The following is a 72,089-nucleotide window of genomic DNA, read 5'->3' on the forward strand; positions in this document are numbered from 1 at the left end:
TTGTTTGCTCCAATGGCAGGGATAGAGATGCTTCTCCCATAGAAATCAGGAGTAGGTGCAGTGAAGTCACCCAGCACCTTCCTTGCATTGTTGGCATTGTTGTTGTTTTTGGCTGCCATGGGTTCTTCTTCCTTGAAGAATTCGGTCAGGTCCTCAACAGAGAGTTGTGCTCTAGCTTCTCTTAGCTTTCGCTTCAAGGTTCTCTCAGGTTCAGGGTCAGCTTCAACAAGAATGCCTTTGTCTCTGCTCCTGCTCATATGAAAGAGAAGAGAAAAAGAAAATGTGGAATCCTCTATGTCACAGTATAGAGATTCCTTGAAGTGTCAGAGGAAAAGAGAAATAGAAAGAAGAAGGAGAAGAAGAATTCAAACTTTAATTAGATAAGGTTCAAATTGTGCATTTAGAAGGAGTGGTACTCCATAAATAGAAGGATGTGGGAAGGAAGGAAGAGAATTTTCGAAAATTCAATTAAAAGATTTTGAAAACATTTTCGAAAATTTGATTGATAATTTTCGAAAATTGAAAGTGGAAGATAAATCAAGTGATTTTTGAAAAAGATTTTGAGATTAGAAGTTAAAAAGATTTGATTGAAAACTAATTTGAAAAAGATGTGATTGAAAAGGTTTGATTGAAAAGTTATGGTTTTAAAAAGATGTGATTGAGAAGATATGATTTGAAAACAATTTTAAAAGATATGATTTGAAAACAATTTGAAAAGATATGATTAAAAAATTGATGACTTGCCTAACAAGAAAAGATATGATTCAAACATAAAACCTTCCTTTACAGAAAAGGCAAAAAATGTTCAATCAAATCATTAATTGTTAGTAAGTATCTTTGAAAAAGGAAAGAAATTGATTTTGAAAACATTTGGTTGAAAAGATATGATTTGAAAAAGATTTGATTTTGAAAAACTTTGAAAACTTGAAAAAAAAATGGTTTGAAAACAAAATCTTCCCCCTAGCACCATCCTGGCGTTAAACGCCCAGAATGGTATACATTCTGGCGTTTAACGCCCAAATTGCTACCTTTTTGGGCGTTAAACGCCCAACCAGGTACCCTGGCTGGCGTTTAAACGCCAGTCTGTCTTCTTCACTGGGCATTTTTGAATGCTCAGCTTTTTCTGTATAATTCCTTTGCAGTATGTTCTGAATCTTCAATTCTTTGTAACATTGACTTGAAAAGACACAAATTAAAAATATTTTTGGATTTTTAATAATCAAAATGCAACAAGAATCAAATAACAATGCATGCAAGACACCAAACTTAGCAGTTTGTATACTACTGACACTATATGAGACACATAAACACTCAAGCCAAAAGAATTCAAAGATCAGAGTAAGAAATCATCAAGAATTACTTAAAGATCCTTAAGACACATGAATGAATGCATGCAATTGACACCAAACTTAAGATGAGACACTAGACTTAAGCAAGAAACATCAAATATTTTTGGTTTTTTTATGATTTTGTAAATTTTTTTTGTGTTTTTCGAAAATTAAGTGGGAAAAGGTATCAAAATTCTTAATGAGAATTCCAGGAATCAGTGCAATGCTAGTTTAAGACTCCGGTCCAGGAATTAGACATGGCTTCACAGCCAGCCAAGCTTTCAAAGAAAGCTTCGGTCCAAAACACTAGACATGACCAAAGGTCAGCCAAGCCTTAGCAGATCACTGCTCCAAAAGCAAAATTGATGTAAATCAACAAGCTCTTGTGGTGATAAGTTGAAACCTCGGTCCAATCAGATTAGACATGGCTTCTCAGCCAGCCAGATTTCAACAAATCATCATGAAACTCTAGAATTCATCTTCAAGAATTTCGAAAAAATAAATACCTAATCTAAGCAACAAGATGAACCGTTAGTTGTCCAAACTAGAACAATCCCAGGCATTGTTACCAAAAGCTTGCTCAAAACTTGAACAATCCCCGGCAACGGCGCCAAAAACTTGGTGCGCGAAATTGTGAACAATACTTTTCACAACTCTCATAATCCCTGGTCATGAACTCCCAAAAACTTGGTGGCTCAATACCATGGCATTACACAACTTCGCACAACTAACCAGCAAGTGCACTGGGTCGTCCAAGTAATACCTTACGTGAGTAAGGGTCGATCCCACGGAGATTGTTAGCATTGAAGCAAGCTATGGTCATCTTGTAAATCTTAGTCAGGCAAACTCAAATGTATATGATGATGAACGAAAATAGCATAAAAGATAAAGATAGTGATACTTATGTATATCATTGGTGTAAGAGCTTTAGACAAGTGTATGAAGATGCCTTCCCTTCCGTCTCTCTGCTTTCCTACTGCCTTCATCCAATCCTTCTTACTCCTTTCCATGGCAAGCTCGTGTAGGGTTTCACTGTTGTCAGCAGCTACCTCCCTTCCTCGCAGTGAAAGCTAATGCACGCACTCTGTCACAGTACTGCCAATCACCGGTTTGGTTCCCTCCCCTACCGGAATAGAATCTCTCTTTTGCGTCTGTCACTAACGCCCAGTAGGTTACAGGTTTGAAGCACGTCACAGTCATTCAATCATTGAATCCTACTCAGAATAGCACAGACAAGGTTAGACCTTCCGGATTCTCTTGAATGCTGCCATCAAGTCCTGCCTTTACCACGAAGATTCTGATCTCACGGAATGGTTGGCTCGTTTGTCAGGCGAGCACTCGGTTGTCAGGCGATCAACCATGCATCGTGCAATCAGGAATCCAAGAGATATTCACTAAGCCTCAGATGCTTGTAGAACAAGAATGGTTGTCAGTCACCTTGTTCATGGGTGAGGATGGTGATGGGCGTCAATCATCACCTTCATCATGTTGAAGAACAAGTGATATCTTGGACAAAGAACAAGCGGAATTGAATGGAAGAACAATAGTAATTGCATTAATACTCGAGGTACAGCAGAGCTCCACACCTTAATCTATAGTGTGTAGAAACTCCACCGTTGAAAATACATAAGCATAAGGTCTAGGCATGGCCGAATGGCCAGCCTCCCAATAGTCTAAGATAGCATAAAACAAAGATAGCTACCAAAGTCTCTCTAAAAGCTCTTTCTAAAAGCCCTACTTATAGAAAACTAGTACATAGATGAGTAAATGACATAAAAATCCACTTCCGGGCCCACTTGGTGTGTGCTTGGGCTGAGCAATGAAGCAATTTCGTGTAGAGACTCTCCTTGGAGTTAAACGCCAGCTTTAGTGCCAGTTTGGGCGTTTAACTCCCAATTAGGTGCCAGTTCCGGCGTTTAACGCTGGAATTTCTTGAGGTGACTTTGAACGCCGGTTTGGGCCATCAAATCTTGGGCAAAGTATGGACTATTATATATTGCTGGAAAGCCCAGGATGTCTACTTTCCAACGCCGTTGAGAGCGCGCCAATTGGGCTTCTGTAGCTCCAGAAAATTTACTTCGAGTGCAGGGAGGTCAGAATCCAACAGCATCTGCAGTCCTTTTGAGTCTCTGGATCAGATTTTTGCTCAGATCCCTCAATTTCAGCCAGAAAATACCTGAAATCATAGAAAAACACACAAACTCATAGTAAAGTCCAGAAAAGTGAATTTTAACTAAAAACTAATAAAAATATACTAAAAACTAACTAAATCATACTAAAAACATACTAAAAACAATGCCAAAAAGTGTACAAATTATCCGCTCATCAAGAGACTAGAGTGATTACCATATACACTTGAGTGACTAGAGTGCACATACACCATCAGTAAGGGTTCAATGCTTGATTCTATGTTTCCTGCTTTTATGAGCTATCTTTTTACAAGTTGAAGGTTGTGGTAGGCTTAGAGAAGGGGGGTTGAATCTATGCCTTCCTTTTAATTGCTGTTGTTACCCTTTTGAAATACCTTTGCTATTTTGATTCTGTTTGATCTGAGCAGCGGAAATTTATGAGACAATTTATTTTTGTCTCATGAAAATCATAAAATAGAACACAGCAGAGAAGAGAAAAGCTAACACCAGCAAGTATCCTGGTTCGGTTGCCTTGTGCTACGCAACCTACATCCAGTCTCTTCCACAACTATGGAAGAATTTCACTATAGTTAACAATATTACATACAACAATAACACAGGATTGACCCAATCCTTTCACACTCAAGTTCAAACCTAACTTGACATTAGCTATGCTAATACCTAACTATACCTCTTAGTGCTCACCCAACTAAGAAAGGGATACCTTACAAGTACAAGATACAAGACCTAGACATACCTAAAGAAATCATAAAATAACTCTAGCCTTTTCTCTCAAGTGTATCTCTCAGCCTTTTTCCACTCATGGCCTTTTCTTAAGCTTTCTCACAATGCCTTTTTTCACAAGAAATTACAGAAAGATAAACTTAGAAAAGTACATTACAATCAGTAAAACATGAAGGAGATTGACTTCATCAACAGCCTCTTAGCTATATGAAAAACCAGCTTTGCAAACCACTGATTTAGTTCTTCAGTATTGGCCGAATGTTTCTTTGATAGAAAACATTATCCAAGTAGAGGAACTTCACAGGGAATACTTTACAAAACACAATTTTCAAACTCTGGTTTTCTCTCCTTGCCTCTGAATGAACATCAAGCTTCTTTTTATCTCCTTGCATGTTCCTTGGTTCTTCTTCCAAGGTCAAAACCTTGAGCCTTGAGCTTTACCAACCCACAAGCTCACTTTTTCTTCTCAAACATCAAAGTAGAACCTTTGCTTCTGACTTTTCCAACTTGACCGAAAGCCATGAAGGAGTAACCGAAATTGTCTTCCAATGGTCAACCAAAACTGAACCATAGAGATGCAACTTGGTCCCCAAGAATCTTTTGTGACCGTGGATTTGTAGCAGTGAAGAACATAGATCAACTTTTACCTTGAATGCCATTTTCGGATAGAGCAGAGAGTTGGAAAGAAAGGATGAAGATCTGATGCATGCAAGATGAGATGGGTTACCTTTCTTACGCTTGATTTAGCTTGGAGTTTATGTTTTAGCTTCTGTGCTTCAAGCTTCAACTCTCTCTCTCTCTTGCTTCTTTGGTTACTAGCTTAGGGAGGAACCTTTTTCTCTCTTTCTCTTTCTTACTTTTCTGATGCCATGATTTGACTTGATTAGAGAGGAGAGGTACGTTGCTTTGGTAAAAGCAAGTGAGAGGGAATGAGGACTTCAATCTTGTATGAGAAGCTTGGATCAACTTGAATTGATGGACACAGGCTTGGATCGGATCCCTTCTTTTTGCCCGTTTTGATTTTTCAGCCTTGTTTCCTCATGGGCTTTGTTTATTTATTTACTCACCAGCCTTGCTATATTATTTTCATACTAATTTGGGCTGCTGAACCTGCAACATATAATAAATAATTAGCAACATATAATTATTGACACTTAATACTAATTATTTATTTTGCCCAAAAATAATGTTTGTCATCACTAATTAATTTAGTTAATTTCTTAACTCAACAATCTCCCCCTTGATGACAAACATGATTTAAGCAATACTCAAAAGGAAGTGAATTTGAGTAAGGTTTAGAAACTCCCTTTGATTTTTGTCATTTGCTTTTATGTTGCTCCCCCTTTCCTTTTCAAGATTAGCTCCCCCTGGATTGATGCTTTCCTCTTTGTTCCTGTTATGCATTGTACTTAAAGAAAGCACAATAAAGAGCTATGCACATTTATCTTGTATAAGAGATATCAAATGAGCTACATCACATAATCAGCCCAACATCAAGCTAATATTAGCAGTAAAAGGATTCAGCATGTGAAATCAAATTTTAGTGCAGCAATTAGACAAAAATCCGAAAGAATTACTAGTAGCTGCATTAACACCAAAAAATTACCATCATTCTAGTGCCATTACTCCCCCTTTTGTCATCAAGGGTGGAAAATAAACAAGATCAACAAAAACATCAATACAAATCCTGCAAGAAAAGGTTAGTTCACAGTCCAAAGTTCTAACTAAACCAACAAAAGTGCAGCAGTATTTAGAGTTATTACAGTCATCCAAAATAAAAATAGTTCAACAGTTACAAAATAAATAGAATTCATGAGACAAAAAGAGAGCAGCAGCAGCAATTTTCATGAGACAAATCTTAGGCATCAGAACCATCCCCCTCCGAAGCAGCTTCCTCTTCAACATCGGTGGCAATGTCTTCATCATTATTAAGGTTATCAATGAAGGTCATGAGCATAGCCACCCTATCTCTTGATTTCTTTAGGAAGTTCTCATGCTTGCTAGCTAGCTTCCTTTGTTCCTTGCTCATGGCAATTAAGTGATTTGATTGTGAAACAAACTCTTGAGCAACATCCTTGACCACATTCAGCAGAGCAGATTTCTTCCCAGTGGAAATGGAAGTACCCTCAGTAGAAGGAGGAGGAGAGTCATATGGGATGTATTCTTCATCATCATCATCCAGAACCACTCTCTCAGATCGAGTTGGTCCTTTTTGCTGTTTCACTGAACCACCCCCTTTTAGGTATGAATGTTTATTTTCATAAGCCTCATTTGACAAGTCAACAGCAAAAGTCTCAAATATGCAAGTCAAAAACATGCCATAAGGTAGTGCTTTATCCTTCACACTTCTAACAGAATCAAACATGTATCTAGCCCCATCAAATAGGCAAAAGAGATTTCTGTTTTAGTGATTAGGGCATACAAAACAAGTGTGTCCGTGTAAGAAACCCTTTGATATGAACCACTTTGAGGAATTAAAATGTGGTTGATAATACGATGCAACTGAGCACGTTCATATCCTAGGGCTTTGTGAGTGGGTGTGATGCCATCAATTAAAGAAACATGTTCACAAATGTGAGCCAGAGCATCATAGTAAGAGATACCAACACCTTCATCCCACTTCACAGATGTATAAGCACACCGCCCTACATCAGTGTACTTCAAGGAGTCACTGATTGTCTCATTATTCAAGATAATGTCTCTGCCCTTAACATAAGAATGCACGCTTCCTTCATGGTAAGTCATGTTTGCATAAAATTCTTTGACTAACTTAGGATATACTGGTTTTTTGATTTTGAAAAGGTGATTCCAGTCTAAAAATTCCAGATTTTCAACAAAAGGAAATCCTTTCTTTTTCAAATCAGGTAAATCAGCAAGAAAAGAGGGACATAGATTACGATACTGAATAACTCCCTCATAAAAGTCATGGTTCATGGCAGATTTGAAACGATGGGGGTTATAGTCTGAGTGAGATGTCATGAAGTGTGATTTGTGAGCAAAGGGATCAATGTCTGGTTCGCTAACAGATTTGAGAGGGTGATGAGGGTTACCTTTTTGTGAACGCATAGGAACAGACCTTGAATTAGGTTTTGTAGGCTCAGGAACAGGTTCTTCAACAGCAGGACGCTTACCCTTGGATGAACTAGGTTTTGTGGAACTTGGTTTGGATGGCGTTGCCTTCGATGGTGGCGTCGGTTTGGCAGGAGCAGGATACCTTGGAGTGGTCTTGGTACGCGCCATGGGATCAGTTCGAGGAGGAGAAGTAGGAGGAGAAGGTGAGGGAGTGAAAGTGGTGTCTTGAGAACGGGTTGAAGGTCTAGGATATCCTGAAAGTTTATGGATTTTCTCACGAGGTGCTCTTTTGGCAATAACTTTCTTTCCCATTTTTGGTTAGATTTAGACTTTTGATGGAAGAGAGATAGTGGAGTGAGAGAGAAGAAACCGAAGGGTTGAGGAGAAGTTATGGAGGGAAGAGAGGGAGTGTTGGTAACCGTACCCAAAAGTGGTTTTCCAAAACCATGCAACTGCATCACTTTTTGAAATGACATGAAAAGACCTGACCTCATAAATTTAAGATTTGATTTGATTTGAAAATAAAAACAGGAAATGAATTTTAAATTTTGAAAAACCAAAAAATAAACTGAAAATCTTTTTGGATTATAAACATTAAATGAAAAATAAAAAAAACACATAGCCCATCACCAAAAAAAATGTAACATTCACATATGGGCCCTGAGGTGATATGGATTTGATGAAACACATTTGGACCACTCTTGATCTAAATTTTTGAAGTTGGCCCAGATTGAGTTTCACTTGAAACAAGCCTAAAACACGTTGACTTGAGGGAATCGTTCATCACCTGCCCAGAATTGTCTCATACCTGTTTATGAGACAAAAAAAATCTCCAGCAAATACATCAGCACTTTTCAAATAGAGAATCATAACTCAAAATTCCTAAACTAGTTCTAAGCATGCAAAATCTGTCCTCAGCTAATGGTTTTGTAAATATATCTGCTAATTGCTCCTTTGATTTAACAAATTGAATGCAAATATCCCCCTTTTGGACATGTTCTCTTATTGAGTGAAATTTCACTTCAATGTGTTTAGTCCTAGAGTGCAAGACTGGATTTTTAGAAATATTAATGGCACTCATATTATCACACATCAAGACAATATTTTCAGCCTCTAATTTGTAATCAGCAAGCTGTGTTTTTAACCATAAAAGTTGAGAACAACAAGAAGAAGCAGCTATATACTCAGCCTCTGCAGTGGATAAGGCCACTGTTGGTTGCTTCTTACTTGACCAAACATTTAAGGACTTTCCAAGGAAACAACATAGTTCTGAAGTGCTCCTTCTATCAACTCTATCACCAGCAAAATCTGCATCACAATAACCAACTGCAGAAAAATCATCAATCTTAGGATACCATAGACCAAAATTAGATGTGCCATGAACATATCTAATGATCTTTTTAACTGCAGAAAGATGTGACTCTTTTGGTTTGGATTGGAACTTAGAACACAATCCAACACTTTGCACAATATCGGGTCTAGAGGAAGTTAAGTACCTAAGAGAGCCAATCATTCCTCTATACCTAGTCTCATCAACATCTTTCTCAGTTTCTCCCTTATCTAATTTAGAACTAGGATGCATGGGAGTTCCCATGGGTTTGGCATTTTCCATACCAAATTTCTTAACTAATTCCTTGGCATACTTTTCTTGATGAATGAAAATACCATTTTCAGTTTGTTTAATTTGCAGCCCAAGGAAAAAATTAAGTTCACCCATCATACTCATGTCAAATTCGCTTGTCACGAGTTTTCCAAATTCAGAACAAAGGGATTCATTGGCTGATCCAAAAATAATGTCATCAACATATATTTGGACTAGAATAAAAGAATCATTAGAGTTCTTGATGAATAGAGTTGTGTCAGTGGTGCCTCTTTGAAAACCATTTTTCAAAAGGAAAGAGCTAAGTCTCTCATACCAAGCTCTAGGAGCTTGTCTTAAACCATAGAGAGCTTTAGATAGTTTAAAACCATGATTAAAATGCTCTTTATTTTCAAAACCAGGAGGCTGCTCCACATACACTTCTCTATCTATCACTCCATTCAAAAATGCACATTTCACATCCATTTGGTATAATTTAAAACCACAATATGTAGCATAAGCTAAGAGAAGTCTTATGGCTTCCATTCGGGCAACAGGGGCAAATGATTCATCAAAGTCTATCCCTTCTTCTTGGTCATATCCTTGTGCCACTAGCCTTGCCTTGTTTCTTGCAATGCTACCATCTTCTCCCAACTTGTTCCGAAATATCCACTTGGTGCCGGTCACTTTCTTTTCACTTGGCCTTGGAACCAAAGTCCATACTTGGTTCTTTTCAAACTCAAGAAGCTCATCCTCCATAGCTTTAACCCAAAAGGGGTCATTGAGTGCTTCCTTGACGTTTTGAGGCTCTATTTGTGAAAGAAGGGCAATGTTTGATTCTTCATTTGCCTTCCTAATGGAAGACCTTGTTTGCACTCCATGAGAAACGTCCCCAATGACAAATTCCTCAGGATAATTCTTCAAGAATCTCCACTCACGAGGTCTGGTGGACTTGGAGGCAGATTCAGTCACCAAGGGATTCTGGACGCTGCTGGCTGCAGGATTTCCTTCAGATTCATGAGACAAAATGGAATTGTCTCTTGAATTTTCAGCATTTGCAGTTTCTGGTTCAGCTTGTCTAGAAGTTTCTTTTCCATGTTCTTGATCAGTTTTATCCTCCTTTTGAGCTTGATTTCCTGCATCACAATCTTCCAAAATGCTTTGCACCAAGTTAGTATCACAAAATATAACATGTATGGACTCCTCAATTATTCTATCATCTTGATGATAAACCCTATATGCTTTACTAGTTGTGGAATATCCTACAAACAAACACTCATAAGCCTTTGGATCAAATTTTCCCAAATTTTCTTTGTTATTTAAAACAAAACATTTGCATCCAAAGATGTGTAAGTAATCTAAGTTTGGTGGGTAGCCTTTCCAAAGTTCATAAGGAGTTTTCTTCAAAAATTTCCTTATGATTGTTCTATTTAAAATGTGGCAAGCTGTGTTAACCGCTTCAGCCCAAAGGAATTTTGGAACATTACTCTCACAAAGCATAGCTCTTGTCATCTCTTGTATGCTTCTATTTCTTCTTTCCACAACACCATTTTGTTGTGGTATTCTTGGACAAGAAAAGTTGTGAGATATTCCAAATTCCTCACAAAAGGATTCAAATAAATTATTTTCAAATTCAGTTCCATGATCACTTCTTATATAAGAGATTTTCAAATCCTTTTCATTTTGAATTTTCTTGCAAAAAGGTTAAAAGGACGAAAAGGCTTCATTTTTGTGTGCAAGAAATAAAATCCAACCAAACCTAGTGTAGTCATCCACAATTACTAAACCATAATGTTTACCACCTAGGCTTTGAGTTCTTGTTGGACCAAATAAATCAACGTGTAGCAACTCAAGTGGTCTTTTAGTAGAGATGTCTTCCTTTGGTTTAAAAGAGCTTTTTGTTTGTTTTCCCAATTGGCAAGCATCACAAGTGATGTCTTTGTCAAACTTTATCAAAGGAAGGCCTCTTACTAATTCTTTCTTTACAAGTTTGTTTATTTGAAACATACTTGCATGGCCCAATCTTTTGTGCCATAACCACTTTTCAGATTCTTTAGAGTGAAGACAAGCTATATTTTGATCTTTTAGTTCATCAAGAGTAAGTCCATACATATTATTGAAACGCTTGGCAACAAACATCACTTCATTTGTCTTTTCATTAACAACGCAGCATTTAAGCCTTTTGAAAACAACTAAGTATCCTAGATCACATAGCTGACTTATACTCAAAAAATTGTGCTTCAAACCACAAACCAAAAGTACATCATCAATGAAAGTAGATTGCTCATTACCTACTTTTCCAACAGCTATGATTTTACCTTTACCATCATCTCCAAAGGTCACAAAACCTCCATCATACTTATTTAGTTTGATGAAGTAGGTTGACCTTCCGGTCATGTGCCTTGAACATCCACTATCCATGTACCACATGTCCTTTTTGTTCTTGGATGCTAGGCAAATCTGCATGATGAGTTTCAAGTAGCCTTAGGTATCCAAATTAATTTGGATCCTTTGAAGTTAATCCATCTTGGTTGCCCAAGTACATTTAAATCACAAACAACGTTGTAGACTTTGTTTCCTACAACTCTCTTTTCAATGAAGCATTGTGCATATGAGTGACCAGATTTCTTGCAATTTACACAATAATTTTTTGGTGTGTGTTGCTGAAATTGATATGAGTTATATTGCTTGAAATGATTAAAGTTTTGAAATTTTCTGGTTTTTGGAGGAGATGTATTTCTTTTGGCAAACTGATTTTTATTAGAGTTATTCCTCTTTGTGAAAGCATTTTCACCAGAATTTCTTTGAACATTTTTACCTTTCGAAAATGAGGTTTTGTTGTAAAAAAGTGGTTTCTTGAAAGCAGCCACATTTTTCGAAATGTAACCCAAACCTGGCCGGTTTGAACTCGGACCAGTTCTTGGTGAAGGCTCAGCTTCATTTGTGTATTCTTCATCAGATTTTTCACATGTTGAATCATATCCGATACCTGATTTATTTGGTATGAATTTGGTATTTGATGAAGAGGCCACAAATTTTATAGAGGAAGTGTTAGACACTACATCTTCCTTGGCTATATAGCCTAAACCAGATTTTTCAAACAATGGCCTTTGACTTGCAAGTAATTTATCCAAGTTGCTAGACCCTTGAGCAAATTTTGCTAAGTCACCATTCAGCCTTTTGATCATTTCATTTAGTCTTTCATTTTCAGCAATTAACTCATGAGAAGGATCCACAATGTGCTTTCCTTTTAATTTTTCAAGTTCAGATTTTAGAAATCTGTTTTCTTCAATAATATCTAAAGCACATTCAGTTTCCTTCACTTTTTCTTTTAAAAATTCATTTTCAACTCTTAACACATCTCTTTCAGATCTACACTCATTATATTTGTCAAGTAGTTTTGATGTATTTAAAGTGAGATCATCAATAATAGTATGCAAGTCTTCAATGGTTAAATCATAATAGTTTACCTCATCAAGATTGTTGTTTCTAGCCATGAAACAGTCCTTGTCATCTCCTTCAGATTCTTCTTCTTCATTTGAGTCATTCTCAAGATCCTCCCAAGCTGCCATGAGTACTCTCTTCCTTTCCTTCTTTCCTTTGTCCTCCTTTTTTAGCTTTGGGCAGTTTGACTTGAAGTGTCCAGTTTCCTTGCAATGATGACACGTCACCTTGCTCAAGTCTATCTTTTGCTCCTTTGAACTTGAACCTTTGTATTTGCCCTTGCTTTTCATCATCCTTCTAAATTTCCTAGCAAAAAACAAAAGCTCGTCATCTGAAATACCATCACTAGACTCACTCTCTTTCGGTTCTATTTGTGATTTGAGGGTTATTCCCTTTTTCTTTGAGTCTATGTTTGTGTGTGTGGCTTTATAGGCAAGGATTTTTCCTCTCAGCTCATCATAGGTTATGGGACTTATATTGTTACTCTCGGTTAGGACAGTCGCAGTGTTTTCCCACTCTTTTGTGAGGCTTCTAAGGAATTTTCTCACCAAGGTTTGTTCTGCATAGTTTGTACCCATAGCATCAAGGTTGTTGATTATGATTGAGAATCTCTCAAATGCTTCATCAATGCTTTCTCCATCCTTCATGCTAAACATCTCGTACTCTTTTCGCAGCATATCAATCCTCGTTTCTTTGACTTGTTTGGTACCTTCATGTGTAACCTGGAGTTTTTCCCAGATTTCTTTGGCTGTCTTGCATCTAGACACCTTCCGGTATTCTTCAAAGCTGATAGCACAGTGAAGAAGGTTGATTGCTTTAGCGTTCAGCTCAATCTTCTTCTTGTCATCTTCATTCCATTCAGCTTCTTCTTTTGGAGTCACCACTCCATCAGTACTTGTTTTTGTTGGGATCTTGGGACCACTCACAACGATCTTCCATAGGTTGTAGTCAATGGATTGGATGAAGATCCTTATCCTTTCTTTCCAGTAGGAGTAGTTCTTTCCGTTAAAGAAAGGTGGCCGGTTGTTTGACTGGCCTTCAGTGAGGGTGTAGGCAACTGTGGTTGTACCCAGGTTGTTTGCCATTGGATCTTTGCTCCAAGCGGTTAAGCTTGATTCTTGAGACCTTAGCTCTTGATACCAATTGAAGGTTGTGGTAGGCTTAGAGAAGGGGGGTTGAATCTATGCCTTCCTTTTAATTGCTGTTGTTACCCCTTTGAAATACCTTTGCTATTTTAATTCTGTTTGATCTGAGCAGCAGAAATTTATGAGACAATTTATTTTTGTCTCATGAAAATCATAAAACAGAACACAGCAGAGAAGAGAAAAGCTAACACCAGCAAATACCCTGGTTCGGTTGCCTTGTGCTATGCAACCTACATCCAGTTTCTTCCACAACTATGGAAGAATTTCACTATAGTTAACAATATTACATACACTAATAACACAGGATTGACCCAATCCTTTCACACTCAAGTTCAAACCTAACTTGACATTGGCTATGCTAATACCTAACTATACCTCTTAGTGCTCACCCAACTAAGAAAGGGATACCTTACAGGTACAAGATACAAGACATAGACATACCTAAAGAAATCATAAAATAACTCTAGGCTTTTCTCTCAAGTGTATCTCTTAGCCTTTTTCCACTCATGGCTTTTTCTTAAGCTTTCTCACAATGCCTTTTTTCACAAGAAATTACAGAAAGATAAACTTAGTAAAGTACATTACAATCAGTAAAACATGAAGGAGATTGACTTCATCAACAGCCTCTTAGCTATATGAAAAACCAGCTTTGCAAACCACTGATTTAGTTCTTCAGTATTGGCCGAATGTTTCTTTGATAGAAAACATTATCCAAGTAGAGGAACTTCACAGGGAATACTTTATAGAACACAACTTTCAAACTCTGGTTTTCTCTCCTTGCCTCTGAATGAACAGCAAGCTTCTTTTTATCTCCTTGCATGTTCCTTGGTTCTTCTTCCAAGGTCAACACCTTGAGCCTTGAGCTTTACCAACCCACAAGCTCACTTTTTCTTCTCAAACATCAAAGTAGAACCTTTGCTTCTGACTTTTCCAACTTGACCGAAAGCCATGAAGGAGTAACCGAAATTGTCTTCCAATGGTCAACCAAAATTGAACCATAGAGATGCAACTTGGTCCCCAAGAATCTTTTGTGACCGTGGATTTGTAGCAGTGAAGAACATAGATCAACTTTTCCCTTGAATGCCATTTTCGGATAGAGCAGAGAGTTTGAAAGAAAGGATGAAGATCTGATGCATGCAAGATGAGATGGGTTACCTTTCTTACGCTTGATTTAGCTTGGAGTTTATGTTTTAGCTTCTGTGCTTCAAGCTTCAACTCTCTCTCTTTTGCTTCTTTGGTTACTAGCTTAGGGAGGAATCTTTTTCTCTCTTTCTCTTTCTTACTTTTCTGATGCCATGATTTGACTTGATTAGAGAGGAGAGGTACGTTGCTTTGGTAAAAGCAAGTGAGAGGGAATGAGGACTTCAATCTTGTATGAGAAGCTTGGATCAACTTGAATTGATGGACACGGGCTTGGATCGGATCACTTCTTTTTGCCCGTTTTGATTTTTCAGCCTTGTTTCCTCATGGGCTTTATTTATTTATTTACTCACCAGCCTTACTATATTATTTTCATACTAATTTGGGCTGCTGAACCTGCAACATATAATAAATAATTAGCAACATATAATTATTGACACTTAACACTAATTATTTATTTTGCCCAAAAATAATATTTGTCATCACTAATTAATTTAGTTAATTTCTTAACTCAACACAAGTTTACTTGTCTTTTATTATATGATTAGAATTAGTGAAATCTGAATTTATATTTGTCTTAAAGAACTTATTTACTTTTAACCTAGTAGACAGAATCATATAGTTGCATTCATACATAGGTTGCATTGCATTGCATGAGTCTTACTCTTCCCTACTCATTTATTCTATCACCTTGAGCTAAGCATAAGGACATGCTAATGTTTAAGTGTGGGGAATTTGATAAACCACTATTTTATGGTTTATCTTGTGCTCAATTGAGTGATTTTTATCAAGTTTTTACCCACTTATTCATATGATTTGTATGGTTTTACAATTCCTTCCTAATTTTATTCTGTGATTGAAAACTTGCTTCCTAAAGTCTTTGATTTGTGTATTTTAAGTCTCCTTTGTACCATTCGATGTCGTGATCCGTGTGTTAAGTGTTTCAGGCTTTATAGGGCAGGAATGGCTTAGAGGATGGAGAGGAAGCTTGAAAAAAATGGAAGGAACACAAGAAACTAAGGAGGTGACCAGTGAGCAGTGACGCACACGCATGGCTCACGCGTGCACGTGACATGGAGAAAATTGCAGTGACGCGTGCGCGTGCCTGACGCGTACGCGTGGATTGGAGTTCTGTAATATGACGCGAGCGCGTGCTTGACACGAACGCGTGACATGCCAAAATGACCTGCGACGCGAATGCGTGACTGACGCGTACGCGTGACATACACAATCTGCAGAATTAATAGAAAAAACTGGGGCGATTTCGGGCCGTGTTTTGACCCAGTTTTTGGCCCAAAAACACCGACAAAAGCAAGGGAGCATGCAGAGACTCAACACAACAATCATTATTCACAATTTTAGTTTTAGATGTAGTTTTTCTAGAGAGAGAGGCTCTCTCCTCTCTCTTAGTTTTTAGGATTTAGGATTTCTCTTAGGTTAGGTTTATTTCTCCTCCAATCCAGGTTCAATGTTCCTTTAATTTAGTTTCTCTTGTACTTTTAATTATTCTATTACTTTAATTTATGAACTCCATGTTAGATTTGATTTCTTTATTTAATGCTGTTCATACCCTGACCGGGGTCCTCCAACTCGGCAAATTCGTAAGAGGTCCGACCTTGTCCTAAAAGCTCATACCTAAAGGTCGGACCTCGGACAAAGAGCAAGGAAGGCCCATCAAAAGGAACGCAGCCCAAACCTAAAGGCCGAAAAGGCCTAGAAAAGGCGGTTCCACAAAGATAGAGATAAAACTCCCAAAGATAAGATAAGATAAGAATATCTTATCTGGGGAAGATCACTGCCAACTACTATAAATACACTGGAGCACCCAGGTATGACATTCATTCCAAATCTACACATATCTGCTTGGACCCATGCTAACTTAAGCATCGGAGTGTCATTGCAGGTACAACCACCAACCATTCTGCATATCAAGCTCGGGTCACTGAACCCCCCCCACCTCGGGCCTTTCCAGATGACCGAGCTACACGTTTCAGGCAAACCCTCGGAACATTGGCGCCGTTGCCGGGGACCTGGAAGTCATCCCTCTACCATGGCGGACAACCCTCTCAACGATGAGCGTGCTGCTTCTGAACAAGAGGACGAAATTGACACCGGAGAACGACCGGACAGCCCTCTATCACCACGAACTCCAGGAGGAAACAAACAGAATCGCCCAAAAACATCACCCCCAGACAAGGATCCACAAAATTCCGAAAGAGAGAAGAGCTCGGAAATTCTAGAAGCAGTCCGGGCACAACAAGACCGACTAAAACAACTCGAAGAGGACATAAAGAAACAGAAAGAAACTGAACAAGATCTGAGAAGGGAGACTCGAAAGCGCAGAGAATTAGAAGAAAAACTGCGGAAAATAGAGGCCAACCTGAAAGACCGGACGGAACGCGGCACCACCACCGAAGGCAACCATGATCCCTTCACGCAAGAGATCATGAAGGAGAAGGTGCCGCGAAACTTCAAACCACCCGATATGGACCTCTACGACGGCACCACCGATCCAAGTCATCACCTCAGCAACTTCAGAAGCAGAATGTACCTAGTCGACGCCTCCGACGCGACTCGGTGCAAAGCCTTCCCCACCACTCTCACCAAGTCAGCCATGAAGTGGTTCGACAACCTGCCACCAAGATCAATCACCAGCTTCGAAGACCTAACCAAAAAATTCCTAACAAGATTCTCTATTCAAAAGGACAAGACAAAACATGCCCCCAGTCTACTTGGGATCAAACAAGGTGACCAAGAAACTCTCCGAAAATACATGGAGCGATTCAACAAAGCCTGCCTGGACATACAACACTTGCCCACCGAAGCAGCCATCATGGGACTAGCAAACGGCCTAAAAGAGGGACCGTTTAGCCAATCCCTATCCAAACGATACCCGACCTCCCTATACGAGGTGCAGGAGCGAGCAGAAAAATATATCAACATGGAGGAAACCTCACAGCTAAGAGACTCTTCTAGGAAGGAATCAACCTACCCACTCCGAGATCGGGATCGAGAACAGAAAAAGAAAGAAGAACCCAACTCGGACAGGCCACGGAAGTACCACAGCTACACCCCCCTCCGAGTCTCCCTGGTAGACGTCTACAGAGAAGTATGCCACACCGAAAAGATCCCACCGCCCCGACCGCTAAAACATAAGAAAGCAGGGAGAGATCGGTCCAAATACTGTGAATATCACAAGCTCTACGGTCATTCTACTAACGACTGCTACGACCTAAAAAATGTTATAGAAAAGCTAGCCAGAGAGGGAAAACTCGACAGATACATAGCAGAGAAAGGAGAAGAGACCAGGAAGAGAAGGCGGGGGGACAACGAAGATCGGGCCGAACAAACCCCACGAACCCCTGAAAGACATGTTCACATGATAAATGGAGGTTTTGCAGGCGGAGGAATATCCAAATCCTCACGAAAAAGACACCTCAAAGAAGTCTATCACGTCCGAGAAGACAGTCCCCTGCCCGAGTTACCTACTATTTCATTCACCCGAGAAGATGCTCAAGGGATAACTCCCGGACACGACGATCCAATGGTAATCACCATTATCCTAGCAAACGCCAACTTGCATCGAACCCTGATTGACCGGGGAAGCTCAGCAGATATCCTGTTCAAAACGGCCTTCGACAAACTCGGACTTGAAGAAAAAGAACTAAAGGCCTACCCCACCGACCTATTTGGACTAGGGGACACCCCGATCCATCCCTTAGGATACATCTCGCTACACACTACCTTTGGAAGAGGCGAGCAATCTAAAACATTAAGCGTAGACTACATTATAGTCGACGTCACTTCAGCATACAATGCCCTCATAGGGCGACCAACCCTAAACAGACTGGCAGCTATAGTCTCGACCCCACACCTCTGTATGAAGTTCCCCACTACAAAGGGAATCGCTACTCTAAAAGGCGACCAAAAACTAGCACGACGATGCTACAACGAAAGCCTGAGCCTAAAAGGGAAAGAGGTCAACACAATAGAACTCGGACGAGTTCAATCCCGAGAAGACCTCCGGCCACAGCCAGAAGGAGAAACCGAAAAAGTCCAGATTGGAAACACACCTGAAAAAACAACAAGCATAGGAGCAGACCTCGAAGCGGGCCTAAAAGAGGAACTCATAACCCTCTTAAGGGAGAATTCCGATCTCTTCGCCTGGAAAGCCTCCGACATGCCGGGCATAAGTCCCGACCTGATGTGCCATAAGCTATCGGTTTACCCGGGATCCCGGCCTGTCCAACAAAGACGCCGGAAGCTCGGACCCGAGCGCATGCAAGCAATAGAAGAACAAGTACAAGCACTGCTAGATGCAGGGTTCATTAGGGAAGTAAAATACCCCCTATGGCTCGCAAACGTGGTCCTGGTAAAAAAGCCCAACGGAAAATGGAGGATGTGCGTCGATTACACAGATCTCAACAAAGCTTGCCCCAAAGACCCATATCCACTACCAAACATCGACACATTAGTAGACGCAGCCTCAGGCTATAGATATCTCTCCTTCATGGACGCATACTCGGGATACAATCAAATCCCAATGTACGGACCCGACCAAGAAAAGACCTCGTTCATAACCCCAAGGGCAAACTACTGCTACGTAGTAATGCCCTTCGGGCTAAAGAACGCAGGAGCAACCTACCAGAGGCTAATGAACAAAGTGTTCTCAGAGCACATCGGACTACGGCTGGAGGTGTACGTCGACGACATGCTGGTAAAAACACAAGAAGACAGAAACTTGCTGACCGACCTCGCCAGTGTTTTCGGCACCCTCAGAAAGCACAACATGAGACTTAACCCGACAAAGTGCACCTTCGCCGCAGAAGCCGGAAAGTTCTTAGGCTTCATGCTGACTCAAAGGGGCATCGAAGCAAACCCGGACAAATGCCAAGCGATACTCAATATGAGGAGCCCGACGTGTGTCAAGGAAGTACAACAACTGAATGGAAGGCTAGCCGCCCTATCAAGATTCTTGGCGGGATGAGCGATAAAGTCACTACCTCTCTACTCACTCCTAAAGAAAGGGAAACCCTTCTCATGGACCCCGGAGTGCGAAAAGGCCTTTCAAGACTTCAAGGAATTCCTCGGACAGCCACCAATCCTAACCCGACCTCTAAAGGGAGAAGAACTCATACTATACCTCTCAGTTGGACATCGAGCAGTCGCTTCAGCGTTAATACGAGAAAATGACCAAGGACAACACCCCATATACTTTGTAAGCAAGGCACTACAAGGGGCCGAATTAAACTATCAGAAGATAGAAAAATTCGCCTACGCCCTAGTGTTCACAGCCCGGAGGCTCCGTCCCTACTTTCAAGCCCACACCATCAAAGTCCGGACAAACCAACCAATGAGACACATCCTCCAAAAAACAGACCTGGCAGGACGAATACTGCAATGGGCGGTGGAACTGTCCGAGTTCGACCTCCACTATGAAACCCGGACTGCCATAAAATCCCAGTATTTAGCCGACTTCATCGCAGAATACACTGAGACCCCTGGAACCCCACTCTCGTGGAACCTATACGTCGACGGGTCCTCAAACAAAGCAGGAAGCGGAGCCGGGGTTATACTCGAAAGCGACCAAGGAACACGGATAGAACTATCCCTAAAATTCGAGTTCCAGGCTTCAAACAACCAAGCCGAATACGAGGCCCTACTAGCAGGTCTAAAGCTAGCCGGAGAGCTCGGAGCCCAAAAAATCACGATCTTCAGCGACTCCCAGGTCGTCACATCACAAGTAAATGGAAGCTACCAGGCCAAAGACCCCACTATGAAAAAATACCTGGACCAAACACAGGCACAACTACGCCACTTTTCAGAGATACAGATTCAGCACATACCTCGGGAACAAAACGCCCGGGCAGACGCCCTCTCAAAGCTTGCCAGTACCAAGCCCGGAGGCAACAACAGAAGTCTCCTCCAGGAAACCTTACAATCTCCCTCCGTGCTAAGAAAGGAAGAAGCACTAAATATATCCAACCAACAGCAAGGATGGATGACCCCCATACTCAACTACCTAAAGTCGGGAACTCTCCCCGCCGAAAGAAAGGGAGCCAAAAGACTCACGAAAGACGCCCAGAATTATACACTAATTCACGACATATTATACAGAAGAGGATTCTCAAACCCCCTCCTTAGGTGTGTCCCGACCTCAGAAACAAAGAGCGTCCTCGAAGAAGTCCACGGAGGCATGTGTGGGAACCACCTCGGAGCTCGAGCATTATCCAAGAAAGTAGTCCGAGCCGGATTCTACTGGCCGACTTTGCAAAGAGACGCAACGGAATTTGTGAAAATATGCCCCCCCTGCCAAAAACACGCCAATTTTCACAAAGCACCACCCGAAGACCTTATCAGCATCACCGCACCATGGCCCTTCGCCAAATGGGGACTTGACCTACTCGGCCCGTTCCCTCAAGGACCGGGGCAAGTCAAATACCTCATGGTGGGGGTCGACTACTTCACAAAGTGGATCGAAGCTGAACCCTTAGCCACCATCACGGCTCAGAAAAGCCACAAATTCCTATACAAAAATATCGTCACAAGGTTCGGAGTCCCCTACTCCATCACCACAGACAATGGAACACAGTTCACAGACACAAGTTTCCAAAACTTGGCGGCCGAGCTAAAAATCAAACAGCAATTCACCTCAGTCGAGCACCCACAAGCCAATGGACAAGCGGAGGCCGCAAATAAAGTCATCTTGGCCGGGTTAAAACGAAGACTCCAAGAGGCCAAAGGGGCATGGGCCGAGGAGCTCCCCCAGGTGCTATGGGCATATCGGACAACCCCACACTCTACAACGGGAGAATCACCATTTCGACTAGCTTACGGGATGGAGGCAATGATTCCTATCGAAATAGATGAAGGGTCACCCCGAGTCATCTTCTACAATGAAGAAGGTAACCCACAGGCACAAAGGGAAGAACTCGACCTCCTCCCCGAGGTCCGAGAAAAAGCCCGGATCCGAGAAGAAGCCTTAAAACGGCGAACGGCCCTCAGATACAATCAGAAAGTAATAAAACGAAGCTTCTCAATTCACGACCTAATTCTGATCCGAAATGACATCGGAACACAAAAGTCGGGAGAAGGGAAGCTAGCTGCAAATTGGAAGGGACCCTACAAAGTAACAGAAGTCTTAGGAACAGGCTATTACAAAATATCCGACCTAGAAGGCAATGAGTTGCCCAGGGCCTGGCATGCCTGTAATCTAAGACGATACTACAGCTAGAAAAACTTGACCCGAGGTGTACTCTTTTTCCCTACAAGGGTTTTTTAATGAGACACCCGGACAAGAAAAGCACCCGACCTAGCCAAGGGTAAACACTCTGTAAATATTCTTTCCTTTTAATACTAATCAAATTTTTCTCTGTTCCTTCTCCTTTTTCTTCTTCATCATGAAACAAATCCTGAAAAGTACCCCGCCAAGGCGCATTAATTTATGCTCGGCAAAACGCAAAAAATCATTGCCAAGAGACCACACAAGGTCGGCAAAGATAAAGCGACGAGGTTCAAATTAATGTGAGAAGTTATAAAGCAACTCTGAAAAGGGTCAAAAAGCCAAAATAAAAGAGGTTACAAAAATAACTTAAAAGGCCGACCAACAACAAGGTTGGACCCAACAAAGGGAAATACTTGACCGCCCCCCCGAGGTCCGAGAAAAAAGCCCGGATCCGAGAAGAAGCCTTAAAATGGCGAAAACAAAGATTTCGAAAACGCTTACTAAAAGGTTGCTATACAAAAACAACTAAAAAGTACAAGCGAAGAAACGAAATCAAAGGGAAAGGGCAAAACAAAGTTTCAAAAAGTGCTAGCTAAAAGGTTGTTATCCAAAAATAACTAAAAAGCATAAAGCGGAACTAAAAGTCAAAACGCAAACAAACACCACATAATAAGCTAAAAAGTTACTACAAGTAGCTAATAGCAAAACAGTGTTCAAAGCATTTAACAGGAACCATCCAAAAAAGAGCCCACAGGTCGGGCAAAAAACCAAAGACAAAAGGATCACAGGGAATCAAGATCCTTTCCGGACTCCACGTCGGTAGAAGGCTGCGGAGGAAGAACCATAGAAATCGGGACAGCCTTGACAGCACCGTCATCTCGGTTTAAAACCTCCACACCAGATTCCTCCTCGGCCAAAGGTAAAGTCGGGTTCGCAACCGGAACTTTGCGGTCAGACACCGGAACCTCATCCTCGTTGGGAGCAGGAACAATCTTTCCCTCCACGACAACATTATCCGTACTGAATAAACTCAGATCCAGGTCAGGAGCAAGAACCCGGACCTGAGCTTTCAAATTTTCAAACATAGCATCCATACCCTTTGCCACGTGTCCTTCTAACTCGTAAAAATCATCCTGAGCGGATTGCAACCTCTCCTTTGTCTCCACAAGCTCGGCATATGTTCGAGTATAACTCTCCTTCGCCGCCTTCGCCATCTCCTCAGATGCATTCGCTGCCGCCTCAGCCGCGGTAGCTTTAGCTTTCTCCTTCTCCAAAGATGCCTCCAGCTCAGCAATCCTAGCAGCCTTCAGTTCACTAATCCTCTCGAACTCAGACTGAGCCTTCTCAAGTCGGGAACTGGTCGCACCAATGGGGGATTTCTTGAACTCCCGGGCAATAGCGGCATGAAGACTAGCCATCCGAACACAGCTCCGCGCCATATACTGAAAATGGTGCTCCATAGACACATCATCAGTAGAAATAAAAGTCTGAGGGAGAATATGCTGTTCAACCCAACCAAGAGCATCAAAATCCTTATCATTAAAACCCGCAAGCTCTTGAGAGGTCTTCTGCTTCTTGGGAGGAGGACCCGAGGACGAAGGAGGGGAAGAGTTACCGGGTCCAGAGGTCGGAGGATCCTGATTTATAGGTCGAAACTGGGGAGTCGGAATAGTCTTCGACCGAGTAGTGACACCCACAGTAGTCTTCTTCGGAGAAGATCGGGCAGAAGCCTCCCCAGCCTCGATATTTCGAGCAGCCACGGACTTCTTCGTTCGACGAAGATACTTCATGGAATCCGCCTGCGAAGACATCTCTGCAAAAATAAAAGAAAAGGATCACCAAGACAGAAATTCCACCAAAACAAAAACAAGCAAAGCCAAAATACCAAAAGGATAATCTCGGAAGGGTCGGGAACTACCTAACTCGGAACGGAGAAGCCTTGGATCCCCCAACATTTTCTTCGTGTCCAAGTGAGGTGCCCGACCCCATAAACTGCTTACCACACCCACAAAAGCCTGCTCCACCTCATCTAGACTCTCAAGGGTATACTTAGTAGACACTACTTTCTCCTGCCAACAAAGAGGAAAAGAAGGCTCCCCACTCTCATCTAAAAAGAAAGGTCGGACATCTCCAGTAGCTCGGACCTTGAAATAGAAGTTCTTAAAATCATGAAAGGACTCATCATACAGGGTGCAAAACTTCCTTCCCTGGTTAGCCCTAAAAGAAACCCAAGATACCTTCCCTCCACCCGACCCTGGCTTTGTCAACACAAACAAATAGGAAAAAAGAGAAATAGAGGGAGCAACGCCCAAGAACTGACACAAAAGTTGAAACAGCTTTAAAAACGCCCAAGAATTTGGATGGAGCTGCGTAGGAGCAAGATTACAAGACCACAACACCTCAGACTCCAGATCGGTAAAAGGAAGTCGGACGCCCAGCTTAGAGAAAAAACAATCATAAGCATAACAGAAAAGCTTCTCGGAACTATCTAGGGGCGGGAAGCATACTCTCTCCTCGGAATCTGGGGCAACTAGTTCATAATCCCTCTCAGACTCTCTATTTTCACATATGCTACAATGCCTACGGAACCTAACTAAGTACTCAGAATCTACCACGGTAGGAACCCTTAGAGGAAGAGGGTCTACCCAATCAAGACCACATGGAATTTTAGTCGACATCGCTTGAAGAACCTTTCGAGACATAAAAATTCTTACCTACAAAGAAGAATACAAACAGCAGACAAAAAATCACATAAAGAAGACAACGAAAACTCATTCAGCAAAGCAAGAAGAAAAGTGGGGCAACACAGAACAAAAACACCAGGGAACAAAAAAGAGCCCCCCCATATAAAAACAGCAGCAATGGCGGCACCTCTTTTGGGGCAACCCAGGCATAAAGAAAAAGAAATAAACAAGAGCCACACAAAGAACAGAAGCATACGATCACAAGAAAAAGAGAAAACATGGGAACAAACCTGGAAGAAGAAGCGAAGACGAAGAGCTCCGAAGCAAGGAGAACGAAACGACGGCACAGAGGAAACCCCGGAAAAACACACAGAAAGATTCTGGAAAGCAGAACAAAGAGAAAGAAGAAGCGTCGCTCGTAAAAGCATAAGAAAAACAAACGCAGAAAGGAGGAAAGGAGCAAATAAATAAAGCCTTCACAGAGCCCGAAACGGAAATCGAGGAAAAACGGTAAAATGCAATAAATGCAGGAAACGGCCATTTTTGAATTTTGAAAAACAGACTACTATGCCCGAGCACGACCTCCCAAAAAGGACGAACTCGGGCAGGGGCACTGTTCATACCCTGACCGGGGTCCTCCAACTCGACAAATTCGTAAGAGGTCCGACCTTGTCCTAAAAGCTCATACCTAAAGGTCGGACCTCGGACAAAGAGCAAGGAAGGCCCATCAAAAGGAACGCAGCCCAAACCTAAAGGCCGAAAAGGCCTAGAAAAGGTGGTTCCACAAAGATAGAGATAAAACTCCCAAAGATAAGATAAGATAAGAATATCTTATCTGGGGAAGATCACTGCCAACTACTATAAATACACTGGAGCACCCAGGTATGACATTCATTCCAAATCTACACATATCTGCTTGGACCCATGCTAACTTAAGCATCGGAGTGTCATTGCAGGTACAACCACCAACCATTCTGCATATCAAGCTCGGGTCACTGAACCCCCCCCCACCTCGGGCCTTTCCAGACGACCGAGCTACACGTTTCAGGCAAACCCTCGGAACAAATGCAATTTGAGATATTTCAGATTTATGATTGCTTTCTTCTATTTATGTTGTTGATGCTTTTAATTTAATTTATATTTCTCTCCTTTTGGCTTTGGTTGAGTCATTGGAGACACTTGAGTTATCAAACTTCTTGTTGATTGAAAATTGGAATTCTTTGATAATTAATTCGAGTTCCAATAACTCTAGCCTTTCCTAAGGAAAGACTAGGACCTGAGGAATCAAATTAATTTATCCACTTAACTTACCTTCATAGTTAGAGGTTAACAAAGTGGAAGCAAAATCCAATTCTCATCACAATTGATAAGGATAACTAGGATAGGACTTCCAGTTCTCATACCTTGCCAAGAGCTTTTCTAGTTATTAGTTTATTCCTTTTGCCATTTACTATTCTTGCTTCTTATCTTAAAAACCCCAAAAAAATATAATCCCATAACCAATAATAAGAACACTTTCCTGTAATTCTTTAAGAGACAACCCGAGGTTTAAATACTTTGGTTATTATTTTTATTGGGTTTGCTTTAGTGACAAACAAGTTTTTGTACGAAAGGATTGCTTTTTTGAATTCTCTACCAGTAAAAATCCGATCGTCAGGGGCCACCCATCAAGTATAACCCTAGGAGCCCTAAGAATGCTATCATTTGTCAAGGTTTGGAGAGACCCTTAGACAATTCACAACTTTAAAGGGATCAATAGATCACACTCCCTTGAGATTGGTTTCATTTGTGTGACAAAAAGTCATGCTTGCTTTATAGAGAAACAAATAAGATAAGTTGGTTTCAAGGATTAGGCAATAGTCAATCCAATATGTGTTGTTGGAGGTTTTGCACTAGCTTGGAAAGAGGGCATTAATGTGTTGATTGTTCAGTATGATCAATTCTTCATAGCAACCACAATGAAAGATGATGTTCGTAATGAGGTCTTGGGGTTTTCGTAGGGGCACATCTAAGAAATAATGAGCTAAATATTTTCTTTGATCCTACTTTTCCAAGTTAAAGTTATCCTTTTGGGGGACTTTAACGTTATTCCTAATAAGAGAAAAAAATCATGGAGGAGATGTGTAACACCCTATCACACAGAACTTTACGCTTAAGCCATAAAACAGAGGTGGTAAGGTATTACGACCTCTAAGATAAAATATATATACATAGATATAGTTGAAGAAATTCGTAATTAGGAGCCTTGAAGAAAAGCTTAAGCAAAACCGCAAAAGAAAAAGCGCATTGCACACGTAAACGGATAGCCATATAAAAAGAAAGGATAAAGCTTATATACATAAAGAACAGGATGCCAAAAGATACAAAATATCAAGCTACAAACTTGACCTACGAAGCCAAGGCCGGCCAGAGTATATATATATATATATATATATATATATATATATATATATATATATATATATATATATATATATATATACCCAAAAATAACCCATAACAGAAAACTGACAACCTGTTCCTCTAAGTCAACCTCTAAGAAGGACAAACATAAAATATATATACAGAGGAGAATATATATATATATATATGACCAAAATACAAAACTCCCAAAAGTGTAGTTCTTCGCTTTCAAGAAGGCCTTCAGAAATCCTAGTGAGGTGCCTCTCAACCTGCATCTGAAAAACAATATATGTATAGAATGAGAACCAGAGGTTCCCAGCATGGTAATGGTACTAATATAGGTAATATATAAAGTCCCAAGAAAATCAGAGGCAATCTTAGAACATCGACAATTAGAATCAAGCTTAAGAAGTATACTAAACCAGAAATTAGGTAAATTATCTAAGGTATTCAAGTTCTAAATCTTACTTTAACCTAACACTCCACTTTTTTGTCTCCTCCAACCTACAGAATCACCGGTGAAATTACCCTCGCCACACCTCTGCCACACGAGAGGTCTCTCAATTGCAAAGAGATACAAGACAAGTAAAGAAAACACAGATAGGATGCAATTACAGTAAGTAGAACAAATATGAGATAAACATGGCTAATCAATTAGGCAAACCATAATGCACACTCAAGCAAAACAGACAAATAAATATGATATATGCATGTCCTATAGCTAATGAGTCTCATCAGTTAGTTATATAGTCAAATCCGACATGTCCGGTAGCTGGTGCACGAAATTGTGATCATCAATGACGCCATCAACATGGTACGCTCAATTGCAATCTCAACTCTTTATCACAACTTCGCACAACTAACCAGCAAGTGCACTGGGTCGTCCAAGTAATAAACCTTACGTGAGTAAGGGTCGATCCCACGGAGATTGTTGGTATGAGCAAGCTATGGTCATCTTGTAAATCTCAGTCAGGCGGATTCAAATGATTATGGAGGATTGATAATTAAAAGATGAATAAAACATAAAATAAAGATAGAGATACTTATGTAATTCATTGGTGAGAATCTTAGATAAGCGTATGGAGATGCTTTGTCCCTTCCGTCTCTCTGCTTTTCTACTGTCTTCATCAAATCCTTCTTACTCCTTTCCATGGCAAGCTGTATATTGGGCATCACCGTTGTCAATGGCTACAGTCCCGTCCTCTCAGTGAAAATGTTCAACGCGCTCTGTCACAGCACGGCTATTCATTTGTCGGTTCTCGATCATGTCGGAATAGAATCCAGTGATTCTTTTGCGTCTGTCACTAACGCCCCACAATCGCGAGTTTGAAGCTCGTCACAGTCATTCAATCCCTGAATCCTACTCAGAATACCACATACAAGGTTTAGACCTTCCGAATTCTCAAGAATGGCCGCCAATGGATTCTAGCTTATACCACGAAGATTCTGATTAAGGAATCCAAGAGATATCCACTCAATCTAAGGTAGAACGGAGGTGGTTGTCAGGCACACGTTCATAGGTGAGAATGATAATGAGTGTCACGGGTCATCACATTCATCAAGTTGAGGAACAAGTGATATCTTAGAACAAGAATAAGCTGAATTGAATAGAAGAACAATAGTAATTGCATTAATACTCGAGGTACAGCAGAGCTCCACACCTTAATCTATGGTGTGTAGAAACTCTACCGTTGAAAATACATAAGAAAAAGGTCTACGCATGGCCGAATGGCCAGCCTCCCAAAGAGGGTTCAATCATAAAAACATGATCAAAAGATGATCCGAAGATTGAAAGATTCTTCAAATACAATAGCAAAAGGTCCTATTTATAGAGAACTAGTAGTCTAGGGTTTACAGAAATGAGTAAATGACGTGAAAATCCACTTCCGGGCCCACATGGTGTGTGCTTGGGCTGCGCATTGAAGCTTCCATGTGTAGAGACTTTTCTTGGAGTTAAATGCCAGCTTTTGTGCCAGTTTGGGCGTTTAACTCCTACTTTTGTGCCAGTTCCGGCATTTAACGCCGGGAATTCTGAAGCTGACTTGGAACGCCTTTTTGGGCCATCAAATATCGAGCAAAATATGAACTATTATATATTGCTGGAAAGCCCTGAATGTCTAATTTCCAACGCAATTGAGAGCGCGCCAATTGGGCTTTTGTAGCTCCAGAAAATCAACTTCGAGTGCAGGGAGGTCAGAATCCAACAGCATCTGCAGCCCTTTTCAGCCTCTGAATCAGATTTTTGCTCAGGTCCCTCAATTTCAGCCAGAAAATACCTGAAATCACAGAAGAACACACAAACTCATAGTAAATTCCAGAAAAGTGAATTTTAAATAAAAACTAATAAAAATATAATAAAAACTAACTAAAACATACTAAAAGCATACTAAAAACAATGCCAAAAAGCGTATAAATTATCCGCTTATCACAACACCAAACTTAAATTGTTGCCTGTCCCCAAGCAACTGAAAATCAAATAGGATAAAAAGAAGAGAATATACAATGAATTCCAAAAAATCTATGAAGATCAGTATTAATTAGATGAGCGGGGCTTTTAGCTTTTTGCCTCTGAACAGTTTTGGCATCTCACTTTATCCTTTGAAGTTCAGAATGATTGGCTTCTATAGGAACTCAGAATCCGGATAGTGTTATTGATTCTCCTAGTTAAGTATGATGATTCTTGAACACAGCTACTTTATGAGTCTTGGTCGTGGCCCAAAGCACTCTGTTTTCCAATATCACCACTGGATACATCCATGCCACAGACACATAACTGGGTGAACCTTTTTAGATTGTGACTCAGCTTTGCTAGAGTCCCCAATTAGAGGTGTCCAGGGTTCTTAAGCACACTCTTTTTGCTTTGGATCACGACTTTAACCGCTCAGTCTCAAGTTTTCACTTGGCACCTTCACGCCACAAGCACATGGTTAGGGACAGTTTGGTTTAGCCGCTTAGGCCAGGATGTTATTCCTGTAGGCCCTCCTATCCACTGATGCTCAAAGCCTTGGATCCGTTTTATTATCCTTGCCTTTTGGTATAAAGGGCTATTGGCTTTTTCTGCTTGCTCTCTTTTTTTTTTGAATTCACTGCTTTTTCTTGCTTCAAGAATCATTTTTATGATTTTTCAGATCCTCAGTAACATGTCTCCTTTTTCATCATTCTTTCAAGAGCCAACAATTTTAACATTCATGAACAACAAATTCAAAAGGCATATGCACTGTTCAAGCATACATTCAGAAATTAAAAGTATTGCCACCACATTAAAATAATTAATCTGTTATAAAATTTGAAATTCATGTAATTCTTCTCTTTTTCAATTAAGAACATTTTTTATTTAAGAAAGGTGATGGATTCATAGGACATTCATAACTTTAAGGCATAGACACTAAGATACTAATGATCATAAGACACAAACATAAATAAAACATAAAGCATAATTTTCGAAAAATAGAAAAATAAAGAACAAGGAGATTAAAGAACGGGTCCACCTTAGTGATGGCGGCTTGTTCTTCCTCTTGAAGATCTTATGGAGTGCTTGAGCTCCTCAATGTCTCTTCCTTGCCTTTGTTGCTCCTCTCTCATGATTCTTTGATCTTCTCTAATTTCATGGAGGAGGATGGAATATTCTTGGTGCTCCACCCTTAGTTGACCCATGTTGGAACTCAATTCTCCTAGGGAGGTGTTGATTTGCTCCCAATAGTTTTGTGGAGGAAAGTGCATCCCTTGAGGCATCTCAGGGATTTCATGATAAGGAATTTCCTCATGTCCATGAGTGGGATCTCTTGTTTGCTACATCCTCTTCTTAGTGATAGGCTTGTCCTCATCAATGAGGATGTCTCCCTCTATGTTAATTCCAACTGAATTACAGAGGTGACAAATGAGATGAGGGAAGGCTAACCTTGCCAAGGTAGAGGACTTGTCCGCCACCTTATAAAGTTCTTGGGATATAACCTCATGAACTTCTACTTCCTCTCCAATCATGATGCTATGAATCATGATAGCCCGGTCTTTAGTAGCTTTGGACCGGTTGCTAGTGGGAATGATTGAGCGTTGGATAAACTCCAACCATTCTCTAGCCACGAGCTTGAGGTCATGCCTTTTCAGTTGAACCGGCTTCCCTTTTGAATCTCTCTTCCATTGAGCGCACTCTTCACAAATGTCTATGAGGACTTGGTCCAACCTTTGATCAAAGTTGACCCTTCTAGTGTAGGGGTGTTCATCTTCTTGCATCATGGGCAAGTTGAATGCCAACCTTACATTTTTCGGACTAAAATCTAAGCATTTTCCCTGAACCATTGTAAGCCAATTCTTTGGGTCTGGGTTCACACTTTGATCATGGTTCTTGGTGATCCATGCATTGGCATAGAACTCTTGAACCATTAAGATTCCAACTTGTTGAATGGGGTTGGTAAGACTTCCCAACCTCTTCTTCGGATCTCATGTCGGATCTCTGGATATTCACTCTTTTTGAGTTTGAAAGGGACCTTGGGGATCACCTTCTTCATGACCACAACTTCATAGAAGTGGTCTTGATGCACCCTTGAGATGAATCTCTCCATCTCCCATGACTCGGAGGTGGAAGCTTTTGCCTTCCCTTTCCTCTTTCTAGAGATTTCTCTGGCCTTAGGTGCCATAAATGGTTATAGAAAAACAAAAAGCAACGCTTTTACCACACCAAACTTAGAAGGTTTGCTCGTCCTCGAGCAAAAGAGGAAAGAAAAGAGTAGAAGAAGAGGAAATAGAGGAGATGGAGGGGGCTTTTGTGGTTCGGCTGAGGGGGAGAAGTAGTGTTTAGGTTGTGTGAAAATGAAGGAGTGAAGTAGGGTTTATATAGGGGTGGAGAGAGGGATAGGGTTCGGCCATTATGGGTGGGTTTGGGAGGGAAAGTGGTTTGAATTTGGATGGTGGGATAGGTGAGGTTTTATGAAGGATGGATGTGAGTGGTGAAGAGAATGGTGGGATTTGATAGGTGAGGGGTTTTTTTGGGGAAGAGGTATTGAGGTGATTGGTGAATGGGTGAAGAAGAGAGATAGTGGTGGGGTAGGTGGGGATCTTGTGGGGTCCACAGATCTTGAGGTGTCAAGGATAGCTCATCCCTGCACCAAGTGGCGTGTAAAACGCCCTTTCTGCCAATCCTGGCATTAAACGTCGGGCTGCTGCCCTTTTCTGGCGTTAAACGCCAGTCTGGTGCCCATTTCTAGCGTTAAACGCCCAGAATGGTGTCAGACTGGGCGTTAAACGCCCATTTGCTGCCCTTACTGGTGTTTAAACGCCAGCAAGCTTTTCCTCCAGGGTGTGCTATTTTTCTTTCTGTTTTTCATTCTTTTTTGCTTTTTCAATTATTTTTGTGACTTCACATGATCATCAACCTATAGAAAACATAAAATAACAATGGGAAATAGATAAATATAACATTGGGTTACCTCCCAACAAGTGCTTCTTTAATGTCAGTAGCTTGACAGTGGGCCCTCATGGAGCCTCACAAATGTTCAGAGTAATGTTGGAACCTCCCAACACCAAACTTAGAGTTTGAATGTGGGGGTTCAACACCAAACTTAGAATTTGGTTGTGGTCTCCCAACACCAAACTTAGAGTTTGACTGTGGGGGCTCTATTTGACTCTGTTTTGAGAGAAGCTCTTCATGCTTCCTCTCCATGGTTACAGAGGGATATCCTTGAGCCTTAAACACAAAGGATTCTTCATTCACTTGAATGATCAATTCTCCTCTGTTAACATCAATCATAGCCTTTGTTGTGGCTAGGAAGGGTCTGCCAAGGATGATGGATTCATCCATGCACTTCCGAGTCTCTAGGACTATGAAATCAGCAGGGATGTAATGGTCTTCAATCTTTACCAGAACATCCTCTGCAAGTCCATAAGCTTGTTTTCTTGAATTGTCTGCCATCTCTAGTGAGATTCTTGCAGCTTGTACCTCAAAGATCCCTAGCTTCTCCATTACAGAGAGACGCATGAGGTTTATGCTTGACCCTAGGTCACACAGAGCCTTCTCGAAGGTCATAGTGCCTAATGTACAAGGTATTGAGAACTTCCCAGGGTCCTGTCTCTTTTGAGGTAAACCCTGCCTAGTCAAGTCATCCAGGTCTTTGGTGAGCAAAGGCGGTTCGTCCTCCCATGTCTCATTACCAAATAACTTGTCATTTAGCTTCATGATTGCTCCAAGGTACTTAGCAACTTGCTCTTCAGTGACATCTTCATCCTCTTCAGAGGAAGAATACTCATCAGAGCTCATGAATGGCAAAAGTAAATCCAATGGAATCTTTATGGTCTCAGTGTGAGCCTCAGATTCCCATGGTTCCTCATTAGGGAACTCATTGGAGGCCAGTGGACGTCCATTGAGGTCTTCCTCAGCGGCAATCACTGCCTCTTCCTCCTCTCCAATTTCGGCCATGTTGATGGCCTTACACTCTCCTTTTGGATTCTTTTCTGTATTGCTTGGAAGAGTACTAGAAGGGAGTTCAGTAACTTTCTTACTCAACTGACCCACCTGTGCCTCCAAGTTTTTAATGGAGGACCTTGTTTCAGTCATAAAACTTTGAGTGGTTTTGATTAGATCAGAGACCATGGTTGCTAAGTCAGAGTGGCTTTGCTTAGAATTTTCTGTCTGTTACTGAGAAGATGATGGAAAAGGCTTGCCATTGCTAAACCTGTTTCTTCCACCATTATTGTTATTGAAACCTTGTTGAGGTCTCTGTTGATCCTTCCATGAGAGATTTGGATGATTTTTCCATGAAGGATTATAGGTGTTTCCATAGGGTTCTCCCATGTAATTTACCTCTTCCATTGATGGGTTCTCAGGATCATAAGCTTCTTCTTCAGAGGAAGCGTCCTTAGTACTGCCTGGTGTAGCTTGCATTTCAGACAGACTTTGAGAAATCATATTGACTTTCTGAGTCAATATTTTGTTCTGAGCCAATATGGCATTCAGAGTATCAATCTCAAGAACTCCTTTCTTCTGATTCGTCCCATTGTTCACAGGATTCCTTTCAGAAGTGTACATGAATTGGTTATTTGCAACTATTTCAATGAGTTCTTGAGCTTCTGCAGGCATCTTCTTCAGATGAAGAGATCCTCCAGCAGAGCTGTCCAATGACATCTTGGACAGTTCAGACAGACCATCATAGAAGATACCTATGATGCTCCATTCAGAAAGCATGTCAGAAAGACACTTTCTGATCAATTGTTTGTATCTTTCCCAAGCTTCATAGAGGGATTCACCTTCCTTCTGTCTGAAGGTTTGGACTTCCACTCTAAGCTTACTCAATTTTTGAGGTGGAAAGAACTTTGCCAAGAAGGCATTGACTAGCTTTTTCCAAGAGTTCAGACTTTCTTTAGGTTGTGAGCCCAACCATATCCTAGCTCTGTCTCTTACAGCAAAAGGGAATAGCATAAGTCTGTAGACCTCAGGGTCAACCCTATTGGTCTTGACAGTGTCACAGATTTGCAAGAATTCAGCTAAAAACTGATGAGGATCTTCCAATGAAAGTCCATGGAACTTGCAATTTTGTTGCATTAGAGAAACTAATTGAGGCTTAAGCTCAAAGTTGTTTGCTCCAATGGCAGGGATAGAGATGCTTCTCCCATAGAAGTCGGGAGTAGGTGCAGTAAAATCACCCAGTACCTTCCTTGCATTGTTGGCATTGTTGTTGTTTTCGGCTGCCATGTCTTCTTCTTGTTTGAAGATTTCTGTTAGGTCCTCTACAGAGAGTAGTGCTTTAGCTTCTCTTAGCTTTCGCTTCAAGGTCCTTTTCAGGTTCAGGGTCAGCCTCAACAAGAATGCTTTTGTCTTTGCTCCTGCTCATATGAAAGAGAAGAGAACAAGAAAATATGGAATCCTCTATGTCACAGTATAGAGATTCCTTGAGATGTCAGAGGAAAAGAAGAATAGAAGGAGGAGGTAGAAGAAGAAGAATTCGAACTTATCAAGAGAGATAGAGTTCGAATTGTTGATAGTGGAGGAGTGTTAGTCCTTAAATAGAAGGATGTGAGAAGAGGGGAAGAATTTTCAAAAATAAATTAAAAGATTTTGAAGAAATTTTGAAAAATTGAAGAATGATTTTTGAAAATTAAAGTTGGGAAAGAAATAAAGTGATTTTTGAAAAAGATTTTGAAATTAGAAATCAAAAAGATTGAAAATTATTTGGAAAAAGATGTGATTAAGAAGATATGATTGAAGAGTTATGGTTTTAAAAAGATATGATTGAGAAACAATTTAAAAAGATTTGATTTTTTAAAATTAATGACTTGGCTAACAAGAAATTTAAAGGATATGATTCAAACATTAAACCTTTCTTAACAGAAAAGGCAACATACTTGAAATGTTGAATCAAATCATTAATTGTAGGCAAGTATTTTTGAGGATGGAAAGAAATTGATTTTGAAAATATATGATTGAAAAGATATGGTTTGAAAAAGATTTGATTTTGAAAAATTATGAAAACTTGAAAAAAAATTTGAATTAAAAACAAAATCTTCCCTCTTGTATCATCCTGGCATTAAACGCCCAGAATGGTATCCATTCTGGCATTTAACGCCCAAAATGCTACCCTTTTGGGCGTTAAACGCCCAGCCAAGTACCCTGGCTGGCGTTTAAACACCAGTTTTCCTTCCTTATTGGGCGTTTTGAACGCCCAGTTTTTTCTGTGTAATTCCTCTGCTGAATGTTCTGAATCTTCAATTCTCTGTATTATTGACTTGAAAAGACACAAATTAAAATTTTTTTTTGAATTTTTAATAATGAGGAATAATCAAAATGAAACTAAGATCAAATAAACAATGCATGCAAGACACCAAACTTAGAAGTTTGTATACTATTGACACTAACAACTTGAGAATGCATATGAGAAACAACAAAACACTCAAGACAAGAGAATTTAAAGATCAGAGCAAGGAAATCATCAAGAACAACTTGAAGATCAATGAAGAACATAATGCATGTAATTTTCGAAAATTATAAGAATAAAGACATGCAATTGACACCAAACTTAAAATTAGACACTAGACTCAAACAAGAAACATAAAAATATTTTTGATTTTAAGATTTAAAAAAAAAATTTGTGCTTTTTCGAAAATTGAGTGGAAAAGAAAAACAAGGGTTCAAAATTCTTAATGAGAATTCCAGGAATCATTGCGATGCTAGTATAAGACTCCAGTCCAGGAATTAGACATGGCTTCACAGCCAGCCAAGCTTTCAGTGAAAGCTCCGGTCCAAAACACTAGACATGGCCAATGGCCAGCCAAGCTTTAGCAGATCATTGCTCACAACAGCAAAATTGATAGAAATCAACAAGCTTTTGTGATGATAAGTTGAAACCTCGGTCCAAAAGATTAGACATGGCTTTACAGCCAGCAATACTTCAACAAATCATCATGAAACTCTAGAATCCATTCTTAAAAACTCTGAAGAACAAAATAGAAATATTTTTTTGTATTTTTGAAAAATTTTCGAAAAGTAAAAAGCTTAAACATAAAATAAAATTACCTAATTTAAGCAACAAGATGAACCGTCAGTTATCCAAACTCAAACAATCCCCGGCAACGGCGCCAAAAACTTGGTACACGAAATTGTGATCATCAATGGTGCCATCAACATGGTACACTCAATTGCAATCTCAACTCTTTATCACAACTTCGCACAACTAACCAGCAAGTGCACTGGGTGATGCTACGATTTTAGGAAATTGCACGATCGGCAAAAATTCCTTCCGGCAAGTGCACCGGTTATCGTCAAGTAAAAACTCACAATAGAGTGAGGTCGAATCCCACAAGGATTGGTTGAGTGAGCAATTCGGATTAGAAGTGTGTTCTAGTTGAGCGGAATCAAGATTTAGATGAGAATTGCGGAATCTTAAATTGCATGAATTAAAGAGCGAGAAGCTAAATTGCTGAAATTAAAAAGGGATCGGGGTGATTGCATGAATTTAATTGCAGAATGTAAAGAGAAAGTGGTAGATCAGAAATGGGGAATTCATTGGGTTTCAGGAGATATTGAGATCTCCAAATCAAAACATTTTTATCCCTTCCTCAACCAATGCGTTCATTGAATTTTGCTTGGCAATCTTATATGATTGGATCCCAATCCCTTGGCTCACCAATTCTCTCTAAAAACAAACAAATTCCCAATCCCTTGGTTTAAATGTTCATAAGAAGAGATGACGCTCGATCACTGATTATACCACACAGTTTCATGAACCACAATTTGGTAGGATTACATGTCACAATATTCATCCAAACCCCAATCCAATTCACTGTGAGAAAGCTTCTCTAGCATGAATCCTTCATTCCTTTCCCAAGGTTCCGAAGGATTCCAATTATGGATAGTTTCTTTCCCAAGACAACTAACCAATGGAATTAGATCGAGAAGCTTTCTAACAAAAATTCAAGAGAAAAGATTGAAGAAGAAGATAAAAACTATTATTGATTCATTGAATTACAATAGAGCTCCCTAACCCAATGAAAGGGGGTTTAGTGAGTCATAGCTCTGAATTCAATTACAAAAAGTATGAAAACTAGAAAAATTATCAAAAGTTTTTTACTAACTTAATTTCTATCCTATTTATACACTTTCTAAATTGAGCTTCTGTTGTGTTTCTTGGGCTTTGAGGCCTTTCTCTGATTTCTTTTTGCTTTGGGTTTATGATCCATAATCCTGATGAGGCTGCTGATCCAATTCTGTAACATTCATTGAGCCAACTTAGTGATAATCAAGTAATGACACATGACTCAACAAATTGAAATTCCAGACTCATCAATTCTTCATGATTTTGGCGTTCATAGGTGAGAATGATGATGAGTGTCAGGGGTCATCACATTCATCAAGTTGAGGAACAAGTGATATCTTAGAATAAGAATAAGCTGAATTGAATAGAAGAACAATAGTAATTGCATTAATACTCAAGGTACAGCAGAGCTCCACACCTTAATCTATGGTGTGTAGAAACTCTACCGTTAAAAATACATAAGAACAAGGTCTAGGCATGGCCGAATGGCCAGCCTCCCAAAGAGGGTTCAATCATAAAAACATGATCAAAAGATGATCGGAAGATTGAAAGATTCTTCAAATACAATAGCAAAAGGTCCTATTTATAGAGAACTAGTAGCCTAGGGTTTACAAAAATGAGTAAATGACGTAAAAATCCACTTCCGGGCCCAGTTGGTGTGTGCCTGGGCTGAGCATTGAAGCTTCCATGTGTAGAGACTTTTCTTGGAGTTAAACGCCAGCTTTTGTGCCAGTTTGGGCGTTTAACTCCCACTTTTGTGCCAGTTCCGACGTTTAACGCCGGGAATTCTGAAGCTAACATGGAACGCCTATTTTGGCCATCAAATCTCGGGTAAAGTATGAACTATTATATATTGCTAGAAAGCCCTGGATGTCTACTTTCTAACTCAATTAAGGGCGCGCCAATTGGGCTTCTGTAGCTCCGGAAAATCCACTTCGAGTGCAGGGAGGTCAGAATCCAATAGCATCTGCAGCCCTTTTCAGCCTCTGAATCAGATTTTTGCTCAGGTCCCTCAATTTCAGCCAGAAAATACCTGAAATCACAGAAAAACACACAAACTCATAGTAAAGTCCAGAAAAGTAAATTTTAAATAAAAACTAATAAAAATATAATAAAAACTAACTAAAACATACTAAAAGCATACTAAAAACAATGCCAAAAAACGTATAAATTATCCGCTCATCAGTAGCTAACCTTGGACAGTCCTTCCATGTGCGCATCCCCAAAAGTCTATGCATATAATCACAATCATGCATTTATCATCTCATTGGGGGAAAGTTTCGGGGAGTTAAAGTGTTCGGCCACCTCTTACGATATAGAGTCAACAGAGTATCGAGTTTCAACCTAGACAAAGTAGTGACAAGCCACTGCATCTACCCAGAAAAACTCATATCTCAGAGAAATAGAAGTGCATATGCCATAATCATTTATATCAATCAATTGTTATCAATACAACCTTCATTCATAATAATTTTGACATTCTGCACATCCTCAGTCAATTAACATTAATTTCATCATCATTCATACCATATTCAACTTCATTTAAAGTTCTTAATTCAAGTTCTTCCCTTCACAACCTCCCTCCATGGTATACTCTTTCCCTCATACTTAAAAACTAGGGATTGGGCCTTAAAAGGTAGTCATAACGGTTTAGAAAGCTAGAGAATCGGTTAAACATTCAAAAATATTATTTTTAGCCAAAACAGGAGTTCTGCATACACATTCCATGTGTCGCGTATGCGGGGCTGTGAATTTTTCCATCTCGCGTACGTGACCCTTGTCTGCGTACATGAGCCCCTTGGACAGGGAAGCCTCCCCGCATCGCGTGATATTGCCCATGTACGCGAGCCTGTAATTCTTCCTATTCCGCATACGCATGTACACACTCACGTATGCGGAGCGTCTAGGCAGAGCTCAGGGTCCGCGTCGCGTGTGTGTTCGCATATGCATGCCCAGCAAAAGTTGCAAAAAAATGTTAAGTCTGTAGAAATCAATTCTTCATACCAAACTTTAAATGCGCATAACTTTTTTGTTAAAATTCATTTTTAGTCCGTTTATTAAACGACATAAACTTCACGGACCCAATTTTATTTGAAATAAGTTTGTCAAAATTTGAAGGTTCGGAAGCCAAGTTATGGCCCGCCAAAGTTGGTCAAAAATCAAGTTTTACCAAAAACACCAAAACCTCCATTTTTTCCAAATCCTCAATTTTAAAATAAGTTTTATAACTAAAACAACACCAAACTCCCAAAAAACATACACACCTACCTTCCAACCCCCTCACCTCGTACCAACACCCAATTTTCCTTCAATCATTTAACTATCCCATATATATATATATATATATATATATATATATATATCATCTCATCATCATCATCATCATCACAATCATCATTAGACAACACATTCTCATAAATAAACTCAACATTATCACCAATGTTACTAAACCTTAACAAGTTTACATAATTCAACCTAACCTATGGTCAACTAGCCTACGTTTTCACGTTACATTACACATTATCTATGAGAAATCAAAACCATACCTCATATAATTAAAGAATTCACAAGGGTTTTGAGTTCCTTACCATTATCCACGGACAATTAGGCAAGGCCCAACAATTTTCCGTTGTTAGAGTTCACCTAAATCATCAAAACCATTCAATTCTTTAATACCCAAGACCTGAAATTTGGAGTATGGTGCAATTTTTTCTTGGCCGAAAAGTGTCACAAAAAGTGTGAAACTTGACCACTTTGAGCTTGAATTTGTGTATCTTCTTAGCCCTGCTCATATGGACTTCAAGAGGGGTTTTCTAGACATGAAAGAGAGCAATAATTCACCATGGTCACTGCTGAAAAAACCGAAAAGAATTGAGAAGGAGCAAAAGTTTACCTTGCTGAATTTTCGGTAAAAACGTAAGAAGTAGTGATAACGGGCAAGGAATTGGGATTGTATGGGTTAGTGATGCAAAATTTACAATCTAGAACTTACTGGCAAGTGCACCAGGTCGTACCAAGTAATATCTCAAGTGAGTGAGGGTCGATCCTACGAGGATTGATGGACCAAGCGACAATGATTGAGTAATTTACTTAGTCAAGCAAGCAAAAAATGATGTTTTGAGTTTTTAGTAGCATTAAATAGTAAATTCAAAGAATTAGAAGCAAGTAGTAAAATTGGTGTAAAGAATATGTGAGAAAACAGCTAAGGTTTCAAAGTTATTTATTTTTCGGATTTCTATCTCTTACAGTCTATTTTAATCATGCAAGATTCAATTCATGACAAACTATAATTAACTAAACCTTAATTCTTTAGTGATTTAGTCTCCTCTAACCTAGTTAACCGCCAATTCTTTGGTCACTTAATTTCGATTAGAGGTTTGAGTTCAATTCTAGTTTATTGGCCACAAAAATCCTAATTACCCAAATATAAGAAGATTATATGTCACGTATCCCGTTAAGTCCAGATAATTAGTGATTTAGGAGAAGTTGCTTTCAAGCTTTTGTCCAAATAAATTACTTTTTCAAGATTTAATAAGAACTCAAGTAGAAAAAGGGTTATCTTCCAATATACCCTAATCCCTAGGATGAAGAAAGAAAGCAAATTTTTGAAATTAAAATCAATACATTAATCAAAATAGAGTGACAATAGTATTAATCCATAGAATAAATAGAGCTTTTAACCTTAACAGTGGAGGTTTAATTGCTCATGGAGAAAATAAATCCTAGCAGAGAAAAGTGTGTAATTCTGAAAAGTGCGAAAGAGGAGAAGAAGAAAACCTAGGCCAAGATCTCTTTTCCTTTTATATCTAATCCTAATAAATGTAAAATATATTTTCTAAAACCTAAAATATCTTTTCTTAATTTAAAAACAAAATCTAAACCTAATTAAATCAAATGAAATCCTCAAGATTACGCTAGAGTTTTCCTGGGCCAAGAGTCTGGTGCCAAACTTGGGAATTTCCAAGTTTGGCACCACTTTGACCGCATCCAATAAGGACTTTATGAGTTTTTGGTACAAAACTTGAGTTGGATCAAGTTTCGAGCCACCAAGGCCGCATCAAATGTGGTGTATTATGAGTCTTGGCGCCAAACTTGAGTTGGATGAAGTTTGGCGCCACCTTGGTGGCTTTTGGCACCGTGATACAAGAAGAAAAGTATAAACTATTATATATCGTTGAAAAGCTCTAAAAGTTGGCTTTCTAATGCCACTAAAACTGCGTCAATTGATCTTCTGTAGCTCAAGTTATGCTTGTTGGAGTGTAAAGAGGTCAGGGTTGATAACATTATCCACTTTCTTTTCACTTGTCTTCAATTCTGTCGTCCTTATGCTTTTGCTTCTCTTTTCCTAAAATTTGCCTACAAGAATAATTAAATCAAAAGGATAAAAGAAATATTCAATTTAAGCGCCAAAACTCTCCATAATTAAGCATTATGCATTTATTTCGTATATGAAAAAGCATAGAAAAACACAACATAATCGCACGCATCAGTTGGATTCATGAAGAACACATGAAGAATAATAGAAAAACTGCTGAGATAAATGCTAAAATGCAGAGAAGAAGTGTAGGAAAATCTCTCTCTCTCTCTCTCCCTCTCTCTCTCTCTCTCTCTCTCTCTCTCCCCTCCCCAAAAACACGGTCAAAAGTGTAAAAATATGTAAAGTGTTTTGTGAATTTTGTGGCTAATACTTCCTTAAATAAAATTCTAGAGTCTTACTAAATTAATATGGTAAAAGAGGCTAGAAAATCAAAGAAGAATGGGTTGGGTTTGAGAGAGAAGGAACATGATTTTGAGGGAGAATAATCAACCTCATAATGACGTGTTTATTTACAGTCAACTGTAGTTAATTGCTCAGGGGTAAAAACACAGCATGGAGGGTAAACTGAGATAATCTTAGTCCAGAGACTGAGAGGAAGGGGTGAGTTGCTTGGGTGGCAAGTAAGAGAATTCGAGGTCTATAGGAGTTGTTTGCAGAATATTAGTTAGAAATTCGATTCGGGGTAACTTTTACCATGTGGTAAAATAATTAATGGCTTTGATTTATTCGTAAAGAAATAAATCATGAATAAATGTCTAAGATTAATCTTGGGACACAATTACCAAGGTAGAAATTATTTTTAACACTGGTTATGAGATTTTCAGGTGCTAACTTTCTCTTGGTGCATGTAAAACTATCACTAATAGTGAATTCTCAGCTCAAAAGTCTCTAGTGAGAAAAATAAACTAACGGCAATCAAGTATTCACTTTTTACTAGTCAAATTTTGACTTAGAGGAATTAATTACCCTCATAAAGTCAAGTTTGACTTATTAATTATGTTTTTTAATTTATTTTCATTTTTTTATCATTGGGCCTGCCCTCAATAATTCTTGTTGAGCCGTAGTTCAAAATTTGCGGAATAAGTTACAAAATAGCCCGAAAAGTCAATTTATAAAAAATTATGTTCTTGCACCCATTTAGGGTCCTTCTCCTCAGATGAGGTAATAGGTCCTTCAGCCTCATCAAAGCGAATACCCATCTTAGAGGGTCGAACTGTACTGCCAGCAGAACAACAGGAAAGGGATCCATATGAAGCTCTGCTAGCGCATCGAGCTGCAGATCAACATGGAGCCCCAAAGGATGGAACATCTCCTGGTAGTAGTGTGGAGGAAAAGCATGATGAGTACCTCCAGGATTTAGGGTGGAAAGTGGAAAATGATACGGCTAGCCTGAGTTAAAGTTCGGACAATAGAGTGGAAAAATAAAAGGACAATCGCGGAATAGATACATCTGGGTATGTGGCTCTCCCCAAATGATGGTGTTCTCCAGCATAAGGTCCTTGTAAGTAAATCCTATTGACATCTCAATAAACAGAACTCCTATGCCAGCGATTTTCACCGTGCGATCCATCTGTAGGAAAAAGAGGAGGAAAGGGGTGAGAACCAACAATTCCTAACAAGGTACTGACAAAATGAAGGGGGCAAATCGTATATCGTTCTTAGGGCACAACTCTAACGTAAAAGATCTTCGTAAAATTTATTGTGTTAACCTTGGTTCAATGTCTATTCTTCATTCGATTATCATAGTTCGAGTCTCTCATTAACTACACTCCAGTCTTTGTCAGTATACGAGTAACCGCAATAGAAACAAACATAGACAATTAACAAAAATACAAAAAATAGGCACAAATACAAACACGAAAAACATGTATAGTGTTCAAACACAGAAAATACTACAACTAATATAATGTATATCTGTCCTAAGTAGGCCTTGCGCCCGTACATTGGTGGCTACCTGCAACCTAACGTTTTTTAGGACTAATCCCAGATATGATTTCTCAACTGCGTATTTTTAGCTTACATGACATCATGAGTAGAAATATGTACATTCAAGACACTAAAAAATTCTCACAGAACTTAACACCATTATATAATCCCAGTTGAAAAACAATTTCTAACATAAGGTGGGAATCCCCACATCATCTGATATTGGACAAGCAAAAAACTTCCGCTTTGCCAGGCGGTCATAAGTATCTTGTGGCTTTAATTCATTTTTTTAAGGCGTCTTAGTTTATCGTTCCTCTTTATACGCTAAGGAACCCTTTTTTCTCTTAGTCTTTTTTTTTTATATTTATCATAATGCCATTTTTTGTTCTTAGTCTTTATAAATATCTTAAATTCTCTTTTCATAGATCATTGTATCTTTTAATCTTTCAAAGTGGTCATCATATCTTTTAATATCTTAATTAATTCTCTTCTTATATGATTTTTTTACTTAATATCTTCTTTATCCTTAAACTTTTATAATTTGCCTCTTTTATCGTTCTATTCTTCATTATTTATCTTAATCCACGATCTTTTACCTCAATTACCACTTTGTCATTATACCATTTTTTAAAGATTCTTATGCACTTAGTTTCTTCTTTTATCCTTTTAACATCATTAATTTCACTCTTGATTACATTTATACTCTTCTTTTATTCATAAGCAGGGACGGATACATGGAGGCAAGTGGAGGCCTAGGCCTCCAATTTTTTACAAAAAAAAGTTAATAGTAAAATTTAAGAAGTCCAACTCATAAAATATAATAATTTTTAAAATTTTTTAAATTCCTAAATTGGCTAAACAGAATACTAGATTACTTTTCTTCCTTTATTCCTTTTGGCTTTTGACGTTTAGGTTTTCTTTTGAAATTAAAGCCATAGCCCATAGCCACGCACGATGCCCTTCACTCCTCTAAGTCACTGACCACTGTCTCACAACGGTACAACTACATACAAGGTATATTTTATTATATATTTTAAATTTTAAATTTTTTATTATATATCTTAAACAGTTACTATGCAGATTCTATTGTTCTTGTTGATATATATCTGTGTACTGTGTGACTGTGTATATTATTAATTTGTCTACTAGTTTTTTTATTTTTTATTTTTTATTTTTAGTAAAATTGATAGTGACTCGATAAGAAAATATTATTAATTTGTTATTGATGTTTAATTAATAAAAAATATTTAGACTTTATTTATTCATGTGAGTATATAATTATTTGAATTTTTTTTCAGGTAAAAAGAAACTAGAACATTTTACGATGAGAAAGCAAAGTAATACTAATGTAATTTTTAAGAGAAAAGCTGCTGATAATGTTAGAGTTCAAACAAGGCAACCCTCTAATCTTATTTCACAAGAAGTTCAAGTAAGTGAACTCTCTAATCTTACTCAAAATACACATCAACATGAAGCCAAAATTCCAAGATTAGAAAGAGATGTTGATATCTCTTTACTAGAAAGGGATCCAGGAAAACAACGTCCAATTTGGCAGTATAATGTCAATGAACGTGATAAGATTCGTAGAGCATACATAATAACGGCCATACCAACCAACAAATATTAGTTATCCAGCTTCTGGTAATAACAATCACCGTCGATATTTTTAATTTTCTTGGTTTAAGAAATTTTCAAGTTGGTTAGAATATTCACCAGAAAAAGATGCTGCTTATTGTTTGCCTTGCTACTTGTTTAGTAAATATGACAGTGCTCGCAATGATGGAAAAAATGCATTTTCAGAGTTAGGATTTAGTAATTGGAAGAAAGTAAACAATGGAGTAAATTGTGCATTTGTATGTCACGAGGGTTCTATTTCTAATTCTCCCCATAATTTATGTGTGAAATCTTATGATGATTTAGTGGCTCATTCTAAGCATATAGACAAAGTTCTTGATAGGCATAGTGATGAAACTATTACAAATAACCGCTTAAGGTTGAAGACATCTATTGATGCTATTCGATGGCTTGCATTTCAAGCATGTGCATTTAGAGGCGACGATGAAAGTCCTGGATCTTTGAATAGGGAAAATTTTATTGAGTTAATTAAGTTTTTAGCTTCATGTAATCAAAATGTTAATAATGTTATCCTTGAAAATGCTCCTAAAAATGCTCAATATATATCTCCCGGTATTCAAAAAGATATATTACATATCTTTGCTAGAAAAGTGCGTGCAACAATTCGAGAAGAAATTGGTGATTCTAAATTTTGTATAATTATTGATGAAGCAAGAGATGAGTTAAAGCGAGAATAAATGTCTGTGGTTTTGAGATTTGTAGACAAGCACGATTGTGTTCAAGAAAGATTTTTTAATCTTATACATGTTTCTGATACGTGTTCTTTGACATTGAAAACAGAAATTTCATCAGCTCTTTCTCGTCATAATCTTGATGTTCAAAATCTTAGAGGACAAGAGTATGATGGAGCTAGTAATATGCGTGGTGAATAGAATGAATTGCAAGCTCTATTTTTGAAAGATTGTCCTTTTGCTTATTACATTCATTGTTTTGCTCATCGATTACAATTAGCACTTGTTTCTACAACCAAAATTTGTTATGTTCATTAATTCTTTTCAAAACTTACCCTAATTGTGAATGTTGTGACTGTTTCTCCTAAACATCATGATCAGTTAAGGGTTTCTCAAGCAAAGAATATTACAAACTTAATTGCCAATGATCAAATTGTAACAGGTAGTGGACTTAATCAAATTGGTACTTTGCAAAGAGCTGGAGATACTAGATGGGGGTCTCATTTGAATTCTGTACGTAGCTTGCTATGCATGTTTGATGCTACTTGTGAAGTTCTTGAAAAAAGCAGTGAAGAAGGTAATTTCTCCACTCGTGGTGATGCTAATGTTGCTTATGATGCTATCACATCCTTTAAATTTGTCTTTTTTTTACATTTAATGAGAAATATTTTGGAAGTTAATCATGATCTTTGTCAAGCTTTGCAACGAAAAGATCAAGACATATTGAATGCTTTAACTCTGGTTTCTACTACCAAGACTTTAATCCAACGAATGATAGAATCAAGTTGGAAAGCTTTCATAAAAGAAGTTATATTATTTTATGAGAAACATGAAGTTGAAGTTCCTGATATGAATGCAATGCATATTCCTAGAAGAGGCCGAACTCACAAAATTATTGACCAAATTTCAGTGGAGCATCATTACCGTGTTAATTTATTTTTGGCTGTAATTGATACATAGTTGCAAGAGATTAATGGAAGATTCAATGATAATATGGTGAAATTGCTTACTTTAAGTTCAACTTTAGATTCCAGAGAAAATTATAAGCTCTTCAATGTCAACAAAATATGTGAATTAGTAGAACAGTTTTATCCATACAACTTTAGTGACCAAGAGAAATTTCACATTAGAATGCAAGCTCAACATTATGAACTTGATGTTCCTAATCATGTTGAGTTAACTAACTTTTGCACAATTTCGGAGTTATGTCAAAGATTAACGAAGACAAGAAAATCTTTAACATATCCTTTGATTGATCGTTTGATTCGCTTGGTATTAACTCTCCCTGTTTCAACTGCTACAACTGAGAGATCTTTTTCAGCTATGAATATTGTGAAGAATAGACTCAGAAACAAAATAAAAGATGAATTTCTTGCTAATTGTCTTTTGATTTATTTTGAAAAGAAAATTGCTAAAAAATTTGATACCGATTCTATTATCGATAAATTTTATGATATGAAGAATCGACATGTACCACTTCGTTAGTAAAAAGTACACATATTTTTTGTACTTTAAATATATATTTTCTATCAATATATTTTTGTAATGCATCTTACATTATAATTTATTTATATATTTTTTAATATTATATATGTTATTGTCCCACAATAACATTTCTGGATTCGTTCCTATTCATAAGCTCACTTTTATCACTAATACTTTTATGAAATGTCTTTTATATTCCTAGTTCATCAATATTTAAATTTTACTCTTTTGTCTTTTATCGTAATTATTACTTTGTCTTCTAATCTTTTCTTAGAGATTTGAATTATGTCCCTTTTTTTCCATAGTTTTCCTTTTTATCCTAGTTACTTTATGGCTGACGATCTTCTATTGTCTTTATTCAACTTTTACTATACTAATCCTATATTTTTTAATAATTACTGTTTTATTTCTAATTTCCTACAGTTCTTAATTTTACTATTTTAACCTTATATCTTATTAAAGTGACTATTTTGCCCATAAGGTTCATAGTTATCCAAATTAACGTTATCTTTTTACCAAGCGACTAATTTACCCCTAAGTTAGATAATTAGTTATTTTATAGTTATCTTTTTTTTCTAAATAACTAATTTACCACTAACTTTTCTAAAGTTACTAACTTAACTTTATTCTTTTTCCTAATAATTATTTTATCTAATATTTTTTTCGAAGTTATTAATTTATCTTTAATCTTTTTACTAAATGACTATTATATCCTTATATTTTCATATTCACTTATTTTAACTTTTTCTTTTATCAAAATAACTAATTTACCCTTCATTTCTCTCAACTTCCTATTTTAACTTGAATCTTCTTACTAAAGATGTATTTATCTTTTTTTTTGCCTAATAAATTACCATTTTACTCCTTAGTAAAAAGATTAAAGATAAATTAATAACTTCGAAAAAAATATTTTAACTTTTTCTTTTATCAAAATAACTAATTTACCCTTCATTTCTCTCAACTTCCTATTTTAACTTGAATCTTCTTACTAAAGATGTATTTATCTTTTTTTTTGCCTAATAAATTACCATTTTACTCCTAACTTTTGATTCTTCTATTTTATTTTGTTATATTTATACTTTTAATCCTAAACTCTACTAAAATTATTATTTATGCTTAATTAATTTCATTAATCACTTCTTTATGAGTTCTTATCTTGATTTTCAACCTAAGTAAAGTTATAAGTCAATTCTAAGGGCATAAATATGTTCCATTTTCAACATATATGTTTCTATGACATTTTCAAGTCTCTTGAAGGCCCTTTTTCTAAATCTTTCATTCTTTTACTCTCTTAAACATTATGAGCATCATTTTCTGATCTCTTCTCTTAATTTCTTAACTTTTATGAAGTTATGTTCTTGCCCCAAGTGCACATCACATTCGGCCATCATACATCATTAGACATATCCATTAAAATTCATATTAGACATCATCAACATACTTTAATATTTCATTCATCATACAAGCATCATTAAACACACTCATAATCAGCAATCATCACCAAAACATCATTAGAACATCAATAAATACATTTCATCCAAAGAAGAGAATTTCTAACTATCATAATCTTTACCTTGTCTTATAAGCTCCTTAATTTACTTCTTGCAATTTCTTGATCACTTCTTCCTCCTAAATCATAATTAACAAAATTCTTAAGTACTTTAAGGCCTTATCGCCAAATATTCATTGAAGAGGAAAGAAGAGATTTCTCACCCTTGAAGCTTGAGTGTTGTGTGTGCACTCCTTGATGATCTAGAGCCATAATTATAAACAAGTTATTTCTTTAAAAAAATACTTCATAATCCTTACAGTTGGAAGGTCGAATTCATCAAGAAAAGAGGAAAGAAAACCTACTTACCTCTTGAGATTGGAAGTGATACTTCCTCACTTTTAAAGATTTTAAAGATGATTTCCTAGGCAAGAGAAATAAAAAATGATTCACTTTTCTTTAGGCATGATGACCGAATCTATAATAATGGAAGAAAAGGGAGATTTTTGTTGGTAAACCTTTAAGAATTTTACAAGAGAATAGAGAGCAGGATGAGAGGAAGAGATTGGTTGGAATGATTCTTGAATATGAGCTCTTGACTTTTTGAAATTTGGCTCCAAGGTGACATGAATATGTGAACTCTCTTTATTTTCACCTTAGTTACTCTAGTGATGTTGTGTAATGAGAATGAGTTATTAAGATGAGAAAGAGAGAGAAAGCAACAGTTGGAATGGGAGAGATAAGGTTTATTCCTCACATATTTTTAATTAGTTTTTTTTCTCTCATATCATTATCTAACTTTTCATTCTTGATAACTAAGAGAAAAAATCTAAAATGTGATGGAAGTAAATAAAGAGGGAGAAGCCGAAGTATGGTGAAGAGAAGAGTGAGAAATTAGCTTATGTGATGAAATCCTTGTGACATAATGAAGATTATCTTATGTTAATTTATCACAAGCTCTTTTCTCTTTCTTCTCTTTCTGTATTCCTTGGTTCTTAAGACATAAGATTTGAAGATATGATATATTAGAGAGAGAGAGAGGGGGGACTGGTTTTCAGAGAAGAGATAAGTGAGAGATAATTAGTTCGTATGATGAAACATTGGTTACATAATCATGTTCGTTTTTAATTAATTCACCACATGGTAAAATTAATATGTGGTGGACAATGGTTTATGAAAGGAGAATGAATGTCAAACTTATGGCTATGATTGATTTTGGGAGGATAATTACTAAAAGGGATAATTATTTGATCTCTTATTTTTACTGTACAAAATACATTAGATAATTATACTAATATAAAAAATAGAGGAGTGTTACATATACAAGTCTTTTTGACTTACAAGTCTTACAAGTTACTAGGCCTTTTAATGCGTTATTCAACGTTTCCTGTTTTCAAAGCGCTACACTCAGAACGGTTCTTCTTCTTCTTCTTCTTCTTCTTCTTCTTCTTCTTCTTCTTCTTCTTCTTCTTCTTTTTTCGATTTTCATGGTTTCTGAAATCAAGCTTTGAAATCGTTTTGAAAAAGAAGAAGCAGCAGAAGATGAGGAGAAAGAGAAAGAGTTCTAAATTATGCAACAAATTTTGGGTGTATTTCTTAAATACTTTGGGTGTATTTTTCGTAATCCTTTGGGTGTATTTCTGTAATCCTTTTGAAGATAATGGAACTTCAGAAATACACCCAAACGATTACAGAAGTACACCCAAAATGATTACAGAAATACACCCAAAGGATTATAGAAATATACCCAAACGGTTACAGGAATTCACCCAAACGATTATAGAAAATACACCCAAAGGATTACAGAAAATACACCCAAAGGATTTAAAGAAATACACCCAAAATTCGTTAAAATACATCTTATGCATAATTCAGAACTCTTTCTCTTTCTCCTCCTCATCTTCTACTGCTTCTTCTTCTTCAAAAACGATTTCACCATGAAAAATCGAAAAAAAAAGATAAAACAGAGAGAAAAGAACGTAAATGAAGAAGAAGAGGAAGACGATGAAGAAGAACGTGCAGAAACGAAAGAAAAGGAGAAGAAGAAGAGTAGGAGGAAGAAGAACATGCAGCAAAAAGAAGAAGAAGGAGAAAGAGAAGGCAAGAAACGAAAGAAAAGAAGAAGAAAAAGACGAAGAGGAAGAAGAATGGTTGAAAGCGTATTTTGAACGTTAGTTTTAATTGAACTTGTAAGGCTTACAAGCCTTAATCGCTTGTATGCGAAGAATTACTCTAAAAGATACTGATATAGTAAATTATCCTAACTCCAAAATATTTTTAAAATATTTTGATAAAACTAAATTGATCAAGAAATATAGTAAAATATTTTTATCAGATGAATTTGGATTCGGTTATTATTTGAAAGTCATCATTAAAGAGTTCTATTTTATCTTAAATATAAAATATTATTTTATTGGGTAACTCTTTTGTTAATATATTTTATCAAGGCTGGCCTCGTTAAATCAAAATGAACAGTAATGCTCGGTTTTTGCAAATTTCAATCGTAGAAAGTCCAAAAAAATGTCCTACGAAAAATTAAGTTCTTAAAGCGAAAATTTTTTAAGATGTTGTGATAAGAGTTGAGTTGAATGCTTATTAATATATGGACGGCTCAGTTTTTTAATGAAACAACATTTAACGAAATTTAAAAATTTAAAATTTCGTACATATATAAATAGAGGCTTAGTCTCAGATAAAAGAACACATAAGCAATAAACAAAAAATAATTTTTTCTCTTTACTTTTTAACTTATTGAATACTTCTTTCTCTCTTTATATGTATATACATTACAATATATAATATTAGTAAATACATATAAGAATTATTATTGAATTAATTATATTAGAATCTTCTATTTATACATCTTTATTTTATATTTAGTATATCTTTATTTATACAACACGTTATCAGCACCAGACTCTGATCAAATTTTTAGGAAGATTCAAGTAACAAATTTTTATTATGTCGAAACTCTCTCATCTTGAATTCAATGCTCTTGATATATCTAGAAACAATTATTTATCATGGATATTAGATGCTGAAATCTATCTTGATTCAATGGATCTTGGAGATACCATTAAGGTTGAAAATAATGCATCCCAGAAGGATAAAGCCAAAGCCATGATTTTCCTTCGTCGTTATTGGTACACGAAATCGTGATACACAACTTCGTGCAGCTGACCAGCAAGTGCACTGGGTCATCCAAGTAATACCTTACGTGAGTAAGGGTCGATCCAACGGAGATTGTCGGCTTGAAGCAAGCTATGGTCACCTTGTAAATCTCAGTCAGGCAAATTCAAATGGTTATGGGATTTTGATAATTAAAATAACAAAATAGAACATAAGATAAGATAGAAGTACTTATGCAATTCATTGGTGGGAATTTCAGATAAGCGTATGAAGATGTTTTGTCCCTCTGAGCCTCTGCTTTCCTACTGCCTTCATCCAATCATTCATACTCCCTTCCATGGCAAGCTGTATCTAAGTGGATCACCGTTGTCAATGGCTATCATCCATCCTCTCAGTGAAAATGGTCCTCTACGGTTTCCTGCATGGCTAATCAGTTGTCGGTTCTCGATCGTGTCGGAAAAAGATCCCTTGATCCTTTTGCGCACTATCACTACGCCCCACAGTCGCGAGTTTGAAGCGCGTCATACTCATCCCATCCCAGATCCTACTCGGAATACCACAAACAAGGTTTAGACTTTTTGGATCTCAAGAATGCTGCCCATTTGATTCTAGCTTATACCACGAGGACTCTAATCGTACGGAATGGAAGGCTCTATTGTCAGGAGAGGCAACCATGCGTCGTGGACCAGGCCAAGAGATACACACTCAAGCTCTCGCAGATGGAACGGAGGTAGTTGTCAGGCACGCGTTCATAAGGAAGGATGATGATGAGTGTCACGGATCATCACATCCATCAGGTTGAAGTATGAGTGAATATCTTAGAACAAGAATAAGCTTGAATTGAATAGAAAACAGTAGTAATTGCATTAATTCATGAGGAATAGTAGAGCTCCACACCTTAATCTATGATGTGTAGAAACTCCACCGTTGAAAATACATAAGAATAAGGTCCAGGCATGGCCGAATGGCCAGCCTCCTAAAAGTGATCAAAAGATCAAAAGATGATCCAAAGATGAAAATACAATAGTAAAAGGTCCTATTTATAGTGAACTAGTAACCTAGCGTTTACAGAAATAAGTAAATGATGCAGAAATCCACTTCCGGGGCCCACTTGTTGTGTGTTTGGGCTGAGCATTGAAGCTTTCACGTGCATAGGCTTTTCTTGGAGTTAAACGCCAGCTCTGATTCCAGTTTGGGCATTTAACTCCAGCTTTTATGCCATTTTGGGCGTTTTACGCCAGAATTTTTATGCTAACTTGGAACGCCAGTTTGGGCCATCAAATCTCGGGCAAATCATAGACTATTATAAATTTCTGGAAAGCCCAAGATGTCTACTTTTCAACACAATTGAGAGGGCGCCAATTGGGCTTTTGTAGCTCCAGAAAATCCATTTCGAGTGCAGGGAGGTCAGAATCCAACAGCATCTGCAGTCCTTTTTCAGCCTTTGAATCAGATTTTTGCTCAGGTTCCTCAATTTCAGCCAGAAAATACTTGAAATCACAGAAAAACACACAAACTCATAGTAAAGTCCAGAAATGTGATTTTTGCATAAAAAATAATAATTATATACTAAAAACTAACTAAATCATACTAAAAACTACCTAAAAATAATATCAAAAAGCGTATAAATTATCCGCTCATCACAAAACCAAACTTAAATTGTTGCTTGTCCGCAAGCAACTGAAAACAAAATAGGATCAAAAGAAGAGAATATACAATAAATCTCACAATATCAATGAAACTTAGTCCCAATTAGATGAGCGGGGCTAGTAGCTTTTTGCTTCTAAACAGTTTTGGCATCTCACTTTATCCTTTGAAATTTAGAATGATTGGCATCTATAGGAACTCAGAATTTAGATAGTGTTATTGATTCTCCTAGTTCATTACGTTGATTCTTGAACACAGCTACTTTATGACTCTTGGTCGTGACCCTAAGCACCTTGTTTTCCAGTATTACCACCGGATACAGAAATGCCACAGACACATAACTAGGTAAACCTTTCCAGATTGTGACTCAACTTTGCTAAAGTCCCTAGTTAGAGGTGTCCAGAGTTCTTAAGGACACTCCTTTGCTTTGGACCACGACTTTAACCACTCAGTCTCAAGCTTTTCACTTGGACCTTCATGACACAAGCACATGGTTAGGGATAGCTTGATTTAGCCGCTTAGGCCAGGATTTTATTCCTTTGGGCCCTCCTATCCATTAATGCTCAAAACCTTGAATCCCTTTTTACCATTGCCTTTTGGTTTAAAGGGCTATTGGCTTTTTCTGCTTGCTTTTTCTTTTTCTTTCTTTTTCTTTTTTCGCCTCTTTTTTTTTCGCAAGCTTTGTTTTTCACTGCTTTTTCTTGCTTTAAGAATCAATTTCATAATTTTTTTCAGATTATCAATAACATTTGTCCTTTTTCATCATTCTTTCAAGAGCCAACAATTTTAACATTCATAAACTTCACTATAAAAAATATGCACTGTTCAAGCATTCATTCAGAAAACGAAAAGTATTGCCACCACATCAACATAATTAAACCAATTTCAAGATAGAATTCGAAATCCATGTACTTCTTGTTCTTTTGCAATTAAAATAATTTATTTAAGAAAGGTGACTGATTCATGGAATTATTCATAGCTTCAAGACATAGACACTAGACATTAATTATCATGTAATAAAGACACAAACATAGACAAAATATCAAGCATAAAAATCGAAAAACAGAAAAATAAGAACAAGGATATTAAAGAACGGGTCCACCTTAGGGATGGCGGCTAGTTCTTCTTCTTGAAGATCCTATGGAGTGCTTGAGCTCCTCAATGTATCTTCCTTACCTTTGTTGCTCTTCCCTCATGGCTATTTGATCCTCCATCCTTAGTACTTTTGGTGCTCCTATCCTTAGTTACTCCATATTAGAACTCAAATCCCCCAAAGAGGTGTTGAGTTGCTCCCAATAGTTGTGTGGAGGAAAATGCATCCCTTGAGGTATCTCAGGGATTTCTTGATGAGGGACTTTCTCATGCTCTTGTTGAGGTTCAAGAGTGGGCTCTCCTGTTTGCTCCATCCTATTTTTAGTGATGGGCTTGTCCTCTTCAATGAGGATGTCTTCCTCTATGACAATTCCAGCTGAATTGCATAGGGATCACCTTTTTCTTCGCCACAACTTCATAGAAGTGGTCTTGATGGACCTTTGAGATGAATCTCTCCATCTCCCATGACTCGAATGTGGAAGCAACTGTCTTTTCTTTCCTCTTTCTAGAGGTTTCTCTGGCCTTAGGTGCCATAAATGGTTATAGAAACACAAAAAGCAAGGCTTTTTCCACACCAAACTTAAAAGGGTTGCTCGTCCTCGAGCAAAAGAAGAAAGAAGGGAGGAGAAGAAGAAGAAAATGGAGGAGATAGAGAGGTGTGAATGGTTCGGCCAAGTGGGGAAAGAAGTGTTTATGATGTGTGAAAATGAAGGATGGATGAGGGGTTTATATAGAAGTGGAAAGAGAGGGTATGGTTCGTGTGTGAGGATTGGGTTGGGAGGGAAAGTTTTTGAATTTTGAATGGTGGGGTAGGTGGGGCTTTTGGGGAAGAGTGGTTGGATGTGAGCGGTGAAGAGGTGATGGGGAAGAGAGATAGAGATAATTGGTAAAGGGTGTTATTGGAATATGTGAAGAAGAAAGAGAGTGAGTTGAGGTTTGTGGGGATCCTATGGGGTCCACAGATCCTGAGGTGTCAAAGATTTTTCATCCCTACACCATTCTGGCGTTAAACGCCAGTTTCTCTTTCTTTTCTGGTGTTAAACGCTAGTCCTTCTTCCTTTTCTAGCGTTAAACGCCAGTCTGGTGCCCATTTCTAGTGTTAAACGCCCAGAATGGTGCCAGACTGGGCGTTTAACGCCCATTCTGCTACCCTTACTGGCATTTAAACGCCAGTAAGCTCCTCTACTAGGGTGTGCTATTTTTAATGCTATTTTTGAATTTTCTTTGGTTTTTGTAGTTGTTTTAATGACTCCACATGATCATCAACCTAAGAAAAACATAAAATAACAATGGAAAATGGAAACTTAACATAAATAATAATTGGGTTGCCTCCCAACAAGCGCTTCTTTAATGTCAATAGCTTGACAGTGGGCTCTCATGTAGCCTCACAAATACTCAAAGCATGATTATGGTCTCCCAAGACTAAACTTAGAGTTTAAATGTGGAGGCTCTGTTTGACTCTGTATTGAGAGAAGCTTTTCATGCTTCCTCTTCATGGTTGAAGAGGTAGATCCTTGAGCCTTAAATACAAGGTAATCCTCATTCACTTGAAGGACCAACTCTCCTCTGTCAACATCTATCACAGCTTTTGCTGTGGCTAGGAAGGGTCTGCCAAGGATGATGGATTCATCCTCATTCTTTCCAGTGTCCAGGATTATAAAGTTAGCAGGGATGTAAAGGCTTTCAACATTTACTAAGATATCCTCTACAAGTCCATAAGCCTGTTTTCTTGAATTATCTGCCATCTCTAGTGAGATTCTTGTTGCTTGTACCTCAAAGATCCCTAGTTTTTCCATTACAGAAAGTGGCATGAGGTTTACACTTGACCTCAGGTCACACAGAGCCTTCTCAAAGGTTATGGTGCCAATGGTGCAAGGTATTAAGAACCTTCCAGGGTCCGGTTTCTTCTGAGGTAATGTCTGCCTAATCAAGTCATTTAGTTCATTGCTGAGCAAGAGGGTTCATCCTCCCAAGTCTCATTACCAAATAACTTGGCATTCAGCTTCATGATTGCTCCAAGGTACTTAGCAACTTGCTCTTCAGTAATATCTTCATCCTCTTCAGAGGAAGAATACTCTTCAGAGCTCATGAATGGCAAAAGTAGGTTCAATGGAATCTCTATGGTCTCTAGATGAGCCTCAGATTCCTTTGGTTCCTCAGGAGGGAACTCCCTAGTGGTCAGTGAACGTCCCATGAGGTCTTCCTCAATGGGAATCACTACATTTCCCTCCTCTATAGGTTCGGCCATGTTGGACGTGTGGAGGGCCTTGCACTCTCTTTTTGGATTCTCTTCCGTATTACTTAGGAGAGTGCTAGGAGGAGTTTCAGTAAATTTTTTACTTAGCTGACCCACTTGTACCTCTAAATTTCTAATGGAGGATCTTGTTTCATTTATGAAACTTAATGTGGTCTTAGATAGATCAGAGACTATGGTTGCTAAGCCAGAACGATTCTGCTCAGAATTCTCTGTCTGTTGCTGAGAAGATAATGGGAAAGGTTTGCTATTGCCAAACCTGTTTCTTCCACCATGATTGTTGTTGAAGCCTTGTTGAGGCTTCTGTTGATCCTTCCATGAGAAATTTGGATGATTTCTCCATGAAGGATTATAGGTGTTTCCATAGGGTTCTCTCATGTAATTTACCTCTTCCATTGCAGGGTTCTCAAGATCATAAGCTTCTTCTTCTTCAGAGGATGCTTCTTTCGTATTGCCGGATACAGCTTACAATCCAGGCAGACTCTGAGAAATCATATTGACTTGCTGAGTCAATAATTTGTTCTGAGCCAATATGGCATTCAGAGTATCAATCTCAAGAACTTCTTTCTTCTGAGTCGTCCCATTATTCATAGGATTTCTTTCAGAAGTGTACATGAACTGGTTATTTGCCACCATTTCAATGAGTTCCTGAGCTTCTGTAGGCGTTTCCTTTAGATGAATAGATTTGCCTGCAAAATGGTCCAATGACATCTTGGATAACTCAGACAGACCATCATAAAATATACCTATGATACTCCATTCTGAAAGCATGTCAGAAGGACACCTTCTGATCAATTGCTTGTATCTTTCCCAAGCTTCATAGAGGGATTCACCTTCCTTCTGTTTGAAGGTTTGAACTTCCACTCTAAGCTTACTCATCTTTTGAGGTGGAAAGAATTTAGCTAAGAAGGCATTGACCAGCTTTTCCTAAGAGTTTAGGCTGCCTCTAGGTTGTGAGTTCAACCATATACTAGCTCTGTCTCTTACAGCAAAAGGAAAAAGCATAAGTCTGTAGACCTCGGGATCAACTCCATTGGTCTTAACAGTGTCACAGATTTGCAAAAATTTAGCCAAGAACTGATGAGGATCTTCCAATGGAAGTCCATGAAACTTACAATTCTGTTGCATAAGAGAAATTAATTGAGGCTTAAGCTCAAAGTTGTTTGCTCCAATGGCAGGAATAGAGATGCTCCTCCCATAGAAGTCGGGAGTTAGTGCAGTAAACTCACCAAGCACCTTCCTTGCATTGTTGGCATTATTGTTATTTTTGGCTGCCATGTCTTCTTCTTTTTTGAAGATTTCTGTCAGGTCCTCTCTAGAGAGTTGTGCTTTAGCCTCTCTTAACTTTCTCTTCAGAGTCCTTTCAGGTTCAGGATCAGCTTCAACAAGAATGCCTTTATCTTTGTTCCTACTCATATGAAAGAGAAGAAAACAAAGAAAGTATGGAATCCTCTATGTCACAGTATAGAGATTCCTTGATGTGTCAGAGGAAAAGAAGAATAGAAGGATGAGGTAGAGAGAGAAATTCGAATTTAGAGAGAGAGAGAGAGAGAGAGAGAGAGAGAGAGAAAGGGGGTCCGAATTATCAAAGGAGGATAAGTGTTAGTGATTAAATAGGAAGAGATGGGAGAGAGAAGAATTTCGAAAATTAAAAGGATTTTTGAAAAAGTTGTTAGTGATTTTCGAAAATTGGGAGTGGAAAAGTGGTTAGGTGGTTTTGAAAAAGATAAGAAATAGTGATTAGTTGAAAAAGATTTGAAAATAATTTTGAAAAGATACAAAGTTAGAAAAAGATTTTGAAATCAAAATTTAAAAAGATATGATTTGAAAAAGATATGATTTAAAAAAATGTGATTTTTAAAATTGATGACTTGACCAACAATAAATTAAAAGATATGTTTCTAGAATCTCAAGGATTGAACCTTTCTTAACAAAAAAGTAACAAGCTTGAGATTTTTGAATCACAACATTAATTGTTAGCAAGGATTTTTGAAAATATTAAAAGAAAAATGAAAAAGATATGATTGATAAGAGAGGGTATGAAAAAGATAAGATTTTTGAAAAATTAGTTTTAAAACTTGAAAATTTGAAAAAGATTTGAATTGAAAACAAAATTACCTCCTTAGTGCTATTCTGGCGTTAAATGCCCAGAACGATATCCATTTTGGTGTTTAACGCCCACTTATCTACCTTCTTGGGCGTTAAACGCCCAGCCAGGTACCCTGGCTGGCGTTTAAATGCCAGAATTCCTTCTTCACTGGGCGTTTTGAACGCCCAGCTTTTTCTCTGTGATTCCTCTGCTGTATGTTTTGAATCTCAATTCTCTGTATTATTGACTTGAAAAGACATAATTTTGAAATTTTTTTTTGAATTTTTAATGAGGAGAAAGAAAAATAACAAAATGAAACTAATCATGAAAAATTAGAATCAAATAGATAATGCATGCAAGAACACTTTGAATGTCAAGATGAATACCAAGAACACTTTGAAGATCATGATGAACATCAAGAACACATTTTTGAAAATTTTTAAGAAAATAAAGATATGCAAGACACCAAACTTAGAAATTTTCATACTAGAGACACTAATAAGTTGAGAATGCACATGAAAAACAACAAAAGACACAAAACAAGAGAATTTAAAGTCCAGACAAAGAAAATCATCAAGAACAACTTAAAGATCAATGTAGAACACCATGCATGAGTTTTCGAAAATTTGCAAGAAAAATGAAGACATGCAATTGACACCAAACTTAAAAAATTGACACTAGACTCAAACAAGAAGCACAAAATATTTTTGATTTTATGATTTTATGATTTTTATGTATTTTTTTCAAAAATTATTTTGAAAAAGAAAATAAGAAATTCAAAATTTTTAATAAGAATTCCAGGAATCATGCAATGTTAGTCTAAAGCTTCAGTCTAAAAAGATTAGATAGGGCTAAACAAGCTTCAGCAGGACATTACATACAACAACCAAATTGATGGGAATCAACTGGCTCCTGTGATGACAAAAGCATCATTTAAAACTCTAGAATTCATTCTTAAAAATTCTGAAGAACAAAATAAAAATAAAAATACCTAATCTAAGCAACAAGATGAACCGTCAGTTGTCCAAACTCGAACAATTCCCGGCAATAGCGCCAAAAACTTGGTACACGAAATCGTGATACACAACTTCGTGCAGCTGACCAGCAAGTGCACTGGGTCGTCCAAGTAATACCTTACGTGAGTAAGGGTCGATCCCACAGAGATTGTCGGCTTAAAGCAAGCTATGGTCATCTTGTAAATCTCAGTCAGGCAGATTCAAATGGTTATAGGGTTTTGATAATTAAAATAACGAAATAGAACATAAGATAAGATAGAAGTACTTATGCAATTCATTGGTGGGAATTTCAGATAAGCGTATGAAGATGCTTTGTTCCCTCTGAGCCTCTGCTTTCCTACTGCATTCATCCAATCATTCATACTCCCTTCCATGGCATGTTGTATGTAGGTGGAACACCGTTGTCAATGGTTACCATCCATCCTCTCAGTGAAAATGGTCCTCTACGATTTCCCGCATGGCTAATCAGTTGTCGGTTCTCGATTGTGTCGGAATAAGATCCCTTGATCCTTTTGCGCACTGTCACTATGTCCTACAGTCGCGAGTTTGAAGCGCGTCATAGTCATCCCATCCCAGATCCTACTCGGAATACCACAGACAAGGTTTAGACTTTCCGAATCTCAAGAATGCTGCCATTTGATTCTAGCTTATACCACGAGGTCTCTGATCGCACGGAATGGAAGGCTCTGTTGTTAGGAGAGGCAACCATGCGTTGTGGACCAGGAGGTCAAGAGATACACACTCAAGCTCTCGCAGATAGAACGGAGGTGGTTATCAGGCATGCGTTCATAAGGGAGGATGATGATTAGTGTCACGGATCATCACATCCATCAGGTTGAAGTACGAGTGAATATCTTAGAACAAGAATAAGCTTGAATTGAATAGAAAACAGTAGTAATTGCATTAATTCATGAGGAACAGCAGAGCTCCACACCTTAATCTATGATGTGTAAAAACTCCACCGTTGAAAATACATAAGAACAAGGTCCAGGCATGGCCGAATGGCCAGCCTCCCAAAAGTTATCAAAAGATCAAAAGAATATCCAAAGATGAAAATACAATAGTAAAAGGTCCTATTTATAGTGAACTAGTAACCTAAGGTTTATAGAAATAAGTAAATGATGCAAAAATCCACTTCTGGGGCCCACTTGGTGTGTGTTTGGGTTGAGCATTCAAACTTTCACGTGCATAGGCTTTTCTTGGAGTTAAACGCCAGCTCTGGTGCCAGTTTGGGCGTTTAACACCAGCTTTTATACCATTTTGGGCGTTTTACGCCAAAATTTTTATGCTGACTTGAAACGCCAGTTTGGGCCATCAAATTTCAAGCAAAGCATGGTCTATTATACATTGCTGGAAAGCCCAAGATGTCTACCTTCCAACACAATTGAGAGTGCTCCAATTGGTCTTCTATAGCTCCAGAAAATCTATTTCGAGTGCAGGGAGGTCAGAATCCAACAGCATCTGCAGTCCTTTTTCAGCCTCTTAATCAGATTTTTGCTCACATCCCTCAATTTCAGCTAGAAAATACCTGAAATCACAGAAAAATATACAAACTCATAGTAAAGTCCAGAAATGTGATTTTTGCATAAAAACTAATAATTATATACTAAAAACTAAGTAAATCATACTAAAAGCTACCTAAAAACAATGCCAAAAAGCGTATAAATTATCTGCTCATCAGTCATCTTGATGAAGGATTGAAAAATGAATATCTCACATTAAAAGATCCTACAGATCTTTGGAAAGACCTTGAAGAAAGGTATAATCGTCAAAAAATAGTGATACTTCCTCAAGCCTGATATGAGTGGACGCACTTGCGTTTACAGGATTTTAAATCCATAAATGAATATAATTCGCCAATGTTTCGAATCACCTCACGAATGAAATTATGTGGGAAAAAGATAACGGATCATGATTGTTGGAGAAAACTTTCTCAACCTTCTATGCCTCAAATGTGCTCCTATAGTAGCAGTATCGAGAAAAAGGGTTTAAAAAATATTCTGAGTTAATTTCTTGCCTTCTTGTTACTGAACGCAACAATGAATTGCTCTTGAAAAATCATGAAGCGCGCCCAGCTGGCGCCGCCCCATTTCCTGAAGTAAATGCGGCAAATTATCCTAGAAGAGGTAAATGGTAAGGTTTTAATAACAAGAAAAATTATGTAAGGAAAAGAAATTATGTTCAAAAGAGAGGATCTCACCAGAAGTGGGATAAAGAAAGAAATATTGGGCAAAATAAATCAACAGAGGATAAGTGTTTCCGTTGTGGTGGAAAGGGCCATTGGTCACGTACTTGTCGCACACCAAGGCACCTAGTCGATCTTTATCAAGCATCTTTGAAAAAAGATGACAAAGGAAAGGAGACGAATTTTGTTTCAAATGATGTTGCTTAAAATTCCATCACTCATTATGATGTATCTAATTTCTTTGAGGACCCTAAAGGAAATATTGATCATTTGATCAATGATGGAATAGTTTAATATGTGGGATTGTTAAGTATCTACGTAAATAAACTTATTGTTAAGTTTTATTTAAGTTTCAAATGTGATGAATATAAATAATAAAATATTAACGTTTATGAATTTTAAAATTATTAAATGTGTCAAGTTTTAAAATAAAATTTTAGTATATGACATTATTTTTATGTACAGTGTTTCTTAGAAAAATAATTCCGATCAAGTATTCAATTTAACTGTACATATTACTCATTTTATTATTATTATTTGTCTTTGAAGAAAATGGCAAGAATATATAATGAAGATGTATGCCTTGCGGATAGTGCAAGTTCGCACACCATTCTCAAAAGTGATATATATTTTACCCATCTTGTGCCAAAAGAAGAATATGGTTATACTATTATTGGCTCAGACAATGTAATAGAAGGCTCCGGAAGAGCTATAATTTTGTTTTTCGGAGGAACAAAATTCATAATAATAATGCACTATTGTCTACTAAGTCTCTGAGGAACTTATTGAGTTTCAAAGATATTCGCCGAAATGGATATCATGTTAAGAAAATGAATGAGGAAAATCATGAGCATTTATGTATCACAACTCATGATTCAAATAAGAAAGTTATATTAGAAAAATTACCCTCACTTTCATTTGGGTTATATCATACCAAAATTAGTGCAATTGAATCACATGCCATTGTAAACTAGAAGTTTACTAGCCCAAATAAATTCATAACTTGGCACGACTGATTGGGTCATCCAGAAACAACCATGATACGGAGAATTATTGAAAACTCCCATGGACATTCACTAAAGAACCAGAAGATTCTTAAATCTAGTGAATTTTGTTGTGCTGCATGTTTTCAAGGGAAGTTAATTGGTTCATGAAATTGTGATCTTCAAAGGCGCCAACAACTTGGTACGCACAATTGTAATCTCAACTCTTTTTCACAACTTTCCACAACTAACCAGCAAGTGCACTCGGTCATCCAAGTAATAAACCTTATGTGAGTAAGGGTCAATGCCAGGGAGATTGTCGGTTTGAAGCAAGCTATGGTCATCTTGTAAATCTCAGTCAGGCAGATTCAAATGGTTATGGAGTTTTAATAATTAAAAGATAAATAAACATAAAATAAAGATAGAGATACTTATGTAATTCATTGGTGGGAAATTCAGATAAGCGTATGGAGATGTGTTATTCCTTCTGAATCTCTGCTTTCCTACTGCCTTCATCTAATCCTTCATACTCCTTTCTATGGCAAGCTGTATGTTGGGTGTCACTATTGTCAATGGCTACTTCCCATCCTCTCAGTGAAAATGGTCCTCTACGGTTTCTGTACAGCTAATCAACTGTCAGATTTCTCGTCTCGAATGAAAAATACCATGCACAGATATCGTTTGGCTAATCAGCTGTTGGTTCTCAATCGTGTAGGAATAGGATTTACTATCCTTTTACGTCTGTCACCACACCCTACAGTCACGAGTTTGAAGCTCGTCACAGTCATCCCATCCCAGATCCTACTCGGAATACCACAGACAAGGTTTAGACTTTTCGGATCTCAGGAATGCTGCCAATGGATTCTAGCCTATACCACAGAGGTTCTAATCTCGGATTCAGATGCCCCATTGTCAGAGGGGAGTCGATGTGAATTGTTGATTAGAAACCCAAGAGATACACACTCTAGCTTTCGCAGGTAGAACGGAAGTGTTTGTTAGGCATGCGTTCATAAGTGAGAATGGTGATGAGTGTCATGGATCATCAAATTCATCAGGTTGAAGTGCGAGTGAATATCTTAAAATAAGAATAAGCTTGAATTGAATAGAAGAATAATAGTACTTTGCATTAATACTCGAGGAACATCAGAGCCCTACACCGTAATCTATGGTGTGTAGAAACTCCACCGTTGAAAATACATAAGAACAAGGTCTCGGCATGGCTGAATGGCCAGCCTCCCTAAATGGCATATGAATTCGAAAATAGGGAGAAAGACCTCAGTACAATAGTACAAAGTTCTATTTATACTAAACTAGTTACCAGGGTTACAGAAATAAGTAAATGATGCAGAAATCCACTTCTGAGGCCCACTTGGTGTGTGCATGGGCTGAGCATTAAAGCTTTCACGTGTAGAAGCCCTCTTTGGAGTTAAACGCCAGTTTGTAACTTGTTTCTGGCGTTTGACTCTAGCTTGCAACTTGTTTCTAGCGTTTAACGCCAGAACAGGGCTGATGAGCGGATAATTTATACGCTTTTTGGCATTGTTTTTAGCATGTTTTTAGTATGATCTAGTTAGTTTTTAGTATATTTTTATTAGTTTTTAGTTAAAATTCACTTTTCTGGACTTTACTATGAGTTTGTGTGTTTTTCTGTGATTTCAGGTATTTTCTGGCTGAAATTGAGGGACCTGAGCAAAAATCTGATTCAGAGACTGAAAAGGACTGCAGATGCTGTTGGATTCTGACCTCTCTGCACTCGAAGTGGATTTTCTGGAGCTACAGAAGCCCAATTGGCGCGCTCTCAACGGAGTTGGAAAGTAGACATCCTGGGCTTTCCAGCAATATATGATAGTCCATACTTTGCCTAAGATTTGATGGCCCAAACCGGCATTCAAAGTCACCTTCAGAATTCCCAGCGTTAAACGCAGGAACTGGCACCAAAATGGGAGTTAAACGCCCAAACTGGCACAAAAGCTGGCGTTTAACTCCAAGAAGAGTCTCTACACGAAAATGCTTCAATGCTCAGCCCAAGCACACACCAAGTGGGCCCGGAAGTGGATTTTTATGTCATTTACTCATTCTTAAGCTACTAGTTCTCTATAAATAGGACCTTTTACTATTGTATTTTCATCTTTCAATCTAAGATCTTTTGATCATGTTTTTATGATTGAACCCACTTTGGGAGGCTGGCCATTCGGCCATGCCTAGACCTTATTCTTATGTATTTTCAACGGTGGAGTTTCTACACACCATAGATTAAGGTGTGGAGCTCTGCTGTACCTCGAGTATTAATGCAATTACTATTATTCTTCTATTCAATTCCGCTTGTTCTTGTTCTAAGATATCACTTGTTCTTCAACTTGATGAATGTGATGATCCGTGACACTCATCATCATTCTCACCTATGAATGTGTGCCTGACAACCACCTCCGTTCTACCTTAGATTGGGTGAATATCTCTTGGATTCCTGATACACGATGCATGGTTGATCGCCTGACAACCGAGTGCTCGCCTGACAACCGAGCCAGCCATTCCGTGAGATCAGAGTCTTCGTGGTATAGGCTAGAACTGATGGCGGCATTCAAGAGAATCCGGAAGGTCTAACCTTGTCTGTGGTATTCTGAGTAGGATTCAATGATTGAATGACTGTGACGTGCTTCAAACTCCTGAGGGCGGGGCGTTAGTAACAGACGCAAAAGAATCACTGGATTCTATTTCGGCCTGATTGAGAACTGACAGATGGATAGCCGTGCCGTGACAGGGTGCGTTGAACATTTCCACTGAGAGGATGGGAGGTAGCCACTGACAACGGTGAAACCCTTGCATAAGCTTGCCATGAAAAGGAGTAAGAAGGATTGGATGAAGACAGTAGGAAAGCAGAGAGACGGAAGGGACAAAGCATCTCCATTCGCTTATCTGAAATTCTCACCAATGGAATACATAAGTATCTCTATCTTTATCTTTATGTTTTATTCATCATCTATACCCATTTGAGTCTGCCTGACTAAGATTTACAAGGTGACCATAGCTTGCTTCATACCAACAATATCCGTGGGATCGACCCTTACTCGCGTAAGGTTTATTACTTGGACGACCCAGTGCACTTGCTGGTTAGTTGTGCGGAGTTGTGATGAAGAGTTGAGATTGCTATGAGCGTACCATGTTGATGGCGCCATTGATGATCACAATTTCGTGCACCAAGTTTTTGGCGCCGTTGCCGGGGATTGTTGAGTTTGGACAACTGACGGTTCATCTTGTTGCTTAGATTAGGTATTTTTCTTCAGAGTTCTTAAGAATGAATTCTAGTGTTTCAAGGTGATGTTCTTATCATCACCAAAGCTGATTGATCTTCATCAATTTAGCTCTTGAATGCAATGTTCTGCTGAAGCTTGGCTAGCTATGTCTAACTTCTTTAGACTGAAGCTTTAGACTAACACTGCATGATTCCTGGAATTCTCATTAAGAATTTTGATATCTTTATTTTCTGTTCCACTTAATTTTCGAAAAAAAAAATTTTGTTTGAGTCTAGAGTCTCATTTTAAGTTTGGTGTCAATTGCATGATTTTGTTCTTCTTGCATTCATTCATGTGTCTTAAGTGATCTTCAAGATGTTCTTGATGATTTCATTGCTCTGATCTTTGAATTCTATTGACTTGAGTGTTTTGTGTTTCTCATATGCATTCTCATCTTGTTAGTGTCGGTAGTATACAAACTGCTAAGTTTGGTGTCTTGCATGCATTGTTATTTGATTTTAGTTGCATTTTGATTATTCCTTATTATTAAAAATCCAAAAATATTTTTAATTTGTGTCTTTTCAAGTCAATAATACAGAGGATTGAAGATTTAGAACATACAGCAGAGGAACTACACAGAAAAAGCTGGGCGTTCAAAACGCCCAGTGAAGAAGGACAGACTGGCGTTTAAACGCCAGCCAGGGTGCCTGGCTGGGCGTTTAACGCCCAAAAAGGTAGAGCATTGGGCGTTAAACGCCAGAATGTGCACCATTTTGGGCGTTTAACGCCAGGATGGCACAGGAGGGAAGATTTTGTTTTTAATGCAAATTTTTTTCAAGTTTTCAAAGTTTTTCAAAACCAAATCTTTTTCAAATCATATCTTCTCAATCATATGTTTTCAAAATCAATTTCTTTCCATTTTCAAAGATATTTGCTAACAATTAATGATTTGATTCAACATTTCAAGTATGTTGCCTTTTCTGTTGAGAAAGGTTTAATGTTTGAATCATATCTTTTCTTGTTAGCCAAGTTATTAATTTTTAAAATCAAATCTTTTTAAAATTGTTTTCAAATCATATCTTTTCAATCATATCTTTTTAATCACATCTTTTTCAAAGAAGTTTTCAATCATACCTTTTTGAATGCTAATTTCAAAATCTTTTTCAAAAATTATTTGATTTCTTTCCCACTCTTGGTTTTCGAAAATCAATTAAAGTTTTTCAAAATGTTTTTAAAACCCTTTTAATTAATTTTCGAAAAACCTCTCCCCCTCTTCTCACATCCTTCTATTTATGGAGTATCACTCCTCCTCAATGCACAATTTGAACTCTATCTCACTAAGTTCGAATTCCTCTACCTCTTTCTTCTATTTTTCTTTTCCTCTGATACCTCAAGGAATCTCTATACTGTGACATAGAGGATTCCATATTTTTTTGTTCTCTTCTCTTTCATATGAACAGGAACAAAGACAAAGGCATTCTTGTTGAAGCTGATCCTGAACCTGAAAGGACCTTGAAGCGAAAGCTAAGAGAAGCTAAGGCACAACTCTCTGCAGAGGACCTAACAGAAATCTTCAAAGAAGAAGAACCCATGGCAGCCGAAAACAACAACAATGCCAACAATGCAAGGAAGGTGCTTGGTGACTTTACTGCACCTACTCCCGACTTCTATGGGAGAAGCATCTCTATCCCTGCCATTGGAGCAAACAACTTTGAGCTTAAGCCTCAATTAGTTTCTCTAATGCAACAGAATTGCAAGTTCCATGGACTTCCATTGGAAGATCCTCATCAGTTCTTAGCTGAATTCTTGCAAATCTGTGACATTGTCAAGACTAATGGGGTTGACCCTGAGGTCTACAGACTGATGCTATTCCCTTTTGCTGTAAGAGACAGAGCTAGGACATGGTTGGATTCACAACCTAAAGAAAGCCTGAACTCTTGGGAAAAGCTAGTCAATGCCTTCTTGGCAAAGTTCTTTCCACCTCAAAAATTGAGTAAGCTTAGAGTGGAAGTCCAAACCTTCAGATAGAAGGAAGGAGAATCCCTCTATGAAGCTTGGGAAAGATACAAATAACTGATCAGAAAGTGTCCCTCTGATATGCTTTCTGAATGGAGCATCATAGGTATTTTCTATGATGGTCTCTCTGAACTATCCAAGATGTCTTTGGATAGATCTGCTGGAGGATCTCTTCATCTGAAGAAAATGCCTACAGAAGCTCAGGAACTAATTGAAATGGTTGCAAATAACCAATTCATGTACACTTCTGAAAGGAATCCTGTGAACAATGGGACAAATCAGAAGAAAAGAGTTCTTGAGATTGATACTCTGAATGCCATATTGGCTCAGAACAAGATATTGACTCAGCAAGTCAATTTGATTTCTCAAAGTCTGTCTGGAATGCAAAATGCACCTGGCAGTACTAAGGATGCTTCATCTGAAAAGGAAGCTTATGATCTTGAGAACCCTTCAATGGAAGAGGTGAATTACATGGGAGAACCCTATGGAAACACCTATAATTCTTCATGGAGAAATCATCCAAATTTCTCATGGAAGGATCAACAGAGACCTCAACAAGGTTTCAACAACAATAATGGTGGAAAAAACAGGTTTAGCAATGGCAAGCCTTTTCCATCATCTTCTCAGCAACAGACAGAGAGTTCTAAGCAGAGCCACTCTGACTTAGCAACCATGGTCTCTGATCTAATCAAAACCACTCAAAGTTTCATGACTGAAACAAGGTCCTCCATTAGAAATTTGGAGGCACAAGTGGGACAGCTGAGCAAGAAAATTACTGAACTCCCTCCTAGTACTCTTCCAAGCAATACAGAAGAAAATCCAAAAGGAGAGTGCAAGGCCATCAACATGGCCGAATGTGGAGGGGAGGAAGAGGCAGTGAACGCCATTGAGGAAGACCTCAATGGACGTCCACTGGCCTCCACTGAGTTCCCCAATGAGGAACCATGGGAATCTGAGGCTCAAAATGAGACCATAGAGATTCCATTGGACTTACTTCTGCCTTTCATGAGCTCTGATGAGTATTCCTCCTCTGAAGAGGATGAGTATGTCACTGAAGAGCAAGTTGCTAAATACCTTGGAGCAATCATGAAGCTAAATGATAAGTTATTTGGAAATGAGACTTGGGAGAACGAACCTCCTTTGCTCACCAAAGAACTGGATGACTTGTCTAGGCAGAAATTACCTCAAAAGAGACAAGACTCTGGGAAGTTTTCACTACCTTGTACCATAGGCACCATGACCTTCAAGAAGGCTCTGTGTGACTTAGGGTCAAGTGTAAACCTCATGCCTCTCTCTGTAATGGAGAAGCTAGGGATCTTTGAGGTACAAGCTGCAAGAATCTCACTAGAGATGGCAGACAACTCAAGAAAACACGCTTATGGACTTGTGGAGGATGTTTTGGTGAAGATTGAAGACCATTACATCCCTACTGATTTCATAGTCCTAGAGACTGGGAAGTGCATGGATGAATCCATCATCCTTGGCAGACCCTTCCTTGCCACAGCAAAGGCTGTGATTGATGTTGATAGAGGTGAACTGATCATTCAAGTGAATGAAGAATTCTTTGAGTTTAAGGCTCAAGGATATCCCTCTGTCACCATGGAGAGGAAGCATGAAGAGCTTCTCTCAAAGCAGAGTCAAATAGAGCCCCCACAGTCAAACTCTAAGTTTGGTGTTGGGAGGCCACAACCAAACTCTAAGTTTGGTGTTGAAACCCCACATTCAAACTCTAAGTTTGGTGTTGGGAGGTTCCAACATTGCTCTGAGTATCTGTGAGGCTCCATGAAAGCCCTCTGTCAAGCTACTGACATTAAAGAAGCGCTTGTTGGGAGGCAACCCAATGTTATATTTTATCTATTTTCCTTTGTTATTTTATGTTTTCTGTAGGTTGATGATCATGAGAAGTCACAAGATCAATTGAAAAAGTAAAAACAGAATGAAAAACAGGAAGAAAAACAGCACACCCTGGAGGAAGAACCTACTGGCGTTTAAACGCCAGTAAGGCTAGCAGGTGGGCGTTTAACGCCCAGTCTGGCACCATTCTGGGCGTTTAACGCCAGAAAGGGGCACCAGACTGGTGTTAAACGCCAGGAAAGGGCAAGAACCTGGCGTTAAATGCCAGAAATGGGCACCAGCCCGGCGTTTAACGCCAGAATTGGCTCAAAACGCATTTTTGCATGCCATTTGGTGCAGGGATGACTTTTCCTTGACACCTCAGGATCTGTGGACCCCACAGGATCCCCACCAACCCCACCACCCTCTCTCTTCTTCACCCATTCACCAATCACCTCAATACCTCTTCCCCAAAAACCCTTCACCTATCAAATCCCATCATTCTCTTCACCACTCACATCCATCCTTCATGAAACCCCACCTACCTCACCATTCAAATTCAAACCACTTTCCCTCCCAAACCCACCCATAATGGCCGAACCCTACCCCTCCCGTCTCCCCTATATAAACCCTTCTTCACTCCTTCATTTTCACACACCCTAAACACTACTTCTTTCCCCTTTGGCCGAAACATAAGCCTCCTCCATCTCCTCTATTTTCTTCTTCTTCTACTCTCTTCTTTCTTCTTTTGCTCGAGGACGAGCAAACCTTTTAAGTTTGGTGTGGTAAAAGCATTGCTTTTTGTTTTTCCATAACCATTTATGGCATCCAAGGCCAGAGAAACCTCTAGAAAGAGGAAAGGGAAGGCAAAAGCTTCCACCTCCGAGTCATGGGAGATGGAGAGATTCATCTCAAGGGTGCATCAAGACCACTTCTATGAAGTCGTGGCCTTGAAGAAAGTGATCCCCGAGGTCCCTTTCAAACTCAAAAAGAGTGAATATCCGGAGATCCGACATGAGATTCGAAGAAGAGGTTGGGAAGTTCTTACCAACCCCATTCAACAAGTCGGAATCTTGATGGTTCAAGAGTTCTATGCCAATGCATGGATCACCAAGAACCATGATCAAAGTGTGAACCCGGACCCAAAGAATTGGCTTACAATGGTTCGGGGGAAATACTTAGATTTTAGTCCGGAAAATGTGAGGTTGGCATTCAACTTGCCCATGATGCAAGGAGATGAACATCCTTACACAAGAAGGGTCAACTTTGATCAAAGGTTGGACCAAGTCCTCACTGACATTTGTGAAGAGGGCGCCCAATGGAAGAGAGATTCAAGAGGGAAGCCGGTTCAATTGAGAAGGCATGACCTCAAGCCCGTGGCTAGGGGATGGTTGGAGTTTATCCAACGCTCAATCATTCCCACTAGCAACCGGTCTGAAGTTACTCTAGACCAGGCCATCATGATTCATAGCATCATGATTGGAGAAGAAGTAGAAGTTCATGAGGTTATAGCCCAAGAACTCTATAAGGTTGCGGACAAGTCCTCTACCTTGGCAAGGTTAGCCTTTCCTCATCTCATTTGTTACCTCTGTTATTCAGTAGGAGTTGACATAGAAGGAGACATCTTCATTGATGAGGACAAGCCCATCACTAAGAAAAGGATGGAGCAAACAAGAGACCC

The 72,089-nt window shown here is 38.4% G+C and overlaps 1 long non-coding RNA gene and 1 other non-coding gene across 4 annotated transcripts; one reads left to right on the forward strand and one right to left on the reverse strand.

The window, feature by feature from the left end:
* Positions 1-37,866: 37,866 nt before the first annotated feature.
* On the reverse strand, positions 37,867-49,612 carry LOC130982989 (uncharacterized). Of its 3 annotated transcripts, none has more exons than XR_009087224.1 (5): positions 49,453-49,612; positions 49,304-49,358; positions 49,159-49,197; positions 49,019-49,074; positions 37,867-38,443 (listed from the first exon to the last, which is right to left on the reverse strand). It is a non-coding gene; the product is annotated as an uncharacterized LOC130982989 (long non-coding RNA). The 3 variants fall into 3 exon arrangements; XR_009087222.1 differs by lacking the exon at positions 37,867-38,443 and adding an exon at positions 41,319-41,766; XR_009087223.1 differs by lacking the exon at positions 37,867-38,443 and adding an exon at positions 42,754-43,298.
* An 8,209-nt stretch (positions 49,613-57,821) lies between these two features.
* On the forward strand, positions 57,822-57,929 carry LOC130932288 (small nucleolar RNA R71). The gene has a single exon (XR_009067445.1). It is a non-coding gene; the product is annotated as a small nucleolar RNA R71 (small nucleolar RNA).
* Positions 57,930-72,089: the final 14,160 nt, after the last annotated feature.

Source organism: Arachis stenosperma, chromosome 5 (assembly GCF_014773155.1).
Source record: "Arachis stenosperma cultivar V10309 chromosome 5, arast.V10309.gnm1.PFL2, whole genome shotgun sequence".
NCBI lineage: Eukaryota > Viridiplantae > Streptophyta > Magnoliopsida > Fabales > Fabaceae > Arachis > Arachis stenosperma.